We start from the raw sequence: 72,089 nt of genomic DNA on the forward strand, positions 1-72,089 counted from the left end.
ACCTGATCTCTTCCTGAGATTGAGATTCTTTTTTTTTTTTAAGATTTTATTTATTTATTTGAGAGAAAGAATGCGAGAGAGAGAGAGCATGAGAGGGGGTTGGGTCAGAGGAAGAAGCAGACTCCCTGCCGGGCAGGGAGTCCGATGCAGGACTCGATCCCCGGACTCCGGGATCATGACCTGAGCCGAAGGCAGTCACTTAACCAACTGAGCCACCCTGGCACCTGAGATTGACATTAAGTCATCTTTCATCAGCAAAACGGGGAGCCATAAACACCTGACACTTATAATTCCTAGTTTTTATCAAGGTCTTGTTATCCATCTTTGCTTCTGCTCCTGATAATCCCTTTAGGAGCTCTCATTCAAACTATTATATTAAACTGTCCCAAAAAGTGGGTTCGTTGCTAACTAATTCATTCAGTGGCTATTTATGGAATGTTAACTATGCACTATGCATAATTATTCTAGATTCTGGGGTTATATCAACCAACAAAACAAACATCTCTTTTTGAAGCTTACATTCTTGTTAGGGGGTGGGTTAAGTACAGAAGGTAATGAGTGCCTTTGGGGAAGGGGAATATAATTGTAGAAGTAAGAAATTAATCTTACTAGCATATCCATTAAAAAGAAAAATCTCCCCCTTTTTCATTTATAGAAAAACATTTAGAGATAATAAATTCATTAATTAACAAAACCTAGAACTTTTCTAAAACACATGGTACTTCAAAAATCCAGGTCACTATAATTCATTGAGTTTAGTGGAGATCCCTTAAAAAGACAGTGAGCATGTAGACAAAGTTAAAACACAGTTCCCTTGTCTTTAAGGAACATCTGCACATATCGTATGGCATCATTTAAAAATCCTAGGTTTTCTGTTGCTTTGAGGCATACAAAGTGAGAAACAAGTACAATGATAATCACCCACCATCAGCACCCAGGATGGGCTCCTGGCTCAAAGCACATTCTTCATTTGAATACATTAGATATTTGGGGAACATTTATTTTGCCTCAAAAGATGTTTTCCTTTTTTAAACATTGGATGGCTATCCCATTCGAAACTGATTTTCGGTAGCATTTGACTTTTAGCTAAATAAAATGAGTTCTGCAAAATATGAAAAACAACAGTCATTTTGATTGAAACCAATTGTGGTAGGAAATCAGAAGCTTTTGAGGTCTTTCAGTCTTGTGTGTTTGCTTGTTATCAAAATAGTTTTGACGCCTGATGCTTAAAGATCTCTATCTAAAACAGATGTAACTTTACTAAATCTTCTTGTGGAAAGCTTTGTCTAAAAAGATTGCATTTTAAAATGTAGCCATAATTAGATCTATTCTATTAAATAGCCCAGAAAGCCTCAGAAAATTCTCCCCCCACACCATGCCCAGAAAGGGACTGTTAGAGGTCCATTAATCCATATATTAAGGATGTCATAAAAGTCAGCTATGAAGAGTGACTTTAATTAATTTGCCACCAAAAAGGATTTCCTATTTGGTCATTCTTACCCTGCATTTGAATCATTCCATCAGAAAACATGACAAAAAATATATTTCTCTTTTTATTTCATGCAGAAGGCTTTGCATTCATTGTGAGTTCATCTTAAACTGTAAGTCTAAATCAGTATTTAGTGGATTTTCAAATTCTTTGAGTTACTTTTAGGTGGGAGTAATAAAATCAAAAGAACATTGGGGGGAAAAAACTCACTAACGTAGTATCAAGTATCATCCTTTCCTGCATGCTGGTGTGCAAGAGTATTCATTCCAGGCACATTTGACTAAAAGCTAAATCTTTTGAGACATCAACCTCTCAACATCAGCTAGCTGAACAGTAAATGCTTCCATGTGTGATAAAAGCAAAGACTCTTATTTTTCCCCGAGCTGATTAAGAAAAGCAAGTCTTTCTTACACAATTCTAGTGAAGAGATTGAAAGCATCAATAGTTCTGTCAGAAAGACTAGTGAGAAACAGGAGAACACAGAGACAAATTAAATTACTTAAATATTGGATCCAATTGATTCACAGAATAAAGTCACATTTTCTCTCGTTCTGTATTCTTTTCACAATGCTAGAGCATTGTTCTGGAAACCATGATGTGACTATGTGGCTATAGATCCTGAATATATTTTTAGTGCTCTCTTTAGCTTGAAATTCTAATATATAGATAAGAAAACCTAATAATGTTGCATTTATCAATATTGTATTTTTTAAATAACTTTATAAATAATATTGAAATGATTCCAAATTTTACATGCATAACTAAAAAAACAATTACTCTTCATGATTTTAAGCAAAGTTCTAGTTTTAATTGCATCAGTTCTACTAATACAGAAAGAACAAAATAAGCAATCTTTCCTTAATGGTTCATAATCTATTCCAAATCATGGCAACTCTTGAGCCAGTACTGCTGCCAAAAGAGAATTCATGTTGATTACAGCATTTAATAGAGTCAGACAGCCACTTCACATCTCAAAGAAACACATGGGCCTTTGTTCTGTGTCCTTCAAGCAGAAATGTCACCTGTGGAGAGTAAACAAGGAAAGTCTATAGTTTTCAAGGAATTTTTCTTTTCTTTTTTTTTAAACAAACTGTGCTCATTATCTCGACTAATTTTCCTTAAAATGTTATATTCATAAATTGTTATGAAAAAATGAGCCAACAATTCATGGCATTATCACATTATAATGCACATGATACAATAGTAAAGAATTGCTCATCAAAAAAAGCCAGGAAAGATGCTTAATAAATTGAAAAGAATATTTATATTACCTAAAAGGAACAAAATAATAATATTATCTGAAAATTATCTTTAAAACATATTACCATAAAAGTTTGTTACACTTCAAATTTTTCACCTCTCTGTATCTTCCCTTTCCATTCTTTCATAAAGAATTCCAAAAATTCTGCACACTTCTAAGATTGCATTACAAATTCTAAACCTCTCTCATGCTCAAAACAATAAAATTAGTTCCATGAAGCAAAAATGGAAAATGAATGCTTAGAACTGACAAACACTGAAGCTGCAGATCTGCTAGATTCTGAGTGCAGAAAAATAAAAAAGAACATAACACAATTTTAAAATATTTTAAAAAAATAATCACAAATAAAAAATAATCTATAAAAGGAATTTATAATGAAGTACAGTTTATACAGTGGTTAAAAAAAAGTAGTGAATTGAAAGACAATAGGGAGGAATGATTTTAAAGAGTTCTCAGAGGCAAAGAGATAAGAAATATGAATGGTATAGTCTCATTTGAAGTAAATAAAAAACACAATGGAGAGATGGCAGAAAAGTAAAACTCAAGGAGTTAATAGCTGAAAATCTTCCAGAATTGAGTTTTCATATTGAAAAAACATAATGATTGAATCACTAAATGCTACACCTGAAACTAATAATACACTGTATGTTAACTAACTGGAATTTAAATAAAAACTTGGAAAGAAAAATAAAAAAATACATCATGATTATTGATGAGAATAAGTTTTTAATTGTTACCTAGATTCATCACAATAAAACTGTAGAAAATCAAAAATAAAGGGAAAACCTGTAATAGCTACTTGAGGGTAAAGATCACTAGATGGAAATTGGATTGCTGACAGATTTCTCCATAGCAACGATAATGCCAACGTATGTTTTCAAAACACACAGGGAAGATTTTAAACTGTATTTCTATACTCAGCTAAGTCATCATCTAAAAGGAGATAAAGACATCTTAAGACATTTGGGAGTTTAGTACTCCCAGATTCAACAGTAGGAATTTCCAAGCATGTATTTCAACCAGAAAAGAAATTAACTCAGAGGAAATGAACAGGATGAACAAAACAAAAAGATGAAAGTCACAAATGAGAATGAAATTGATAAAAAAAGTTTCTAAATTAGCTATTGATATTGATTTTAAAGGAGCAAAACAAATATTGATTTCATTTTTTTTTCTGTTTTCAAAGGTACATCTAAATTACAGATAACAGGGGCACCTGGGTGGCTCAGTCAGTTAAGCGACTGCCTTCGGCTCAGGTCATGATCCTGGAGTCCCGGGATTGAGTCCCGCATTGGGCTCCCTGCTCAGCAGGGAGTCTGCTTCTCCCTCTGACCCTCTTCCCTCTTGTGCTCTCTATCTCTCATTCTCTCCCTCTCTCTCAAATAAATAAATAAAATCTTTAAAAAAATAATAAAAATAAATAAATAAATAAATAAATTACAGATAACATGATAAGGATAAAGTGAGGAGATATTCAATGTATATTTATTATTTATTGTTGTGTAACAAATTACCCAAGAACTTGGTGTCTTAAAAAAAAAATATATATATATATATATATTTAATGTTACAGTTTCTGTAGGTCTAAAATCAGGGCTTGGCGGGCGCCTGGGTGGCTCAGTTGGTTAAGCGACTGCCTTCCGCTCAGGTCATGATCCTGGAGTCCCGGGATCGAGTTCCACAACGGCTCCCTGCTCAACAGGGGATCTGCTTCTCCCTCTGACCCTCTTCCGTCTCATGCTCTCTGTCTCTCATTCTCTCTCTCTCTCAAAAAATAAATAAATCTTAAAAATAAATAAATAAATAAATAAATAAATAAAATAAAATCAGGGCTTGGCTAAGCCAAATCTCTGCTTTGAGCTTTCTTCCATGCATTAATCAAAGTGCTGTCCATTTAGCACAGTTATTGTGCTAAATGGGTCTTTCATCTAGCTTGTGAGACATTTATTGCCCAAGTGTTCTAAAAAGTTCTGTATAATCGTTACAGAATTGGTGTGTCTTTCCCTCACTGAATTAACACTGGGATGAATGTGTTTTTCATCTAGTTATGAAGATTTACTTCTGTTTTCTTTGAAGGATTTTATGGCTTAGTTCTTATATTTGGGTTACTGATACATTTTAAATTAATTTTCTATAGGACATGAGGCAGGTGTTCAACTTCATTCTTTACCTTGAAAATCCAGTTCTTCCAGAACCATTTGTAGGAGAGGTTCTTCTTTCCCCTATGAATGAATTTAGCACCATTGTCAAAAATCAGTTGGTCACAGATTTAGGATCTATCTCTGGACTGTCAATTTTATTTCGTATCAATGTCTATGCCAGTACCAAATTGTTTTGATTACTGTAGTTTTTCAGGAATGTTTTAAATAATGAACTGTGAGTCCTCTAATTTTATTCTTCTTTTTCAAGACTGTTTTGACTATTTTGGACCCTTTAGAATGCAATATGAATTTGAGGATCAGATTTTCTATTTCTGCAAAAGAGCCTATTAGAATTTTGATAGTAATTGTGTTGAATTTGTAGATCACTTTTGGGGATATGGATTTCTTGACAATACTAAATCTACTGGTACATAAGCATGGTATTCCTCTCCATTTATTTGTGTCTTCTTTAATTTCTTTCAACAATGGTTTGTAGTTTTCAGCACAAAAAGCCTTTCACCTTCTTGGTTAAATTTATTCCTGTATAGTTTTTCTTTTTGATGCTATTATAAATGGGATTTGATGCTATTATAAAATTTTCTTTTTGTGCTGTTTATTGCATGTGTGTAGAACCAGAATTACTTTTCCTTTGTTAATCATGTACCTTGAAACTTGGTGAACATTTTTTTATTAGATCTTATAGCTTTCTTATAGATTCTTTGGAATTTTCTATATGTATGATTATGTCATCTGTGAGCAGTTTTACTTTTTCCTTTCCAGTGTGGGTGCCTTTTATTTCCTTTTCTTCTCTGATTGCTATGGTTGGAAGTGCCAGTACAATGTTGACTAGCAGTGATGAAAGTGTGCATCCTTTTTTTGTTGTTGTTTTAAATATGATTAAATAAATATTGAGAGTAAATATGTTAATCATTAGGTAAAGCAACAAATACATATAAAACTAATAAAACTGAAAAAGACTAAAAGAATATGATAAAAATAAGAACAGAATTTATTGAAATAGAAAATAAATAAAACAGAGGTAAGTAGCTAGGTCTTTGAAAAAGACTATCAAGCAGATTACAAACCAATATTAGGTTTTTTATTACTTCTATAGAGTTATACAGGAGAATTGCACTCGAACATGATATTAACTGGGCTTTAAGTACATCTGTAATTTTTTTGAATGACTAAAGCAAGTATGGTGCTTTTGTGAATATTCGTCATGTAATTTTTGGTATTTTTCTAGATGACCTGAATATGTATAACAAAAATTATGTACATGTATTTTAAAAGAAGATCCAACAGAATGTGTAGTTTTTACAGTGTTCATATATATGTTTGTTTGTTTATTTATTTATTTATTTGACAGAGAGAGAAAGAGAGAGAGAGAGACAGTGAGAGAAGGAACACAGCAGGGGCAGTGGGAGAGGGAGAAGCAGGCTTCCCGCTGAGCAGGGAGCCCAATGCAGGGCTCGATCCCAGGACCCTGGGATCATGACCTGAGCTGAAGGCAGACACCGAACTACTCAGCCACCCAGGCTCCCCGATATATATATATTATAAAAACCACTTGTGCTCTAGTTCTGTCACATGAAAAAAAATTCTAAGTTGGAAAGAAGAAACAAAGGCCTAAATAATGTTCTTTCAGAGAAATTAAATAATAAGCACAGGAGTTGGGGAAATCTAACGTCATAGCAGTCTTCAAAATTACTGTTTTTTTTTTAAGTTTGGAGCATTTGTGAAAATTAATTTCCATATATTTCCAATCTGTTTACCCTTAGCAATTATTATTATTTTTATTTGGTAAACTGTGAGGCTGGACTATAGGAAATAAGAAACTGAACATGCTAGAGATTACCAAAGGAATGAATATATGAATGAAAATAGCATATACCTGGAGACATCAAAACATTGCAACTTTTTAAAAACATGCAATTCCATCTGAAATAGCTTTAAAGCTCCATGGAACTTAACTCTCTTCAGATTAAAACAAACTTATTTGCCTCTCCTAGAATAACTCAAAACTTAACATTTTATTTATAAAAATCTCATTCCATATTTCTTTTTCAGAAACATACACACTTATAACATTATCAAAAAGCAAAACGTTAAATCTGAGAAATAACCCTGTGATAGTTGTCTCTTGAAATTTTAATAATTTTCTTATTTTTAGCCAAATATATAAGCCAGTTTAGGATTCCTCCCCTACAGCAGACTTAGCAGTATTGTGCAACGAAGCAATCCACACTTGTAATGATGACATCTTATTTTATGAAGACATGGCCACATTTCAATGAATAAATTCATGAAGTCTCACCGCTCTGTGACCCCATATCTACAGTCTTTTTTATCTGGTCCCATTCTAGCTCGTTACTGTCATAACAAAAGCAGCCAATTCTATTTCACTTCTGATCTTATCTGCCCTTTAAAGGTGAAGAAACATACAAGCAACCAAGAAAATAAGAACCTCACATTTTTCTTTCTTTAAATGGCTCATAAACTCACTTTTTTTAGTCAAATTCACTCAAAATAACTATATGCTTTTTCAATAGGGGAGTTTCTTAGATTATGAAATTGTAGTGAAAATATAATTGCCCCATCTTCAGCTCACCTTTTTCTAAGATGCCTTTTTGTAGATGAAGTCTCATTAACATTCAGAAATTATCCCCCTGATACCCTGAAGATAGGAGGTAAATAGATGAGTGTGTGAGCTGAGTCTCTGTAAGGCATTCACAAGGTCAGAGACAACTCATTAAAATACTGCTAAAGGGTCTCTTAATACTGCTAAAGGGTCTCTTAATGACAGCATATCATTCTTCATCCCTCTCTTCTAAGTCCTGACCCCTAGAATCTTGCTAATTCACATTTATGTACAGGTTCAAAGATACTATTAAATATTTAGGATCTGAGAAGCATGAGGTGATTTGCCGTGAAATTAGTCACCCAAAAGTTCTAATAGAAATCAGATAAATGTGGCAGATTTACTATAAAGAATCATCACATCTGCTTCTCAAAAGCTCATAAAAAGAAAGTGATAAAATTAAAAAAAAAAAGTGTAAACCCACAAGGACAGAGAGGAAAGAAATGACACAAGAAATTTTAATAAATCTTTGGAATACTGGTAGTTGGGAGAAAATTGGTGAATTACTTAGAAAAATGGAAATAGTTGTTACCTAAAAGCCTTTGGAGTAGAAGACGGAAAAGTAGCCAGAAACTTTATTTTTGAACCACAAAGATGACTCAGGACTTGGAAGCATAAGGGAATAGCAGAAAGTAGGGAGTACTGTAAACAGAGTCTTTCTTCCCACCAATGTAGCCTTGTTGTGTGTATCTGTCTCCCTCACACCAACCTGCCTTTCCCTTCCTGCAGCCATTTATTTTTAATTTCTCCTACAGTGTTCTGCATTTAGAGATGCAAAGTACAGCAGAAGATGGTGATGAAGGATGACACTAAAAACATGGGCATTACGTGGGAATTCTCAGGCCCTTACCCCTTCTTGCTACTGAAACACCTATAGCAGGCACGTGTGTTCCAAGAACAGAGGGAAAGCAACTGGTATAAGAAGAACGCCCAAACTGGAGTAACATAAAAGAAAGAACAATCAAGGGCGCCTGGGTGGCTCAGTTGGTTAAGCGACTGTCTTCGGCTCAGGCCATGATCCTGGAGTCCTGGGATCGAGTCCCACATCGGGCTCCCTGCTCAGCGGGGAGTCTGCTTCTCCCTCTGACCCTCTTCCCTCTTGTGCTCTCTATCTCTCATTCTCTCCCTCTCAAATAAATAAATAAAATCTTTAAAAAAAAAGAGAACAATCAAGTGGGATAATCTTAATTGCTATAAAGACTGATACTCAAAACAATCATTACCATCATTTTCATTTATCTACTTTTAATATTGTAGTAAATAAGAGGTAAGCAAGTAAACTTTCCATTTGCCATATTTGTTTTAAAACCTATGACAAATATTAAAAAAATGTATATTTATTGTGTTATTACATCCTATTTCATCTCTGAAATGCCCTTTGTTTAAAAAGAATCAGTCATAATCATATTCATAATCATAATCACATATTAAAGCTCTAGTAGTTCTCTTTCTTGAAATGAGGCCACAACAATTTTTAAAACATGACAGTTCTGCCATGAAAGACAACTGTTTTTCTGTTGTTTGGTTGCCATTTGTGACTAATGACTGCCGGATGAATAGAGGAAAGCAAACCTGGAACAAAAGAATCATAAAGTGTGATTAAAAGTGTATTTCTTAGTATTTTATTTAAATTTATACTTGAAGAGATACTTTTGGTTATACACTATTAATTTTTAAAATCACTTTTTCAACCTTATATCCTATGAATCTTTTTTGTTTATCATACAATAACAGTTCCTTGGGCTGCTAGTATAATAAGATCAGCGGATAGACTGACTTCTGTACTATAGGCAAAATGAAAAAAAATTTTTTTTAAATCTACGGTAACAAAGTCACATGTTTACATTATGCCCAAAGAGAAAGGTTAGGCAGAAAACAACTTGTCAGCCCTCCCTACGTGGATGATGTCTTCAGGGCAGAGCATTACTTACATTTCTGTCTCAACCAGCCTGAGGAAAAGAATGCACTTACTTATCTGCCGAATCAAATAGCAAATAAAGGTTTGGCAGATTAGGGGGAGGGGCGGGTGCGGGTAGGGGTTGGAGGAGTGAGAACTATGTAGGCTACCAATTTGATTTCATAATTTTTCATAATGATTAATCCATTTCTAACAGCATACTACACTTTTTAAAATCATTTATAAGGTTTAGTCTCTGTTCTTTGCAATTTTTGTGGCTAAGCGATATAGTAAGTCAAGGATGATATAATTAGTATCGCTATGTGCAGAATGCCATAAAATGCTAAGAAGTGCTTTTGCCTCATTTCTTATTTCCCCCGGGACTCAAAGGAGTAGATAACACCATCCACAGGAGCGAGAATCGATCTGTCAGTATTGCTTTGGTGTAGGTTTTAGTAACTGCATCATCTAAGGTTCACCCTTAGGCAAGCGGATGAGGGACTGTTGCTGAGGCATTTTGATAAATATTTTGTATTTGTACTACTCCATAAAAATCTAATGTAAACTATGTCACTGCATGAGCCTTTATAGACAAATATTTTTCATAATGCTATATTTTCCTCTGATGCCAGAATGCTATCATAAGAATATAAATTTAGAAATTTGTCTTCATGGTTGACTTTTTGATATCACAATTCTGATTGTATTTCAGCTACATCCATGACTTTCTCAAAGATAGATTTTTGTTTTCTAGTTTATGTAGTTATTATGAGGTTGGCAAAATTCCTGTTGATGCAGAATGAAATGTTCATATTTAAATTCATCATCATGGAAAACTGATAATGTAAATTATGTGAGAATGGATAACTTTTTAAATATTAACTATCAAGTTCAAACATAGTTTTCTAAACTCAGAAAAAAAGTTACTTCAGATTAGCTAATGAGGGCATTTTAAACAATATCTGTCCATTATATTCATCTATTGATTATATAGTAGTGAATTGCAAAAAGATACTCTTTTCTTCATTTTCAAGAGCAATACCTACCATTTTCTGAGTGCTTGCTATGAGCCAGAAAATGGCCTGCACAATTTACATATTTTTAATGTATAATTTATAACAAATGTATGAAGGTAGATGTAATCACTCTCATTTTTCAGGTAAGGAAACTGAGATTTGGAAAGGTCAAGTAATTTGTCCCGAAAGAGTTAGAAAAAGGAGCCAGATTCAATTCCACATCTCATTAACCGCCAAAACTCTGCCCACGGACTATTTTACACTGTTCCTTTTTAAACGGGAAACACCATTCAGAGTTTCAGAAGTAAGACCTATAATCATGTGAAAGATCGTCACAATACTGAAAAAATTTAAAACTAGTTTTCAGATGCTTAACCAAGTATATTAATAACAAAAAAGCAATGTGTATGGTTTGCTTATGGAAGGACACAATACTATGGATAATATATGTTCATTCTTTTTTTTTATTATGTTAATCACCATACTTAATACCATTTTTGCTTCTTCATAGCCTGACCTTCTTAAGAAAAATTGACTTGATTCAGACTACACTAATTTGAATAGTCAATTCTTTCATAAATATTCTGCATAAAGTATAGACTGTTTCAAAAAGTGGAATTACATTATATAAAGTGATTAAAGAATAATTATTTTGATTTCCATATTGCAGAAGAGGAAATAAAACTTGAGGTCAGAAGTTACAAAGTGATTGCTCTAAATATTTAAAAGTCACCATTTAACTAAAGAGGAGTTGCTTTTTTTGGAAAGATCTCAAAAATTAAGTAATGTAGTACTTGACATTTTCTTTGTTTAACGACAATTTAATTTTCCAACGTCTCATCCTTTTCCCACATTTGCCTTCTGTTACTATGTTGAAGCAGTGTTCAGTTTTTATCTCCAAATCTATATATAAATCTAATATCCACACAAATGTTAAGTACATAAAAAGCATAAATATATACATATACCAGCATAATAACTTCTTGTAGCATGGTCTATTATCACTATCCACATAACATGTTATTTTATTAGCAAACAAAACACATATATTTTTAATTGAATATTGAAGTTAGGCATAAGTCAAAGAGCTGCATAACTTAACAAATGATGCGCTGCGTGTGTCAACAACAAAATGTGCTCTTTCTACAACATATTAATCATAAAGTATCAATAATGAGAAGTCTTTCGTGAATAGCTTTAAAAATGTTCTCATGTTGGGTGCCTGGGTGGCTCAGTTGGTTAAGCATCTGCCTTTGGCTCAGGTCATGATCCCAGGATCCTGGGATCGAGTCCTGCATCGGGCTTCCTGCTCAGCAGGGAGTCTGCTTCTCCCTCTACCGCTCCCCCCTGCTCATGATCTCTCTCTCTCTCTCTCTCTCACAGTCTCTCTCTCTTTCAAATAAATAAATAAAATCTTTAAAAAAAAAGTTCTCACATTATTTCACTTGATTTTACAAAAATCCTGAGTAGTAGAAATAACATGTGTTTTCACCATCTGTTTATGGATAAGAAAACAAGAACTCAAGAGAAATTATTTATCTTGTACTGTGAATCCAGGTCTTCTGCTTCTTGGCCCTCAGCTCCTTCCACACACATATGAAGTATCTTTTAGCCAAATTGAATGTTGGCCAGTTTTTCTGTAATCTCTAACTTGAGCTCTTATGAAGTAGAGTTGCCTAACCTACTGAGTAGGTTATAAAACCTTGCACACCATCCTATTTACAATATCGAAAATAAAAGAGGCACCTGGGTGACTGTCCATTAAGCATCTGCCTTCGGCTCAGGTCATGATCCCAGGGTCCCGGGATCAAGCCCCGCCATAAGGCTCCCTGCTCCGTGGGGAGCCTGCTTCTCCCTCTCCCTCTGCCTCTCCCTCAGCTTGTGCTCTCTCTCTCAAATAAATAAAGTCTTTAAAGATAAATAAATAAATGAAATAAAATATCGAAAAAAAGGTATGGATACATGTCCTTCCTATTGTTAGGAAGCATAGTTATTGATATTGAACTTAAGATTCCACTGAGTGTCTTCCAGAAATTAACATAGAAAATTTTCTCGGTGAGTAAGTACTAAAACGGGCTCCCAGGTTATTACATTTGTATATTTGTAGGTCTAAAAGTACTTCGTTATTATTTATACTGAATGTTCTATTTTAGAACCCAGCAAACCAAGGTCTCTTTCATTTGTAATTCTACTAAAGGAATGTCAAGAACTATTGTCAAGAACTCTTCTAAAAATGTTGTGATTATTACATGCAAAAATCCTCTTACAGTTTTGATATTTAGAAACAGTAATAACACCTGCCTCTCACTTATTCATAAGAATGAGAGAGATATAGCACATATCAGTTGGTCAACAGAATCATAAATTGAAGAGGTAGACCTGAATCTGAGGCACATAGGAAGTTCCACTAATATGTCTATATATCACCTTATCTATTTAATGTTTAAACATGTTTTACTTTGCACAATAAGCATTTTCATGACTGACGATTTTCTTCATCTGAATTCCACATTTAGAAGCAGATAGAACTTAAAAAAAAATACTTGGTATCTCATTATATATACTATCCCTTCATGAAGAGCTTCAGTGAATAGAATCTGCACCTTCATCATAGTTTTAGATTTTAAATTTGTACCTCCTAATGTACAAGTATTTATTTATAGTAAACGCCCAAAGGTAGAGTTGCTGGATCAAAGAGTATGATTCAACTTCACCAAACTGTTCTCCAAGGTAATACCAATTCACACCGCCACCAACAGTGCATAAGAGTTCTTTTCAACCCACATCCTTGCCAACATGGTGAATGTAGATTGGCATCTAGCTGTGTCTTCTTACTACTAAATTTATATTACTTTTTATATCTTATTTTGGTTACACATTTCTTTTTTTGTGAAGTGCTTATCCAAGCCTTCTGATTATTCTATAGGTGGTCTGTTTTCATACTGGGATATAGAAGTCTAAGTATTCTTTTTTTTTTTTTTTAAAGATTTTATTTATTTATTAGAGAGAGAGAATGAGAGATAGAGAGCACAAGAGGGAAGAGGGTCAGAGGGAGAAGCAGACTCCCCGCCAAGCAGGGAGCCCGATGTGGGACTCGATCCCGGAACTCCAGGATCATGACCTGAGCCGAAGGCAGTCGCTTAACCAATTGAGCCACCCAGGCACCCTAGAAGTCTAAGTATTCTTAAATATGAGTCCATTGTCTTCTATATGTTCTATAATATGGTTTTTCCAATTCATGTTCCTTTCTTTATTTACTGTATCTGTTGATCAGAGTTTATATTTTTAATACAGTAGATATTATCTTTTTAAATTTGTGTTTAAGACTTAAAAACTTCCTACCATAAGATCATGAAGACACTCTCTTACCTAATCTAAAGGATACCTTGGAATTGCACATTTAGGTCAATAATTAGGATGACCATCTTTTTTGCCTTGAACCTTCCTGTTTTATACCTACAGTCCAGGGTACTTAATTGCACCTTTTTTTCTCTCTCAACAACATCCCAGTTTGGATAATAAATTTTATGGTCATCCTACCTATAAACCCACATAGAGATAGCGTGTGTTGTGTGTGTGTGTGTGTGTGTGTGTGTGTGTGTGTGTGAGTGTCATGAGGTAGGGGTCTATATTAATACGTTTTTCTGAATAACACATAACACCAAAATTTCAGTGCCTTCCCACAGCAACGTTTATTTTTCATTCACACTTTGTGGCTTCATTCTGGCTGTGTGTAGTTTAGCAGTGGCTTAACTGATTTGGCTCCAGACTGAAGATTTGGTTCTGTTCTGTTTCATATGACCTTCATCCTACACTCAGGCTGACAGAGCCCACATTCCATTCAGTAAGGCAAACTACATGGTAAAAATGAAAATATTTTGGTCATGAATATATATTCTGGGGCTTTTGGGTGACTCAGTCAGTTAAGCAACTGACTCTTGATTTCAGCTCAGGTTATGATCTCAAGGTCATGAGATCGAACCCCATGTTGGGCTACGTGCTGATAATGGAGTCTGTTTTCTCCCTCTTCCACTGCCCCTTTCCCTCTCAAAAATAGTAATTTCATATAGATCTTCTCTCCACATGGAAGCTGTGACCAGGTTAGAGAGAGAAAGAGAGAAAATTGTGAGAAGGGATGAAATATAGCTGTCTTCAACAGGGCCCATTTTTTTCCCCCATGTGGATATCCATTTTACCCAGTAGCATTTATTTTTACCACCCTTTCTTTCACCAGACTACTATAATACTTCAGTCATAGTCAAAGTATCCATGCATGGGTGGGTTTGTCTTGGGAAAATCTATTATATCTCCTTGGTATATTTGTCTATCTCTGTGACAAAACACCCCGTTTATTGAAATACAGTATACATGCAGTAAACTGTACCGATTTTTAGTGTATAACTTGATGAAATTAGATAATTATATTAGCCGTGTTATTACTACCAAAATCAAGATATAGAATGTTTCTATCAGTACAAAAAAGCTTCCTCATGCCCCTTTGAGTCATTTCCATACCTGAATTTCAACCTTAGATATCCATTGATTTGCTTCCAGTCGTTAGAATTTTATTTACTTATTTTTTAAAGTTTCTTTTCTTCTTCTTTTTTTTTTTTTTAGTAATCTCAAACTCATGATCCTGAGATCAACAGTCACATGCTCTTCTGATTGAGCCAGTCAGGTTCCCCCAGTTACTAGAATTTTAAATTTTTAAGAGTTTCATATAAATAGAACTACACAGTATTTTATGTCAGACTTCCTTCACTTAGCATAATGTTTTTCAGATGTGTTCAGGTAGTTGTGGATATTAATACTTCATTCTTTACATTGCCAGCTAGTATTCCATTAGAAGAATATAGTGTGATGTGTTTAATTATTTACCAGTTGTATATTAGTTTTTAGGACTGCCATGACAAAATGTCACAAACTGCATGGCTTAAAAAACAGAAATTGATTGTCTCACAGTTCTGGAGGCTAGAAGTCCAAAATCAAGGTGTTGGCTGGGTTGATTCATTCTGCAGCTGTGAGGAAGAAACTGAAGTTCTACGCCTAGTTTGCTTACAATCTTTGTCATTCCTTGGCTTGTAAGCACATCACCACAAACTCTGCCTTCATGTTTGCAGGGCATTCTCCCTGTGGGTATGTTTGTGATTAAAATTTCCCTTATTTATAAAAATATCAGTATATTGGATGAGGGTCCCACCCTACTCCAATATGACCTCATCCTAACTAATTACATTGCAATGACCCTACTTCCAAATAAGGTCATATTTCTAGGTACTGGACATTAGTACTACAACAAATGAATTTTGAAAAAACACAATTCAACTTATAACATGTTGATTCCAGCTTTTGGCTATTATAAATAATGCTTTTATGAAAATATGTACAAGTCTTTATGTGACTATTTGCTTTCATTTCTCCTGGGTATATAATGAGGAGTGATTATCAAAGTTTTTTAATAAGTCATGTTATCTTGAAGAATAAGTATTCTAACTCTTGTTTTCCTCAAGAATACCTCATTATAGGGGCGCCTGGGTGGCTCAGATGGTTAAGCGTCTGCCTTCGGCTCAGGTCGTGATCCCAGGGTCCTGGGATCGAGTCCCGCATCGGGCTCCTTGCTCGGCGGGGAGTCTGCTTCTCCCTCTCCCTCTGCCTCTCCCCCTGCTTGTTCTCTGTCTCTCTCGCAAATGAATAAATAAAATCTTAAAAAAAAAAAAAAAAGAAAAAAGAATACCTCATTATATTCTTAGCATTTCCATTTGCAAAGGAATTTTAGAATCAGCCTTTCAAGTTCTAAAAAATAAGGAAAAAAATAAAATAGAAATAAAAAGAAAAATGAAGTATTTTGATTGGATTATGTAATAACTATGTTATTTATATTTATATATAAATATATGTAATTTATATTTTTACAATATTGAGTGTTTCAGTGCATGAATTTTGTATATTTCCCCATCTCTTTGAATCATAATTTCCTTTATTAAATATTCATATTTATTCATAAACAAATTACATATATTTTGATTTTTCTTCTGATATAGTTTCATAATGTTAAATATACTTTTTATGAAGCTTGATTTTTTTAAGATTTTATTAATTTATTTTAGAGAGAAAGAAAGTACACACTCACACACGTGTGCATATGAGGGGGCGGTGGGGGGGTGGGGTTGGGAAGGGTGGTGGTGGTGGTGGTGGTGGTGGTGGTGGTGGAGGGCCAGAGGCAGAGGAAAAGAGGGAGGGGGAGAGAATCTCAAACAGACTCCATGCTGAGCACGGAGCCCAAAATGGAGCTCCATCTCACAACCCCCTGAGATCATGACCTGAGCTGAAACCAATAGTCAGATGCCCAACCAACTCAGCCACCCACGCACCCCTGAAGCTTGATTTTTAACTGTGGATTTCTAGAATATAAATACAATAGTTTTTTCAGAAAGAGAGTGGTTTTTCTGTTCAAGATCTTTGTAAATCCTCGTTCTAATTTATTCATAAATTTTTATTTTTTTATTTTATTTTTTTTTGAAGATTTTATTTATTTGACAGAGAGAGACACAAGAGAGGGAGCACAAGCAGGGGAAGTGGGAGAGGGAGAAGCAGGCTTCCCGCCAAGCAGAGAGCCTGATGAGGGGCTCGATCCCAGGACCCTGGGATCATGACCTGAGCTGAAGGCAGACACTTAACGACTGAGCATCTCAGGCGCCCCTATTCATAATTTTTTAAAAATTTCTATCTCCATAGACATTGGTGGTGAATAAAGAGTGTTTTTTTCTTTATAATCTTTACACGTGTCAATTTTTTTTTTTTACTTATATTAACACACTGGCATAAACCTCTAATAAAAAGTTAATTAAGTGAAAAAGTCAGTAATGAACACATTTGTTTTATTCCCTACCTGAAAGGTAAGACTTTCAATGGATCATTATTATGATTTTTTTAAGGTAGACCGTTTTTGTAACAGTGAAAGAGCTATCTACAGAGGCGATCCACCTTGGAATGGCCATAGGCCCTAACTAACCAATGGGCTGCTTACAACCAGGCACAGTTACGAAGGAAGGGAAAATCCCCTATGTTACCATACTTCTTCACTCTACTTTATAACCATAGCCCCTCACCACCACCCCTGACTGATAGTCTCTCCTTTGCTGTGCTGCCTGCAGCGTTCTTACAGGGTAGTCAATAAACTTTCTGTCTCCTTTGTTCCACCTTGGGTGAATTTGTTCACTGCCCGGGGCTGAAGGCCCCCACCTCATTGGAACGCACCACACTATCCTTGTAAGTACTTCATGATTGAAGAGATTTTTTTTTATGGGGGCGGGGAGGATGAAAAAATGTTAAAGTTTAGCTATCCCTTTTTCTGCATCTTTTAAAATAATCATATTCTTTTCTCTGCTTTAGTTTGTTAATGTCAGGACTCATTGATTTTTAAGGATGAAATAACTATGTATAGCTAGTATAAATGTATAAATTCTACTTGACAGCCATATATTTGTTTTATTAGTATCTTGTGTAGAATTTTTGGTCCTATGTTAATAAGAAGACTGGATGGTAATTTTGTTTTATCATATTAGTCTTTCATGTTTTTTGCTTCAAAGTTAAATTAGCCTCAAAGATGAATCTGATGAATGTACCCTCTTTTTCTTTCTCATGGATACTTTATTTAAGATAAGAACTTATAGGGATGCCTGGGTGGCTCAGTTGGTTAAGCAGCTACCTCGGATCAGGTCATGATCCCAGGGTCTGTGCTCAGCGGGGAGGCTCCTTCTCCCTCCCCTCCCCTCTTGTGCTCTCTCTTGCTATCTCTGTCGCTAACTGTTTCTCTCTCTCTTAAATACATACATAAATACATACATAAATAAATAAATCTTTAAGAAAAAGTAAGGAATTATATTTTTCTTTATATCAATGGCAACAACCGCATTAACTGAAGCATTGAATCTGAATCCTCAAAGCTCCTACCCTGGCCACAGCAGAAACCTCACATTCCACTTATCCTTTTGGGGGCCTCAAATGCCAGGGCTATGCCATTTCTCAGGGTTACTGGCCATGCACCAATATGTTGGAGCTTTATGGGGACAATAAATAGCACTTTTCTTATAATAATTGTCTACTGTGCTATTACAAATTACCACAAGTTTACTGTCTTATAGTTCTGGAGATCAGAAGTCTGAGATCAGTTTCAGTGGGTTAAATTTATTGTGTCAGCAGATTCTAAGGGAGAATCTGCTCCTTGCTTCCTCCAGCTTCTGGTGGCTACTTGCTTTCCTCGACTTGTGGTCATACCACTTTGATCTCTGCTTCTATCATTACACATATTTCTTTCTCTCAGTCTGACACCCCTCTTACAAGGAACCTTGTGATTATATTAGGTCCACCCGGATAATCTAGAATTAGGATTCCCAACATCTTTAACTTAATCAAATCTGCAAAATCCCTTTTGCCATGTAAGGCAATGTATTCACAGACTCTGGGAATTAGGATGCAAAACGTCCTGAGATAACCATTATTCAGCCACCATAATCTACTCTCTGGCACCCAATAATTCATATCTGTCTTACAGGCAAAGTGCATTCATTCCATCTCAAACTCCCCCCAAATCTCAACCCATTATATTATTAATCTCACCTAAGTATTATCAGCTCAAAATCCCAAATTCTATGACCTAAGTCATCTACATTAGCTATGGGTGAGGCTCTTAGTATAATACATTCTGGGGCAAAATTCCTTTCCATATGTGGACTTGTGAAAACAGAATACAAGTTATCTACTTCCAAAATACAATAGTGAGGCAGGAGTAGGACAGCAGTTGTAGACGTTCTTATTCTAAATGGGGGAAACGGAAGAAAAAGAGGAGTCATTGGTTCCAAAAGATTTCAAAATCAACCAAACTCCCAGAGGTTTTAAGGCCTGAGTATAATCTTCTGTGTCTTAAGTCTCTACCTCCTGAGACTGTGCCTCCTCTGCCTGTGAAATTACCTTCCCGTTTTCTTGAAGGATAGCGTGTGTTTGTGGCTGAGTAGTGTTATCAGCCTGTTTCCTTCAAGTAGTATTTTTGGCGTATGAGAGCCCTTTTAATTCTGTCCTCTCTCTGTCCCTTTCAGCCCAAGCTGACACTGTTCTGTCAGGATAACATTCTCAGAGCCTTGTAGATCTCCCATCTGTATTTCCTAGATTCCCTCAATTAGACAAGAGGATCCTCCAGAGATCTTTCCTGGATAATCCCAATTCTATTTCTGAATTGTGCTGAGGTGACCGAGAGGATGCATCCATGAGAAATGAGCCCAATTTCTTCAAAGAGCCCTCTGTGTGATGGAATGTTTTGATCTTTCAATCCTTTGGAAACACTAGAAAAAAAAAGTGTTCAGTTATACCTTTGGTGCTCTGTCTGGAGCATGCTTTCTTGGTAATGAATCTCCTAATTTTAACAGTCTGGATAGCCTGAGAATTTCCCAAATAGAAAACCTTAGGTCTTCTTTGCTTAACATTTTTTTTTCCCCCTCCATACATCCCTTTCCTCACATTTTACTCTAAGTAGCAGGAAGAAACCAGCCACACCTTCAACTCTATACTTGTTTAAGTTAGGTAGAGAATTGAAGGCAGAATAATTTCATCATTGTATTTAATAGAGAGATAATAAGAACTTTCAGAATTTGATGAATCAAGAGAGATTTCAGTTATGAAGCTTATGAATAGCAAAACAAATAAAAATATTGAAGGCAGAGGGAAAAAGACATTAGAATAGAGAGATGTTGGATATACTCCTGATTTTCCATAATAGAAAATCAAAAGATATGATTTTAAAATAATAAAACAAGAAATGGAGCAACAGAAAATCCAGCAGAATTATACAAATGTGCAATCATTAAAACTGGCAAACCCTGGAAATTAGGACTCTGAATAGAAGTTTGTGGAAATACAATCTACAATTTTATACCATATTTTTATTTATTGTCTTAATTGTTCTTTATAACTGGTTTGTTTACATTTATGGTGAATTGAAAGTTCACATACCACTCTCTCTTACCCCACCAAAAGAAAACTTTAAATGGCTAAATTGGAAGATGCTAAATGCAAAGCAAAAAAAAAAAGATCAGGGCTAGCATGACTTTTCTTCTCCAGAGGGCTAGAGGATTGATGAGGTGATTTAATTTATTACTTAATTTATATTCTTCTAATAAAAGGATTTCATATATAATTATTCCATCTTTGCAAATCTAATCTATCTTAAAAGACTCAAGATTATATATTTTTAAAATATTTTTAGGATTATCTACTGTTTTGAGTTTATGCAGTATAAATTCCATGGTAGGAGATTTACATGTACTTATTGAAAAGAATTATCTTTAAATTAATTAACTGACACATAGGAGATAGACCAAACTGAATATAAAACTCTGAATGAGCAGAATGAAAAGCTCATCAGGAAAAGATTGGAGTCATGAGGAAAGAAGAGGCTTTTGAACCTCTATCTCTAAATTAAAGCGATAAGCAGAACCAACCACTGGAAGGAAAAATCCTGACTTCCTGGAAAACAAATCTATTTGTCATTCTAACACTTAAAAAAAATATGGAATGGGTTGTTCCTTATCATTTCTAACTTAAATTTTAACCACCCTAACATAACGTAAAACTGCCAACACAATCGTGCTAGATGGCTGCCAATTCAGCCAATTTCATTCCACAAGAACCACTAGAAATGGTGCTCCTTTGAGCCATAGAGGAAAAAGGGGACCCTCATTTCTAGAATCCCTTTCCAGTAGGACTCCCATTCTTCCAATTAGTGGCTCTATTGAGAGACTTACAAGGTGGAAGAGGAGACCAATCTGAGTACTTCAGGGTAGAAATGTGAGAATGAATAGACAGTGGGTAGGGGTTTTGCTAATGGCTTCCAAGTGAAATCTTACAACAGAGAGGTCATTGAGAATGTCTTCTCTGTCTTGGCTTCTGCACTGCATTACCTACTTAATAATCTGAAGCAATGCATGGAGAATATCACATATAAAGTATAAACTAGGTATTCCATTTCAGTACCAGATAAATAGTTTTAGTATATAATTTTATTATTTATTTTTTATTTATGTTTTTTTAAAGAGAGAGAGAGAGAGAGCATGCAAGTGGGTGTAGGAAGGGTAGAAGGAGAGGGAGAGAGAGAATCCCAGTCAGGCTCACTCCATGCTGAGCTCAGAGCCTGATGTGGGGCTCAACCTCAGGACCCTGAGATCATGACCTGAGCTGAAACCAAGAGTCAGACGTTTAACTGACTGAGCCACCCAGACACCCCTTAGCATATATTTTTAAATTAAACTTATAACACTATATAAAAAAAATAGATTTATTCCTTGGCCAAATCTTTGAAACTAGCATTGAAGATCACAACTACAAGAACTTTCTAGAATATTTAAATTCTAATTCTCAAATTGAAGTCACTCCTTTTTTTTTTGATAAGTCTGAAATAAGAAAGCTCAATATCTCAATGTCGTTTTACAGTTGTAACATTCTTTATGCTATAAAATCTACCTGTCTAAAATCATATTCTTTTACTCAGAATTAAATTACACAAATAGTTAATATTAACTGAACAAACTTTTGTCAATAATACTTCCTTTAACTGAAGGGCTATAATTAATTTACTTACTAAAATCTGAATTTCTATTTTGAAATTTCCCAAAAGAAAAGAGCTATCCAAAAAAACACTAAAAGTATGACAGCTTAATCTTCTCAATATGTCACTGTAAGAATTGTAAACTTCTGTCACATTTTGCTGCCTTTGAGACTGACAGAACTGGTATTAGAAAGATCAAGTGCTGGAAGAAAGTGTCACGTTTCAGGTAGTTTGGAAATGAATACTGAGAAGAAGAATAAACAGAATTGCACTTAAGAGGTTAGATCAGTAAAACATTATAAAAGTTTAGCACCACCTATGCAGAATCTCAAGGATAATGTAAAAAGCTGATTGTTTTGCAAAGTATACAGTCTATTATTATTTGAATTTGTGTCAAAAGGTGCTCTTCCAGATTCTAAAGTAACACTCAGTGTAGAGGTAACTGAATTCCCTTTAGCCTTTCTTTCTTCCATTGTTCTAATGGTACATTTATTCTTGGCAAAACAAAAAACAGACATCAAAATATATGTACGTATATATTTTCAGGTGAAAGATCACAATGCCTGTTAATTTAACCTTATTTTACTGTCCATCTTGCCAGTGCTGACGCCATTAACTAATGGTTCCATTAGTGGATTCAGCTGAGGCTGAATACTCTCGAGTGAGAGTCCCCTTGTCTTCCATCAGTTTCCCTTGGACTCTACTTCAAAGATTGCACAAGATTTCCATTCAAATAGATCAATTCCATTCCTGCTTTGTGAGTTGTTTGCTACTGCTTTTCTTCCCTGAACCCAGGCATGCTACCTCATTTCATCCCTGATTCTATGTCATTAGAACATGTCTGCCCTTTCTCTCTCCCTCTCTCTCCTTCAACTTAATTCCTGTGAGCTGCTTTGATTTTCTGTCATCAGATATGGATTAAGGAGTGGGTCAGTAAGGCAGATGCCTCGAGGCAGCAATCCTGAAGGAATGTATTTTGAAAGAGAAAACTGTATTTACCAGAACTCCTCCCCAGAAGTGTGCAAGAGCACAGAATTGGAAGGAAAACCTTGACAAGCCCTTTAGTTAGAGGATCAGATTGCCCAGAGACTTGCTTAAAACTGGTAGCTGGTCAATCACTTGTTTTCCACCAAGGGTAAAACCTGTGAGAGACGGAGCTTTTCTCTCACTGCCTTTTCTTCCCTCCAGCTTTATTTCCTTCCCCAAGAGCTATTGGAATGATGCTTCCTTGATTGCAGAGGAAAAACTTGGAGCTTCATTTCTAGAGTTCCCTGCCAGTAGGACCTGCATTTTTCAAATGAACAGCACTACTGTGAGATTTGCAAGCTGGGGTTAGGGCTGAATTACCTAGGGCCATTAGAAGCCAGTAGTCTAGTGTTCCTTCACTGTCTTCAGGTACACTCAGTGTCCTTCAAAAATATTGATAGACTATCAGAAAGATGGGATACAAAATCTTTCTGCTCCTGCCCACTATTACCTGTTTCCCTTTCGTGTTCAGACTGGCAGGAGAGTGATGCAGTGAATAGACTGCTTGAAAACCAACTGTGAAGAAACTCTTTCAAGTGGAGCCCATCTTATGACTCAAATAGTGATTGCTCTACATCATAACAACTTTGAGAGAGAAGAGATCATATGAATCAAAGCCCTTCTTGTTCCAGAGGGCTTGTGTCTAGAACCTGAACCCAGTCAAATTAGTGGTAGATATAGGATCATAAACCCTTTCCCAATAAAATGTTCTTTAATCCTTAAACATCTGTGATATACTCAGTATAATCTATGTAGATACCTGGACAATATTATGGCCAACTATATATTCTTTGGAGTTTGATACCATATTTTGTTGTATTCACAAAAATTACCTCCCACTACAACAAAACTAAACCAACTCCGTAAACATGCTTTTCTTTTATCTTACATACAAATGACGTATTTGTCAGACTCCTTATCAGGTGTTTGGTGACACCATCAATTTCTAGAGTGTCAATACATTCTAGATGTCTTTCAAAGTTTCCTGACTTTAGTTTTATTATTTAGGTCTTTAGCTGTAGTACTCTCAACAGTACAAAACAGTTTGTATTCTCAGGGCACCTGGGTGGCACAGTCAATTAAGTGTCTGCCTTGGCTCAGGTCATGATCCCAGAGTCCTGGGATCGAGCCCCGAATTGGGCTCCCTACTCAGCTGGGAGCCTGCTTCTCCCTCTCCCACTCCCCCTGCTTGTGCTCTCTCTCTCTAGCTTGCTCTCTCTCAAATAAATAAATAAATTCTTTTTAAAAAGAATAGTTTGTATTCTCTCTACCTCTTAATTTAGCTTCCAAGAGTACTGTTACCACACAAAAACTTAGGATAATAGCCTCTATACTCTGAATCATTGTGAGTATACGTGTATGTGTGTATGCTTTGGGGAGGTAAGTGTGAATTTCATATTTATTGTTATATATATTTTTAAAGATTTTATTTACTTATTTGACACAGAATGAGAGAGAGAGATCACAAGCAGGAGGCAAGGGGGGGATGTGGAGGGAGAGGGAGAAGCAGGCTCCTGGCCGGGCAGGCAGCCTGATGCGGGGCTCGATCCCAGGACCCTGGGATCATGACCTGAGCCAAAGGCAGATGCTTAACAACTGAGCCACCCAGGCACCCCTATTGTTATATTACTGAGAACGAAATACAAACTCAGTAACAACAGCCCTGGTAAATAAACATCACTTTCATTGATGTTGAGAAATAAACCAGATTAGATGACATTGACATTTCCTATAAATATAAAGTGATAATTATAGAGTAATCCTAGAATATTATTTTAAGATTCATTTATTTATCTGGGGGTGGGGGAGGGACAGAGGGAGAGAGAGTCTCAAGCAGATTCCGAGCTGAATGCAGAGCCCAGCAAGGCACTGATCCCATGATCCCAAGGCTATAATCCAAGCTGAAACCAAGAGTTGGGCCCCCATCCAACTGTGCCACCTCGTCACCTCTAGAGAAATCCTAGAATCTTTAAGTTTAAAACTCTAAATCTACATAAAAGACAAATTATTATTCATCAAAGTATTTCTTAAAGATGACCATGAGGTATTAGGGTGTACTTTGGTTGTTAAAAATTGTGGACAATATTTGTTGCAATGCCTGTATTTTTTATTAATTTAATTATACTTATTTTATTTTTATAAATATATTTAAATATATATTTTACATATATTTATACATTAAAATTATACATTAATAGTTTGTAACACATGGTACGTGTGTTAGCTATTATCATGGTAATTATGCATATGAGTTGAGTGATGGACTTCTCTAGGAAAAAATGATATTGAATGAATGAATGAGTGAATGAATAAATAAATGGAAACGCTCATTTTCCATGGCAATGCTAAGTATTTACTATTTACTTTTAAGCATTCTGTAGTCACTGGTAAATATTTATGAAAACTCAAGTTTGTTTTTTTTTTTAAATAAATAATGCAAAAAAAGCATCATTGATTTTGAAATACTCATCTTCAGTGGACTGACTAGGAAAAGCAGCTGCTCCCTGCTCACTTTTAGAATTAATTTAGGGTGTTTTTTTTGTTTTTTGAAGTAGCTAAAACATATTTTTTCCACTTATTTTCTGCCAGTTTGTGAACATATGTATGCAGAATGGACATTGTTCCAATATACACAATTTTTTGACCTATTAAGGAAACTGCAATTTTATTTATTGTTTTTTATTTTATGTATTTATTTTTTTCATCATGATATGTGTACTCTTTAATCCCCATCCTCCCACCCACCTCCCCTCTGGTGCTCTATTTCACCCAACCTCCCACCGACCCCCCTCTCTGGTGACCATCAGTTTGTTCTCTACGTTTAAGAGTCTGTTTCTTGGTCTCTCTCTCTCTCTCTAATTTTTTTTCTTTGCTTGTTTGTTTTGTTTCTTAAATTCCACATATGAATGAGATCAGATGGTATTTGTCTTTCTCTGACACATAACTTATTTTTAAAGCATTTTCGTATACCTCGAATATAGAAGATATATACAGAATCAAAATTTTAATAACACTTTGTGCTATTGTTTTTATTCTAGCTAGTACTAAAATTAAGCACTTGAAAAAAAAAATCTCAGAGATGTCTTCCAGTACTTTTTTTTCCCTCTCAACTCAGTGATTCTCTGTGAAAGAGTTTGACAGCTTAATCTTCTCCATGTGTCACAGCATGAACTGTAAACTGCTTGCGTGGTCAGTCTGCTTCTGTGATAGATAGAAATGGTATTGAGTCAAATGCATGAAAATGAAAACATTAAATATTGGTTAAACCTGCTTTTATTGCTACAGTTTATAATTTCATACTTGGTAAAGTATGATTTTAATTATTTCAATAATTTATTTAATTATTCAATAATTAATTATAATACAACAAAGTAAATATAGAATCAGTGTCAGGCTTGGGAAAAATATGATGCAAGTGACATTTTCTTCAACATCGCAATGATTCCTAATTCTCTTTCCTTTATCCACTTGTGTTATCTTATTCTCCTGCTACATGGATCAGTGTCCTATTAAAAGGCCAAAGTCCTATATGACAAATCATACATAAGGAAATTTCTTCCTTAAGTACAAACCAATTAAAATGTCCATGTCTTAGGCTTTATTCTTAGAGAAAGCCCTTAGTTAATTGAGTGCTTTATTGCACACTTTCTTTCTACCATGTAAAAAACAATTCTTACTAGAAAATCAAATATTAGTTGCTACCAACTAATATTTTAGTCTTTGTGGAATTTTTCACATTCTAAAGGACAATTTCTGAAAATATTTGAAGTGTATAAGTAGCATTTCAGAAACAATATAGTTCAATTGGATGAGCATCTCTTAAGATAATCTTCATGTACTATATATCATTACTCTTGCACTTTGCCGTATCATATCTGCCTGGAGATTTCCTCAGCTCTTTCTACATGTAAATCTTCTCTTTGTTCATTGTCAATTCTTCACCACTGATATAACATATGACATACAACAGATACATGTCAAAAAACGTCAATATAGATATGTCAGTTGGTTATCCTTGACACCTTTCTATTTTTATTTCTCCTTCACCTTTTTCAATCAATTAACAGAACCTCTAGGTTTTCAATTTATACAACTCTCTATTCCTCTCCATCAGCACCACCACCAGTCTTGCCCAAGCTATCCTCTTCTCTCTAAACGATCTACTGCGATAAGTTCTTAAATGGACTTCTCACAACCTATTTTGTTCTGTTCCATTTATTTTTAATAATAACAAGATTGCAGGGATGCCTGGGTGGCTCAGTCGTTAAGCATCTGCCTTTGGCTCAGGTCATGATCCCGGGGGCCCTGGGATCAAGCCCCACATCAGGCTCCCTGCTCAGCCGGGAGCCTGCTTCTCCTCCTTCTACCCCTCCCCCTCCCCCTGAGAGCTTGTGCTCTCTCGATCAAATAAATAAATACAACGTTAAAAAAAAAAACTAACAAGATTGCAAAAGTACTAAATCCCTTTAGAGGCTCTCCAAGCTACAGAGAAAAGAGTATTTTACATGCAGAGTAGATAATTTTGTAATGAAGCCCCTACTCTGTAGGACCAACTACTTTCAGCAAGAATTACGTCATAGTCAATAATTATTTTCGTTATTCATTCTTTAGCTTAAAATTTTAAAATAAAAATAAATTTTAATGTCAAACATATCTTAATTCAGTTTAACTATTTCAAGCATGAATGGATATTTGCACTTTAATCTTATTAGTCACACACCTTTCATCTTGTTAATCTATAGTCCTAATTTCTTTCCAGTTTGAAAAAAGTTATAATCCTTTATCATTTCTTATATAAAATCAAGTTCAGATGATATTTAAAGGGTAAATATGTGAATGTTACAAATAACATATCTAAATGAAAGCAAATGTTTATAATATTGAACACAGGTTTTTCTTTTTTTACTTTTTTTGTAGACAGGTTTTTCTATCAAAGTAAAACTCATGAAGAAAACAATTTACTGAATACAGGAAAAAATTTAATTTTCTATGAAAAGAAGTACGGTAAAGAGTAGGGAAAATGATAAGCTTGGGGAAAAAATTACAATATACATCACAAGGAAGTAAAAATAAATACATCATAATCCTTATTTTTTTATAATGACCAAATGAATGATTACCAATATAGCTTTAAAATAATAAATTTCAAAAAAATTGTGAAACAAGCAAAATTAGCAAACAGATTTAAATTTGACAATGCATAACAGACAATTAGGCTAACCTTGCTGTCATCAGGCCCTATAGCATTCTGTCTCCAAAGCCATAGTCATTGACTTTCCTCTACAAATGGATCTGTCTTAGGTTTGGGGACCAATTGTGTACTTAATCAGGAGAAATTAAGTAAGTATTAATTTTTAAAGTCAGATGGCTCAGAATTGAATTCAATTTTATCCCATTCCCCTCCTGCCATGTTTCCAGGTTTAGCAAAAGGGTCTGTTTATTTTGTTTGTTCGTTTTTGGTTTTGTTTGTTTCCCCATGAGATTCTAGAGCCAGTAATTCGATTTTTTTGCCCCATTTCAAATCATATGTTCTAATTAAAAAACAAATATTTTATATCTCTTTCTGTGAATATATCCCAGATGACTCCTGAGTTTAAATAAATTATTTTGTTTGAGAGTATGATTTTTGAAAAGGTTAATACTGAGTGTAAAAGATCATTTAGTAAATGACAAAATATATTTTGTTAAGCAATGACATCTATACAAGACAGAAAAATTAAGTATGTACACATATAGAAATATACATGCATAGACATATGCATGTGTGTATTCATATTAATCAGAAATTTAAATAAAACTAAATGTGATGATCATTTTTTTTCACTCTTCTTAAATTCTGAGGTATTTAACAGACAATATTCTTTGGAACAAAAAAATGGTAAATTCTTTATTTTAGCATAGTTTATATTTTGAAAAGAATGATAAATGGAAGCTGGCTAGGAGGTAAAGTAGATACATACTAAGCATAAAGAAAGATTAAATCTAAAATAATTTAAAATAGAATGCCACCCATCTTATATCTATAGCACCAATAGTCTTGTTGTCATATTATAATTATTAATAGTGCCCATCTTTTAACTCTTGAAAATGTCCTATTTTGGATAATAATTGATATGCTTGCTTTACTCATGCATTTTACAGTGTTAGGAAAATGGACAAGGTCCACTGCCAGAGGTACAGAGCAAGGGCAGGGGGTGAAGTACACAGATTTGCTGTGGAAAGAAATTAGTCTCTTTCCTTCATTCCATCTCTACCACTCTTCAAATGACTGGACAAAATTCAATAGTCCTGTCTCTCATCAATGTCCATAGGCTCTCCTGTGAGTGGGTTATAATTGAGATTGAGTCTACTCTTGCCCTGTTAGTGAACCATTATTCCTAGCACCATGAAGATACATTATTTTGGTCTGTTCTAGCTCAATGCTCTAATATGTTGCATAGTTCCTGTGTTTCAATTTTATCCTCCATAAACTGGAGGGGTGGCTTCTTCAAAGATGAGTGATGAAGAATAGCTATGTTTAAGTTATATAAAGGTCATAAGTCCCATATAAATGTAGAGTATAGCAAATGATCATCCACAGACTCTTGCTGGCTTCTTACCAGGATAGCAATCACATTCAGGGCAAATGCAGAGAGCATAAATTGAGAGTATAGCATGTCTGAACATAGAGGATTTGCATATGTTATGTGAATTCATTTAACGTTTCTCTAGTTCCTCTGAGTTTTGCATTTCATAGACAGCCGGCTCAGTGTGAAAGCTACAAAGCTGTTCCAAAATCATCTAAAAGAAGTATTTAGTAACAGATGGCAATAAAAATACTACAATGGGCCTTATTTTGGTTTATTTTATTAGACCAAGGTTATGGCCACTGTTATGAACTTAATCTGTCCTTTTTTTATAGCCATGATAGTGGTTTACATTGCTGTCGTATCACCAGCTGCCTTTGCTGAATCAAATGCTCTTTACTGCTTAATGCAGCTAAGCAATGGAGCAAATAACATATTTAGTGTAGCATCTTATCAGAAAATAGGGGTATTTCTAAGAAGGCAGTTTGGAGCCTAGGTAACTCACATGCTTGGTTTTAAGTTAGATGTATCTCTAGAACAGAAGAATAAAAATAAACATTAATTTCAAATAATGAAGAATATTTAGTAATAGTCATGATTAAATCAAAACAAGCTGAAACAAGGGGAAAATGATAAGGCAATAGCAAAGAATGAAAAAAAGTTAAGATAAGTGAAGAGAATCTGGTCATGTAAAGTGATCTCTAATTTAAATAAGATTGTCTCATTTTTTAATAAATGTCCATAGAACAAATTCTTCTTTTTTTTTTTTAAAGGTTTTTTTTTAAGGTTTTATTTATTTATTTGACAGAGAGAGAGTATGAGTAAGCAGAGTGGCAGGCAGAGGGAGAGGGAGAATCAGGCTCTCCTCTGAGCAGGGAGCCGGACACGGGGCTCGATCCCAGGACCCCAGGATCATGACCTGAGCCGAAGGCAGACGCTTAACTGACTGAGCCACCCAGGCGCCCCGAACAAATTCTTCTTTAGTTTAATTTTAGATTTGGGTTATTCTATTTCGTTGTTAAAATAAACAAGACACAGGACTCAAAATGGACAAAGGACAACTGAAGCTCTCATGAGACAAGAGTCCACGATGTGTAAACAGGTTGTATTCATTGTTTACTTAGATCCAAACACATTGTCTTGTGTAAAAGACAAATAAGTAAATTAGAGATACTTACAGTAGACTAGGAGATTCTAGTTAGTCAACAATACAAGAGAATTTATACAATCAGTACCATTGATTTCAATAACCCCAACATCCTTAAACACTCTAGCTTTGTTACGCTTGTGTCCACTAAATTTCTATTTATTTCTTGTGCAGAGCAGTTTCACTCTCTCCTTTTCTCTCTGCTGCTACCCAGCTGTCTTTTGATTCCTAGTTTGCTTTCCAGATAGCCTGATACCAAGAAGGGGATGGCATGAATGTTGTACATACAAGCATGTAACCCTTGTCAAAAATTCGAGGTATAAATTTTACTGGCATTTTGCTACATGCATCAGTCATGATTGAGTTTGGTTAGAATTATTTAGGATGTGAAATCCAGGTAAACTCTGATTACATTACAGATTTTAGTCTTTCACTCCAAAAACAGAGGATCAGATACAGTGAACTTAAGTGCCACCCAATCTCCTTCCTTAATTGTAATACATAGTATCAGAGATAAAGAGATATGCTAAGTGCACTCATTACAAAACAATATCCAAATTCTGTTAGCCACCACTTATACTTGTACATTAATCTCCTTTGCAGTTGATTACAGAAAAGGTATTTTTTAAATTATCAAAAATCTTTCGGTTCATAGTTTGTATCTACCAATTTAACTTACAGCTACCAACTGCTATAAGACTGCAGAGAAAGCATAAGCACCTCTTGATTATATGGGCCTATGTGTTGAGAGTTTCTAAAAATGGTGACCAATTTCAGAGTTAAAAATGAAATGCAAAATAGTTCCCAAGTTGTATGTTTAAAACAATTGTTTCAGAAGTATTTTTATGATAGATAATAGAATTCACAAGTTGCATTAAAGAAACTCATTTTAGTGGCAATAGAAGACTGGATTTGAGAATAGCACTGAATTTTGTGATAAAATAAAATGTCAGCAGTAAAGATGCACAGTCAGAATGTAAATAATGTAATTTTTTTCCCACTAGTCTCAATATGCATGTGACTATGATTTATACCAATTTCAATTAGCTAACCTCCCTCCCCCAATTGTCTATGTTACATAAAACGATGGTGAGAATTTGGCGGTCTGTTCTGGTCTGGTCCCTCTTAACTGCAGAGACCTTATTTGGGCAGAATGGTGCGCTTTGAAAGGGGGATAAAGGGACATTTCTAACTACCTCCTCTGCCCCATGCATACCACTTTACTCTTCAGCTAAATCCAAGCCTCCTTAAATAGAAGCACATGACTCTGGCAGATCAGCAAAACTCTGATTCTGCCTTAGAAGCTAAAACTGAGCCTGTAAGGAAGCTATGTTTTCACAGTTGCCCTGACTATACACTTTTTGCTAAAGTTGTTACAGACCTGAAACAGTCTGCAACTGGAACAGGTCATTCTAAATGGCTAGAAGACCCAACTCCTCAAGCTGGGGCTCCCATGGACCCATACCAGTGTTTGGAGCTATTTGTTAAGGGATATTTACACTACTTGGCAAAGGAGATGAGACACCTAGATTGAAATCCTTTGTTAGGTATTAGCTCTGTGGGCTTTGATTAGGTTACCAGATTTCTCTATCCATTAGTTTAATCATCTCTTAATTGGAGAAATGGACCTCACCTAGCTATTCCAAAGGCTAGAGTAATCTCTGTTATAGTATCTGACACATATTAGGGTCTAATAAATGTTGCAGGGGAAATGACTTTCTCCCTGTGACTGATGAGTAACCGGATCCCCAGATTCTCCTTATTTTTGATGCTCCTTTATTTAACGAAGCCCAAACATTCTCTGGACCCTTTCCTTATATACAGTGAAACATACAGCTTATTCTAGCTAGAATAAACACCTTAGTCTTTTCTGAAATAGTGGACATTGTTTAAAATATTAATTACAATTTTGGCCAACATATTTTTCAGCAGAGATATACACAGGATATAAAAAATATAATATAAGCATATTTAAATCTTCAAAAAATGTTTAATATTCTGATTAACTAAATATCTGTATTATTGTTCAAATTGTAGATTCCCTATAGCTACAAGTGATTGACTATGGCTTTTAGAGATGGTGGCTCCTAAGCTAGGCCTTGAGGAGGATTTTGATAAGATGATACACTAACATGGGCTAGCGGCGTCACAAAATCCAGAGTTGGTTTGATATACAGAACTAACACATACGAGAAATCCCTGGGATAGCAGAAAATGAAGAGTTGCTGAGTTCATGAATGCATTTTTAGGTAGAATATGATTAAGTATATCCTTTTTTTCTTGCTCACATTGCTCTGGATGGACCATTGCCACCTCAAAGGCCCTACAAGTGAGAACTCTCCAAGAAGTGTAGGTCAGTGAAGAAACTTCATAGTGACTGGGACAGAAATACTTTGAAACAGGAGCAGATAGACCAGCCAACCCTGAGAATGTTTTCCTTTCAGCATGCCCTTCCACATCCTAGAGTAAATGAATATAATTTAAGGAAAAGCTCTTGGAAAAAACAAAAAAATGAATCTCAGCAGAAGCATATGTTAATGCATGTAAGTTTTTTGTGCTGAGGCATATTCCCTTCTCTTAATAGATATCCTAAATTTAGCTTAGCGAAATAAGGTAGGGTACAGGTGTTATAATCCTCACCCAGATACACATTATCAATTGAGGTACTAAAACCTCCAGGGGACAAATAACAATGCATTAGCAGTGTGGACTCTGTCATGAAAATACCACAGCTTAATACTTGATTCAACAAGACAGAATTAATGAATCAGATGAATTAAAGGATATAAAAAAAAGCATATTTATATTTTTGAAAATGAAGGATGGAAAATTGAAATGTGAAACAGAAACAAGAAATTATGAAGAACAGTTTTCGAGGTATAATAGTTACATTAAAAGCTCAGTAGATGGAGTGAACTGCAGAACCATGCGGCTGGAAAACAAAACAAAACAAAAAAGCCCAGAACTTTTGGAAACTTTTTCAAAAGAGAACTTAATGGATATGAGATGTAAAAGTAAATATATGACAACATGTATCATATGTGTTCCAGAAAGTGAGAAAAAAATGCATAAATGAATATAAAGGAAATCTGACAAATGAAGACCAATAGCGTTTTAGAATTAGAAAAAGATGCAACATTTCAGGCTGAAAGATTCATAGCAAGTCCACCAAGATTACTAAGTTTTGAAATCACACGTTATAGTGAAATTCAAACCATTAAACAGAGATAAAATTATAGAATGTGTTAGAAATCACCTATAAAGGAATAAGAAAAAACATGCTCAAGATCATTATTGGATGAAGACAGTGAAGTAATATTTTCTATTTGTTGAAGGAAAAGAACTTTAAACGTACAAGTGTATTACAAGCTGAACCATTGTATCAATCTGGAGACCAGTAACTCTATTATCAGGAACACACTAAATGTCTCAGAAAGTTTATCATAAACAGACCCTCTGATAAGAGTCCTCAAAAACGTATTCCATCAAGAAACATAAGATGAAAAGGATGCTGTGACGCCTGGGAAGTAAGGGTGAGTAAAGACCTTAGAACACATAACAACATATCTAGATTAGCAAGAAGCATAGATGCTGGGGGCATCTATGAGGGTGCCTCTGGGGGTGATATGAGGAAAAAAATAAAATCAAGCAATAGTAAAAACTTGCATAGACCAAATAAGCTTCACCAAATAAGCTTCTATGTAATGAAACAAGGTGTATGATTGTCTAAGAAAGAAGAGAAAGATGAAGACAAGGAGAAGGAAGACCAAGCACAGAAAGAGGAAGAGGGGATGGATATGAGGTGGGTCATGATAGAAATTCAACTTAGAAAAATTGAGTAGCCCAGGGCGCCTGGGTGGCCTCCGTTGGTTAAGCATCTGACTCTTGATTTCGGCTCAGATCATGACCCCAAGATCATGGGATTGGGCCCACATCGGGCTCTGCATTCAGCTCAGAGTCTGCTTGCCCCTCTCCCTCTGCTCCTCTCTCTCTCTCTAAATAAATAAATAATCTCAAAAAATGAAAGAAAGAAAGAAGAAAGAAAGAAAGAAAGAAAGAAAGAAAGAAAGAAAGAAAGAAAGAAAGAAAGAAAAAGAAAAAAAGAGTATCCCTGATTAGCAAGAATGGAAGCTTGATCTCTTATCACAATAAAAAATAAAACTAGAAAAGTGAAGGGCTAACTAGTGAAAAATTGAAAATTAAAAAGCAAACATTTAATTCTAGGACAATGGGATGCTTTTGACTAGGCAAGTAAGATGATCAAATTATCTTTTAAAAAGATAACTTGAGCACTAATATTTAAATTGGTTGATGGAAGAGAAGCCAAGAAGGTATTAAAAAGGTATTAAAACAATTCAAAAATGAATAATGCCTTGAAATAAGATGATGGTTTAGCTTATACGACAAAGAGAGGAAGAGTTAAACAGAAGTGTCCCCTAAGTTGCTTTATCTAGTATAATGCTGAATTATATCACATGGTATTGTCACTTTGATATACAATGGGGAAACACATTGTTTTCTCACACCCCCAATGAGAAAAGTTCTCTTTTGACAAAGGGTATAGAATATATATCTTTTTCACCAAACTGTAAAAGAAAATGCAGAGCGTGGGAACAGAAATTAGCACAGTTCAGAAGGACACAGGCAGAGTGAAAGGCAGAGAAGTCAATCCTAGATCCACCAGTGGGATAAAATAAATCAGATTCCAATCACCCTTCTATCAGGAGAGTTAAATGGAATGAGGAAGAAATAATTGGAGCTGGCACTATTTACAATTGTTATGGCTGAGAAAAAGTCAAATACTTTTGGAAATAAATTCTTAAGTGCATGGTTAAAATCACACTAACAGGAATAATTTGTTTCTTCATTTGGCACCTGCCCAGTGATATGGGCTTCCTTCTCAGCTAACTAGCAAGGCCTCAGTTCTAACTGGTTGGGGATTGAACCAGAATCGGAGCATTAACCATTTCCGGTTCAGAAGACTGCAGCGCACTGTCAGCTCCCTTCAGAGTCAGTCTGAGTTTGAGCAGAGAGCCTTCCTCAGCACAAGCTTAAAGCCTGAGACCTTTGACATGATCCCCTAAGGAACATTTCTTCCTGTCGGGAGTATGGATACTAATAATATAGAAAGATCCACAGGCATGTGCTTGAGAAAAGATACTAGGGAAGGAGGAGGTGTTGGAGAAAGGGAAGGAGCTTAAATGGGAATCTTCCTTTCCCAGTTTTTAAAGTAAGATCAACTTGTATTTTTTATCCTACTCAGCATTGTCTTCTGAGATCAATCAGTTCAGAAAAATGTGTAATAATCTCACTCCAGTCTGTTGTGGGTTTTGTTCGGAGAAGGATGAAAATGGATAAGAAGGAAGGTATTTAGAAAAAGGAATGTGTTAGGAACAGAATTGTGCCTCTCCACCATGCACCTACCCTCCTATCCTACCCTCCACCCAATTCATTTGCTGTCTCAAAACTCCAATGTAACCTTAGGAGATAGAGCTTTTAGGAGGTGTTAAAGTTAAAGAGGACATAAGGGTGGGGTCCTAATCTAATAGAATGGGTGGTTTTATAAGAAGAGGAAGAACAAGATCTCTCTCTCTCTCTCTCTCTCTCTCTCTCTCTCTCTCTCTCTAACACAGTGAAAAAACTGCATTCTGCAAGCCGGGAGGAGGGCTCTGGTCAGAGTGACCATGCTGGCACACAGATGGAAGACTTCTGGCCACCAGAACAATGAGAAAATAAATTTCTCTTGTTTAAGCCACCCAGTCTCTGGTATTTCTTTATGGCAGCCCGAGCAAGCTAATACAAGAGGAAAACCCAGTGCCTATATTCTGTATGACCTTCTTCCTTGATGTTAGAGAGTCTCTGCTGGAAATGAAAATACCTGATAGTTAACCAGCTCCACTCCTGAATGAATACACACACAGTATGTCTGAGCATTGCATTTGTATATGAAGCCTCTGGAATATTACACTTGCTTTATGCACTAGGTTATATTCATGCAGAGTGAAATGAATTTTAGAGCTTTGTCTACATCAATTCCTGATGTAAAATTTAAGATGTTTGGTGAACCCGGTAGGTTACCATTTACTAAAAATGCTTAGCACCAAAAAGTTTGAAATTCTTAATGTCAACAACAAATGTTTATATTTAGCAAGTAAAATAAGAGCGGGTCATTTATTCTCACTTGCTACAACTTAGTGGTTATATTACAAAAGACTGTCCCATTGTGTATGGGACTGTGTGTGTGCCTACAGTTAGGACCACGTGTTGTTTCAATTCAAAAATCCTAAAAGTTATGGTTGAGTACTTCATTTCTTACATAATTATTTTTTTTTTGTTTTATTCATTTATTTAGAGGGTTTTTTTTGCAGCAAATATATTAAAACCAAGGTCTATTTTCAATAAAATTTATTTCTGGGTCATTGCATTACATTTAGCAATAATGCTACATAATATTGAAAAGAAGTATTCCTAATTATTGAGTACCAAAGTGCTGTTTTTAGCACCATACTTTAAAATAGGAATCCCTTATAGGAAAAAAAAAAAAAACTATCTCCATATTGACTTTCTGAAGAGGAAGTCCCACTTAATTATTTGTCTTAGAAATTAAATTTGTACGCACAAAGTAAAGCCAAAGCAGAATTCTCACGCTCAATATTTTTGTTTCTTGGTCTTTTCAATCAACCTCTAATCTCTAGCCCAAATTTTGGACCATAAATCAACAGCACACATTCAGGGTCTAGAATCGCTGAAAAAACTGGTGAGACTGTTCTTTATCTTGAGGCTGTGTATAATAAGCTTTCCTTCTAGGTTGTTTCAGCAACTACATGTTAGAACTTTAGTTTTTGGAGAGTTTTGCTATAACTTGGGGATTCAGGAGCTTTTAAATTTCTCTTGCCATTTTAATTTCTTACATAATTATTAATCACTAGCAGCATGATGAAGCATAAATATTTTATAAAATAAAATTTTATGTGTAATGTCAGCACATACTTTATTTTATTTCCTTTGGCAGTGCTTAAAATAGATGTTTTGCTATCTTGCTTTCCTGATAGCGTTCCCCTTAAAATTTATCTTTTACGGTGAAATAAAATACTGTAATATAAACAAGTTTTAAAGTTCGTATTTTTTTTTCTAGTTCAGGCAATTTGTATTAGCTATTGCACACTTGTAAAAGAAAAAAAATGGATCCTTCTCATCCCTGATCAAAATTCATAGTTGTTTCAAAATAAATCAGCATATGGGAAATTAGTATCATCACATCACAGAAGAGCATTCTTATCAGTGGCACTAGTCCACATGATAAACCAGCCTGCAAAATTTTATATTATCTATAAAAGCCACATATAGTTAGAGGAATTTTATAGTAGCACATTAGATACCCCTACAAAATGAAAAAAAGAGGTATAGATTTGTAACTGTATTCTCCATCTATTTTTTTGTTTGTTTTAAGTCCTTGATCATGGCTGAGTTTCTTAACTTTTTTTTGAAGCTCAGATTAGAATAAAATTGTAATAGTTTATGTAAGACTCTGTTTAGAAGCTACAGTCCCCAGTAGATTAGCATCGTTTGCTTTGTAATTTTTGTGAGTATATCTAAAATAATACTTATACTAGTTCTGCATATGTGTTTATTTTGCCTCCCTTTATCAGACTACATGTTCCTTGTAGGAGGAATTATGTTTTGTTCATTCTTTTGCCCCAAACCCCTGCACAATAATTGACAATAAGCATACCCTCAGTAATTGTCCACTGAATGAACAAATACTCAGTAGAAATGGGAGCAGGGCCTCTGGAGCCTTACTGTGTGGGTTTAAATCCTGGTTTTGGACTTAAACTCTGTTACCTTGACAAATCACCCTATCTTTTGGGGGGATAATACTACAATTCAGTCCATATGGTTTTATTATTAATTGAGTTAATACTTGTAAAACATTTAGACTAGTGCTTGGACCTTAGGACTCAATCAACATCTAGTATTATTATTCAATATAGGAAACATAAAAAACTGTTAAACTGTATTTTTTCCTGAAGTTGTGCTAAACAAAATAAGGCAATATGTTCTTATTTATGCATAGTGCAAAATGATTTCTACATTCTGCAATTCTCTAGATGTTATAAACTTTTTTTTTAAAGATTTTATTTATTTATTTGAGAGAGAGAGAGAATGAAAGATAGAAAGCATGAGAGGGAAGAGGGTCAGAGGGAGAAGCAGACCCCCTGCTGAGCAAGAAGCCCGATGTGGGACTCGATCCCGGGACTCCAGGATTATGACCTGAGCCAAAGGTAATCGCTTAACCAACTGAACCACCCAGGCACCCTAAATGTTATAAACTTTTATCGGCTTAGTTAACTTCTCTCAAATTCAGTTCAGTTCATCCACTCAACAATCTTTTTTTTTTTTAAGATTTTATTTATTTATTTGAGAGAGAGAGAATGAGAGAAAGCACGAGAGGGAAGAGGGTCAGAGGGAGAAGCAGACTCCCTGCTGAGCAGGAAGCCCGATGTGGGACTCGATCCCGGGACTCCAGGATCATGACCTGAGCCGAAAGCAGTCACTTAACCAACTGAGCCACCCAGGCACCCATCCACTCAACAATCTTTATTTAGTAGAATTTGAAGTAAAAATAATCCTGACCTTTAAGATATTTGCAGTTTATATGAGGGTTTGACAGATATACTCACAGAGAAATAGTATTTTATGAAAATCTTCATTAGCATTTACCTCAATATTTTGTAATTATGTTTATACTTGTCTGTTGAATAGAATCTGAATTCATTTAAGAGATATTTTTAAAAAATACTTTATTGTTCTTATATCCCCAGCTCCTGAACATTTAATAAAGCTTGACAAAATAACATATGTGTAGCAATATAATTGATTCAGATTCATCTAAGGGATTAATACAGGAAGTTGATTAATATTTTTTAAAAGATTTATTTATTTATTTGAGAAACAGAGAGTGCACGAGCATGAGGGAAGGGGCAAGAGGAGGGAGAGAGAGAATCTTCAAGCAGCATCCCCCCCTCTCTGAGCACAGAGCCTGATGGGGGGCTTCAGCCCAGGACCCTGAGATCGTGACCTGAGCTGAAATCAAGAGTCAGCTGCTTAACCAACTGAGCCACCCAAGCACCCCAATTAATTAGTATTTTTAAGGCAAAGAATTATTTTAAAATACATATTCACCTTAGATATTTACATTCAATTTTAAACAGGGGAAGGAAAACTAATTTGTCTACATTTTAACATGGAGTTCAGAAGTTTTTTTATTAGTAGGGGTGTCTTATTCATGTTTTACAATATTCATGCTTTTTATTTCTTGTATAAATAGTAGTCATAAGCCACTAACAAGTATTTTCTATTTCTGTTTTTATGAAGAATTTAAAAATATTAATGAAACAATCTGAGTACAGAATAACTGAAGACTTTTTTCCCCTGAGTTCTTAAATAGATCTAAACATTAATTCAACAGTAGTGTTTTCAATTATTTACTTTCATATTTCAACCAAAAAACCTCGACTTCATTTTCTTAGATATAATGCTCTTTGTTTTTGCATGTAAATTTAATGAATTAGCAAGAAATTTAAATCTCATAATTACAATAACAAATGCAATTGACATATTTTGGGGAACAAAGACAATGAACTATTTGTAAACATGAATCAACCTGGGCAAACTTTGGGGCTTGGGTGGTGGGTACTACACATGCATGAGGTAGTTGAATGCTTGAAGAGAACAGTGTTAGTTAATTAAGTTCTGTCACTGGAGATCTATTAAAATAACTTTCATTGTATATCTGGTTGTCAGAAATCTGGAAATTCTTTACAGAACAAGTGTTATTTAAGGTAGATCTAAGGAACAGGAAGCAGCCTGAGAAATGACCTCAAGCCTAGAAAAAGTGTGACTCCAGGCACCTCAATTAGTCTAACTTGAACATTTGAACACAGAGGTTTTGAAATAGTAAATTTCTTAAAGACCTTTAATACTAGGATGGTCAACAGAATTTAATTCCTTAGCAATGCTGGAAATGGAAGATTGGTGAACAGGAACACGGTATTAAGAATTAATCTTTTATCAACATAAGATAATTTAGATGAAATGAGGTACTTGAACAAAGACAAAAAAAGCTTAAACAAAATGATGATGATAGGGGAAAAAAAGCAAGATTTTTATTTGAGAAATGCTTTAAAGATTAATTTATATTCTTTAATCTATATAATTTATATGCATATATATGCATACATATACACACATACATATGTACCATATGTCAAAAGCCTATCTCCTAAGGCATTTAACAGGTTTAATTAATAATAATTATATAATCTGCATTGTTCTAAATGATTTACATGAATAATTCATATAAGACATAATAATTTAGTAACTAAATTTAATTTAGTTACTATTATTATGTACAAAATAAGTTGAAGAAACTGAGGCACAGAGAAATTAAATAATTTTTCTGCGGTCATGCAGCTAGTTAGTAATGGAGCCAGGCTCTGAACTCGCACTACAGCTTTAGAACAGCTTTTAACCACTAAACTACAGAGCCATTCCATAAGAGAGATACAAGCACAACAAAGCGAAGTAGAGGCTGGGGCTTTTATAGAGGTACATGCTTGGGGAAAATTTTTTTCAGAGCCAATCATGTCTTCTGTGCTATATATGCTGCTTTTTTCCCCCTAGATCGTTTCCCCTTCTTGTGCCAAATGTTCCCAAAATTCCACTGAGTGTTGCGTCCTTTTCCTGCTGTGTAGAGCTCATTACTGTACTTTGAACACCAAACGTAAGTCCTGATTGGTTTAAGTCATTCAACAAAGCCCATCCTTTTCTCAGAGTAATTAATTCAGGGGTGGGCAAATGATTCCATTGACATGATGAAATATTTAGGAAAGTAGCTTCTTTGTTCTTCAAGAGAACCACCAAAAATTTCTCTCTCTGCCTACCCCTCCCCCCATCCCCTCATCCCCCGCTTTGGCTCTAAGCAAGGAAGCATTTGGCCATGGTATCAATCTTTGTGGGCATTTGTGGCTATGAGGGAGCCCCGACTGAGGTGGAAGCGTTTATCCCAAAGACAAAGCAAAATGAACAAAATCTTTAACAACACTGAGAAGTTACTGTATTTATGAGCCTCAATAGATCTCCTTTTGGTATGTAAACCTTTCTAAATTGGATTTTAGGTTATTTGCAACCAAAATTATTCTGTTGCACTTATAATTTCTGTACTTTTTATATCCAGACAACGGCACTTAATTACAAAATTTGTGACATTCTTCTTTTATGATCCATCTATTTATAAATAGAGCATAATATCCTTGATTCCATACTGATTTTTTTCTCCTAAAGGTATGCAAACATTTTCCTGATTTGGACTATATAGGTTCATCTTTGTTGGCTTGCATCTTAGCTAAGGTGTCTTCCTTAACACATTCCAGGTTAAAAAATTTGACAAATTATTATACTTAAAGTTGTTGGTATTGAAAAAAGAAATCTGTCAAGGATACTTACTTTACTCATCTGGGTCACAGAAAAAATTAATTCATACTCACTGGTTTTATTAAATTAAGCCTTAATTTACATTGCTCTTATATCTTATAAATAGGATGTTAGTTTCTAATTATACAGCACTTAGTTTAATTATTCCATAGGTTGCTATAGGTTGAAAGCAGTTTTTATGTATATCATCTTTATATTAGTAAAATGGACAGAATGGGAAGAATAAACAGCTTGAGAAAGAAAATACATTTTATTTTGAAATAATTTTTAAATAGTTTTTGAAATGCACTTTTAGTTTCTAATAAAAGCATATGGAAATGTCAAATAGGAAATTGGAATTTTAAATCTGAATATCAGAAGCAAATTTTCAATCAGATATACATATTTTGAAAACACAGGAAATAAATTGATCCAGGCTCAATTATCCTTTCGGACATTATGGTGGGTTAGATGGTTTAAGAAGCCTCCTACTTCAAGGAAAAAAAAAAAAAATTCTGGACTTGCAAAAAGTAGAGGAGTTCTAAAACATAACAAACTAAAAAATAAAAATAAACCATGCTATTTAACCTCTGCATCTTTTCCCCCCAAACACCTGTATCTGGAGATTAAGCTAAGGCATAAAACTGTGGACAGACAGGAAAAGAATTTCTCCTAAGGCAGATGCTCATAATAGCCCAACAAGTCTTAGGTAAGAGGTTGAACTTGGGTCCCCCAATTGATTTGGGCCCTTCTGTTGGGAAAGTGGAGCAAAGTTGTTCTGGGTCTTTGGCAAATCCTAGCTGCTTTCAAGAAGCAGACCAAAGTTTTTTCTAGAAGAAAGCATCCCCCAAAAAAGCATGGTGGAGAGATATAGATTAGCAGCAAGCCATGAGCATGCATACCTACCAATGGGTAAAATAAAAAACAGATTTCCATTCCCCAACCCTAAAAGATGATGATATAAATTGCAAAATACAGATAATGCTAAATATGACCATGCTTAAAGAAGTAAAAGATGACAACACAAAGATGAATGGATAATTAGGGACTATGAAGAATGACCATTAAATTTGTATAAATAAGAAAAAATCAAACTGAACTTGAGAAGTCAAAATCATTACTGATTGAAATATAAAGCTCAATGAACAAGTTAGGTTAACAGGTGGCAAATGATCTCTCCAGATTTGGGAGATAGGGGTAATGTTCTAGTTCTTGTGTTGACAGTTGTAGTTCTAGTTCTTATATATTTACAGTTACTCATATCAATATTATGCATCATAATGTATAAGGAAGGGTTTAATATATACTTCAGTAATATATCAATAGTTACATTAAAATTAAAAGAAAATTTTATATAACTTAAGATTGTGTAACAGGTGAGGTAGTGTCTTGATTTTGGGGAAGAAAATGAGACTGCTGTGTAAGTGGCATGAACAAATTTCAAGAGGGCAAGTTGAAAAATAAAATAGGCATATGATCTGAAAAATCATCAGTGGAAAGCAAGGTGCTAATAACAATAACTATTATATTCCTGCTGTTTCCTAATCAGTTTCTAGATACAAGGCTTGTTTGTTACATTCTCCTTTGAGAGAATGGACTTAGTAGCATCATCTGAGGCAAATCAGCTCTCAATTCTAAAAAGTGTTTTTGTGTGCACAAAAATGAACACACAAATTGCTTAAAATAAAATGAATGTTTAATTTTTTTCTGTGATTTTCAAACTTTGCTCTTTAGAACCTTCCCAGGGCCCCACAAAATAGGGGAAAAATCCCAGCTTGGCTTTAAGCACCTCTATTCTACTTCCAGTGGTGCAATCATTCTACAGTAAATTCCTTCATCTATAGTTCCTGGTGGTTATCCACATAAATATTCTTTTAAATAATTCAGAAGCTTAAAAAAAAAAAACCCAAAAAACAAAACACTTGGTCTCTAAAAATCATTTAGTTTTTAAGTATTTATAAGGCAGTTGTAGTCAAAAGATAAAAGCACCAGTGATCTGATAGGTCTGTGTCAAAAAAATGTTATACATTACAGAAGAAAAAGCTGGATTAAGTAAAAGCAAGAGATCTATTTGATGCAAGAACTAAAAGGTGTAGAGCAATAAAATGTCAAAACAAAAATAGACCTTAGAGATCATCTGGCCCAATACTCCTCCCTGACCACAAACAATTTTACAGAAGTCAGGGAATATTAAAAATAAATAAATGTATTGGGCAAAGTGAGAGAAAAACAGTATTAAAATATTTTGATAGCTTTTTAAAAAATTGAGAATAAACAGCCATAGCTGACAGACTATTTAATCATATTTTTGTCTATGGGATATTTTTACCCTTGACATTGTCTCTAACACTAGAGTGAAAAAGTAAAAGTTGCCTAACAATAATAATGTGTGTTTATAGTTTGGGAATAAATCAAATACTGTAAACAAATCACTAAAAAGTATCCTTTTTAAAATGTTAGATACTTAAGATAAATAATTAAAGGATATTGTATGAATAGATAATCAAGCAGGAAAATATTACTTCTAACTATACCAAAGAGTGTCAGTCCACCAAGTCCTAAGCTTTCAAAAAGTTAGTTTATCCACGAAAACTAATTAAAATTTTTTGATGGGTAAATATATATACCTAGTATTCTATTCTACTTATATTCTAATATTTAATATTTAGTATTATATTTATGTTTTAATATACAATATGAGTAAAGGACAAGCGGGGCTAGGTAGGGAGAGAGAGCTAGGTGATCAGGCTCACAGAAATCCCAACAATGTGGAGGTGTGAGGAAACCAGAGATAAGGAACAGACTGCCCTAGGCCTGTGGGGTGGGTGTCTTTTTAAGATAATCACCTGTGACCAACAAAGAATAACTAGACCTTAAAAAGGAAGTAAGCCATTGAGGGTGTTATCACTAGTCCTTGCTCAATGGTGATACCAATAGAGATGTTAAAAGGATTTAAGTTCCCAGGCTGGCTTTCTATAAAAGATCAACCCTAAAGGCCCTCTTTGGCAACCCTGTCAGGACCCCTCTCACTCCTGAGAGCCTTTTCTGTATCCTTGCTTAATAAACTTCTATCACTTTACTCACCTTTGTCCTCGAGATTCATTCTTAGACTCCATGAGACAAGAACCTAGCTCTTCCGCTTCAAATGTATCAGTAGTATGTCCATGTGTCTTTTCTATAAATATCAACAGTTTACAGAGAAAAAAGTTGGAATACAGGACGATCAGCACTTTACGTAACTTGGAGAATTTTTTTTTCAGCACTTTACATTAACTTGGAGAATTTTTTAAACTTCCTAAATCATTTCTCCGTGGAATAAATGCAACTTTTGTTGTTGTTGTTCTCAATTAATAGTCTAAAAACATTTCCCAAGAAAATGTTAAGTGCAGGGACAGGACCTGTGGGCAGGAAGAGCTGCTGCACCGGGGTTGTGAGGAATGGCTGATTATATACTATGGGGTTGGGGGAAGAAAGGAAAAGGGAGGTTTCAAAAGGATTTTCATATGCTAAAGAGGACTGACCTACAAGATACTGGAGGCCTTGCCATTGTCAAGTTAAGGTTGTTTTCCCCTCTAGCAAGGTATTAACATTAAGATAGTTGTGAGATTCCTGGAAGAAAGTCACACCTGTTCCACCCTGGAGTGGCGGGGCGGGGGAGGTTGCAAGGTGTCAGCTTAGGCTTTGTCTTCAGCTAGCCTTCTGCTCCCTCGTCAGAATGGCATATTTAATTCAATAAATTAATTCATTTACTTTTTCTAAGCTTGTTGGTCAAAAAAGTTTTCAGTTTTATAGGGATGAGAAGGAACAAGTTAGATTAAAATATGCAAACACAAAAAAACAGTATTACAAAACATCTATGGCACAATGTATCTATGAATCTAAAGTATCACCATGCTTTCCACATGAAATAATGGTTTTGTATATATATAAGCAAGGAGATAAAAGCGTGAATCTAATTTCTTCTTTTGTTTTAGAACTCAAATTAGCGTATTAAGAGAGATGAATAAAATATGTGGCTGGGCTATGGGCCAAGATAAAGATTTCTAGCAAGTGGCGAACATAATTCTACCAAATACAGATCAAACAAAAACTAACTTTCAAAGGTTGCCAAATCGTTTGTCAGATGTAATTGTTTTTCCAAAGCCTTCATCTCACCTTTGTCTTTGTGAACCATCCATCCATATCTTGGGGCATTCTGCTAATTTTGCTTTTATTCCACTGTACTTCTTGATTCATTTCCTACCTCTCTGAACTCTCCTTTTAGTCTTTAAGACAAACTTGAAGTAGTGCCACTATTATGCCCGTCAGACTACTGGGGAAAATAAGTCTTAGAAAAGGTAAGAAACTTATCCAAAATTTCACAGGTAAAAATCTTGTCCAATATCCCATAGCTCTTCTGTAGCAGAGCCAGGGATGTGTCCAGGTCTGCCTGGGTGCAGATTTCCCTGGAGCTGCACTATACCATATGATAGGAAGCATAATCAGTTGTCAGAGATTCAATTATGGGCAGGTGAGATTACAGAATAAACTCTCTAAGGAAAAAGCCCATAAACCAATTGAAGCTCTCCATATGAACGCAGAAATAATTCTCATGGAGATGCTATTTGAAGGAATGAAGGAAATAGGGAATTTTAAAAAGGAAAAGAGCTAAGAACAGGATGTCTGTGAACAGAGGAGCCCTGGGTCTAGAATGGAGAAGGGACTCAATAAATATTCAATGAGATGCTGACAAGGAAGAGAAGTGTTAGTGAACTTGAAAGACAATAGAGATAAATGATAGTCAGAAAATCACTCAAGTGATAAAGAAAGAAGAGGTGATTAACATTTCAAAACGTCATAGCGAAGAAACCGAAAACCCTGGATATCTGTAACTTCTTCATTAATTTCAGGCAGTGCCATTGTATTAGTGAATTGTTGGAAAGAATGAGTAGGAAATGGGAACAAAGGAAGTATTTCCTTTCCTTTTCTTTTTTTTTTTTTTTGAGACTAAAGCAAGTTGGCATGAAAATTTAAGGAATATAAGATATTTTTATGGGGGAAATGGGTTTAAGAAACAGTTTGTTTGGCTAATATAGGCAAGATCTGAATTAATTAGGAAGAGTGAAGTGGGAAAAAGTATAAATGTCACCAGGGCACATGGTCCCAGAGTGCCTGGCTCCAGGGATCCCACGCAGATGAGATTCAGCCATTCGCTGCTGACAAAATCCAAAGGCAAGAAGACAGTGGTGGTGAAAGAAGAAAATAATTTATTTCAGTGAGACCAGTACTGGGAAGACAGTGGACTAGTGTTTCCAAAGGCTGTGTCCAAACTGCTGAAAATACTTCTAAGTTTATATAAGGAAAATGTGGGACAAAAGTCAATGGGTACATGCACCTGGGCAGTAAAGGTCAGGTTGATCATTGTCTTGGGGTCAATCACGCAGGGTCTTGCTGGCGTCAGGGCAGTTGTTATTGCTGGAGGGGCTGGTTTCAGTTCCCATCACTGGATGCTTTGCCCACCAGGTCTTTTGTCCAAGCTAAAAGATAAGCTAGAAAGGATAATAACTTAATCAGTCAGAAAGTACAGACTAAGGTCAAAATGGAGGTAGTTCAAGTCCTCTTTCATAAAGATGCAAAACAGAGAGAGAAATTAGACTGTGGGATTGTTGACTTTTTCTAGGTGGTATAGTGCATGAATTTTTTTTTTTTTTTAAGATTTTGTTTGACAGAAAGAGAGGGAGAGCACAAGCAGGGGGAGTGGCAGGGGGAGAGGGAGCAGGCTCCCCGCTGAGCAGGGATCTCCGCACGGGACTCAATCCCAGGACCCTGGGATCATGACCTGAGCCGAAGGCAGATGCTTAACCGACTAAGGCACCCAGATGCCCAGATATATTGTATAAATTCTTATTTGTATGTATAAAACCAGGATATTTATTAGAAAGAGGTATAAAACATAATTCTGGGCACTAAAGATATACAGGAAGTGCAGAATTAGGGTTTATAGCTGATTCAGCAGACAGCTATAATATTCTAGAGAAGAATCTTTTCGACTGAGTTTATGAGGGAGAAGAAACTCGAGGACAAAAAAAAAGGCTAGTTATTCAAATTCAATTGAGTCCACAAATAAATGATAAAATAAGTACGGTGGAAGGAGTAATGCTGAACCAAGCAAACAGCAACAACAAAAAATAAACCTTGAATCTCTGCTCTTCAAATAAAGCATCCTGGAGCACCTGGGTGGCTCAGTTGGTTAAGCATTCAATTTCCACTCAGGTCATGATCTCAGGGTCCTGGGATGAAGCCTTGGGTAAGGCTCCTTGCTCAGTGAGGAGTCTGCTTGTCATTCTCCCTCTGCCCTCCACCCCCAACTCGTACTCTCTCTCCCTCTCTCACTCTCTCAAATAAATAAATAAAATCTTAAAAAACAAAACAAAACAAAACAAAGCAACAAGAAAGCTTCCTGGACTAAAGGAGGAATATCAAATCTTGTTAAGCAACTTTATACTCATAAAGAAACTGTATTCAAACTCACCCCCTACATCTCTTAATACTGTGTATATCATCTACTCTCTTTTAATTCCAATCTGGCAGCACATATCTTTGTTTCAAGCATTAGTTCTTTCATAGAATTAACATTCCATCTAGTGATCCTTTAATTTTTACTTAAAGCATCCCAGATGTAAGAAGTTAATTGCCTTAGAAATAATGCATTCAATATCAAGTAAACTTTTGTCAAGGACAGTTCCTTAAAAGGAGGAAAGCAGCAACAGTCTTAAAATAGTATCAGTTAGCTTTGGCTTTTCCCAACTGTTGACAAAGTAAAAGAATGCTGATTAATCTTTTGTTGATGTCAACAATCTAATTCAGATTGAATTATATAAACAAAATTATATTAAGTGTTTTAGATAATTTCAATCAATTTTGTTGGCTGATAAAAATGTCCTTTCCAGTCTTAAAGTTAACACATATCCCTGTCTGTAAAAAGAGTGAACTTAAATTACCATAATTTGTTTTCTGACATCAGCTGTAAGATTTATGCAAACCTCTCTTTCTTTGTCTAAAATATATTGAGTATGCACTAGCTGGTTTCGCTGGTCCTCTGTAGTTTTAACATTCTGGAATCTATGTTAGTCTCTTGTTTTTTCCAATTGTTAATTAAAAGAATGATTTTAAAAGATATTTCTATTTTCAACACTACTTCTTTCACCTGCCTTCATAAGAAAAGGCGATTTCTTTGGTCGATATTGAAATTATTCATTCCTCAAGAGGGAATAGATAATTCCAGGGAAAGGTCTATAAATAAGTTCTGTATCTTCTTCATTTTTTTTTTTTGTATAAGTTATCTATCAAAAGATCCAAGGATAGGTACTTCTTCAATCTGCTTCTCCCCCTTTGACTTTTAGATATTAACTAAAAGAAACATCTTTACACAAGCACAATCTTGTTTTTTTGGATTGATAATTTCTTCTTGATTAGTATATTTTATGCAAACTAGATACTTGTAAAGATAAATGGCTAATTTTCTGCTGTATCGGCAATCATGGTGTGTGAGATATGAGAGGCCACTCTTTTAAATTTACTTCTCTGCATTTTTAGAACACAGTAAAAATAAGAGAAAAAAAGAATCATTTGCTTTCTTGTATGGTAAGAATAACTTTTGTGTAGGGCCAGTCTTTAATGTCTACAGCTAAAATCTTGACCCGCCTCCCCAACACTGATATAACAATGAACTCTGCCAGCGCAAGTCATGAATTGATAACTTTTGTGTTCTAAAAGCATGCATGCCGGAATGATAAACTGTCTTGGGTGATGGCGGAGAAAGTAATAAATTGTGCTTTCCTTTATAATCTCTAGGTATTAACCTTGACAACAACAACAACAACAAAAATGAACAATCAAATCTTTTGAAAAGGTGCCTGGATTTCTCCTTTAGTGTTGTTGTGCTTGGGAATGGTTTTGCTCACTACATCACATAATACCTTCACTAATAAGATCTCTGAGGAACATTATTTACTCTTCATTAGCAATGTGTATCATAACTGGTCATGTTTGCTTCTTCATGTTGAATGGTAAAAACTTAAAATTAAATATGCGGTACAGCTTTAGTCAGAACATAGCTTGCCTAAGTTAAAGTGTGGTCAGCAGCAAGTAATCAAAAATTAGAATAAGTGTGGCTTACAAAAACAGAAGTGCATTTTTCTCCCATAATAAGATGTCTTTGGCACATAATCGTTGGTAGTTTTGTGACAGCTTTATGATTTCAAGGCGCAAGGCTGATATCATTGTTTTCATGGCCACAAAATGACTGCAAGAGCCCCAAACATTACTTTCTCGTTTCATATTCAAAGGCATAAAGCAAGGGAGGGGTCTTTTTCAGGGAATAATATAAGATTGTTTCACAATTACCAAAAAGTAAAAATTCTTTCCTATTAATCATTCAAAATATTTCTGCTTAATTTCATTGACCGGAATTAAATCATTGGCAATGCTTAGTGGAAGGAAAGGCAAGGAATACAGAGAACAGAAGGGGGTTAAAAATGGCTTTGGGGAAACAGAGGAATACTTACTTCTCTGCCATGAAAATCTTCATAAACATGGTGTTTATTTATGGTATCTTTACTACTAGCTTTATTTATCTTTTGTACTTTTATTTTCTGTTTAACCTAATTTTCCTGCTTTATATGCATTTTTATCTTGCTTCATTTCATGTAATTTTATGAGCCCTCTTAAATCTTTGGAATGAGATAAATGTGTATATATATATATATATATATATATGCACAGGGGCATACAAGGCAAACTTTTTCCAGCTGCTTCTCTATAACATATTCTATAGAAGCTTATTTGGCCATCTTTATTGATTTGATTTCCACAGACACCAATAAAAATCTTTCTGTAATGCCACAGTAATTTTATAATAAAATGGCATGGATAGTTTTACAGTTTGTGAACAGCAAAGAACATTCTTTAAAAAGTTAGCAAGTTTTTCAAATATTGTTCATAATAGTTTGAACAAAAATTGTTCAAAATGGTCTTAGGACAAGAATATTTTCATTTTGTTTTCTTTCATCCTTGCTCATGATCCCTGTGGAATTGCCACTGAACCATGAGATTAGTGATCCAGGAAAAACAGCTCCCGTGCATCACTAGGTCATAGATCAGCACAGTAACCCAGGGCCACACCATCTCTCCTCCTCCTCCTGCCAAATGGATGGTTCATTTTGTTTTGTTGTTGTTTTTGGTGTATGAATGTGTGGGTTTGAATAAGAAAGGGAGGTGATCGAAGCAGAAAGAGACAAAGGGAGGATAAAACCAAGGTTTTTTTGTTTGTTTTTATTCATTTATTCATTTGAGAGAGAGAAGCAGACTCAGCCGGATGAAGCGTAGAGAGAGAGAGGGAGAAGCGGACTCTCCGCTAAGCAGGGACCTCAACCTGGGGCTCAATCTCAGGATCTTGATATCACAACCGGCGCCAAAGGCAGACGCTTAACCATCTGAGCCACCCAGGTGCCCCTAAAACCAAAGTTTTTGAAAAAAATATACCTGATGTTTTGTGATTTGATGATACAAATAGGAAGAGTATTTAAAAGAATGCCAAATTCCAATGAGAGGAAAAAACTAGCATACATAGGTATTAGCAATCTGGAAAAAAATTTCCAACTTAAATGTTAATAAGAAATATTGATTATAATATGGTTGTAATGGAGGATAGTTGGAAGAAAGGTAGGCAGAGGCAAAGGGCAAGAGGAAACTACCTTTAGACCCCATCCTGTTATTCTACAGGACCGCCCCCCCCCCCGAAGGAGCCCTCCACTCTTTCCCACGTAAACAACTACCTGATAGGTAGATGAGCACGTGGACAAAAACCTGATTGGATGACAGGAGGAGGGAGGGTTAATCAGATTAAAACAGCCTGCCATTATTCTCATACAAACCCTTAGACTTAGAAACTCGACAGCAACCCTCTCGTGTCCCCTCCCTCTTCAGGAGCTTTGTACTATCATCACCCAACAAACTTTGCTTCGCTTCCCACCATTCTTTTGGTCTACCTCTTCATTCTTCAGAGTGGTGTGACCAAGAACCACCGGTACTAAAGGAAAAGAAATCTTGAAACAGTTATGTAGAAAAATACAGATATAAGTAAACTGAGCTAGTTAAGAGATGCCAAGAAAAACTGTTACCAGTACAACTCTCGAAGTTTTTGTTTTGTTTGTTTAACTATGATGCTAGTTTTATTTTATTATTTTTAAAAAAGATTTTATTTATTTATTTATTTGAGAGAAAGAGAGCACGAGTGGGGAAGAGAGGGAGAAGCAGGCTTCCCGCTAAGCAGGGAGCCGGATGCGGAGCTCCATCCCAGGACCCTGGGATCATGACCTGAGCCGAAGGCAGTTGATTAACTGACTGAACCACCCAGATGCCCCTATGATGCTGATTTTAAATTAGTTTATGACATTGGTGTTAATGTTACAGAAATTAAAAACTTTTGAGAAAATTTAGATTCATTTAACTTTAGTTGTAAGTGTTGTTTTAAAGGTTCTTTCAAATGTTCTTAGATTTAAAATAATGATACTATATTTATTAAAATTCATTAAAATACAATTGAGATTACACTTAAATAATGATGACCACTATGTAAAATTATTTATTCATATAGAAAAGGATTGGTAAGGAGTATTTTAAAGTCAATGCTGGTATATTAGGGTGACATGAATACATTTTTATTTTTTATGTCTACTCAAAAATTATTGTGTTGCTACTAAAATTGTTTTATTAAAGTAGATAAAATGTTGATAACTTTTTTACACTGTACAATACTATATTACTCAACTGAATTAGCACCCAACAACTAAAATCTGAAAGTATTTGAAAATATCTTTTTATACAAAATACAGAGATGTTATTTTTCTTTCTGGTAATTCACAGATAAATATCTCTATTCATATAGAGAATCCATCTGTACAATTAAACAGAGGGTAAAAAGGGTCTTGGGTATAACAATAAGAGATATTTTCCCTCTATGATCTTGTGGGTGTGTTGAAAAGCCATTGTCTACCTTTGGGCAGGAAAAGATAATTCACTTGATGTTGCTAAGTAACGGCCAAGAGTCATCCTTTGAAGGATGAGTTTTGGAAATATTTCCGAGTCATTGGTATCCAAAGAATGAGGGAGGTGATAAGACTGTTAAAACTTTTGTACATGAAATTGAACGGACTTCCTTCTGAAATTGACTAGATAGACTTTCTGATTGAAAAAGTTTGACAAAAGCTCCTTTCAAGAGGTAGCTTAAAAAGTTTTGGTAGATGTTCTCGGGAATTTTGCTACAAGCCTGTCCTTGCCAATTTGTTTTGGAAGTAGGGTGGTGAGGGTGTAGCTTCAAAGTGACTTACTTGGAATAGAATCCTCAAAGAAATGATCTTGGTAAGTGGCAGTAATGTTTTTAAACATCTGCATAACCTACCAAAGTGACAGTTTTGAAGGCATGTTCTTGGATTCTGGAATTCTGATTGAGATACCTTTCTAACTACATTTAAAAAATTAAAAATAGTAATACAGGAAGTTGGTGTTTCAGGCTAGCAAGTTTCAGTTATTCAAATACATTTCATCTCCATTATAGTGGCTGAGGGTGAAGAGACTCCAATCTTATCAGGACAGGAGCAGAGGGGGTACTGAGGAGTGGTGTTGTGCTTTCCAGAGTCCTCTAGTCCCATTGGGTGGACCTTTTGTTTTGTTTTGTTTGGTGTATCTTCAGATCCTCCCTGTGGAAAGTGGTGGCTCACTTTTTGGATTGCTTGGGAAACTGCTACATATGCCATGCTGTACATTGCCTTCTCAGAGGAGAAAGGCAAATTTTTGTCCCCTCCGCTCAACATTTTTTCTATTTTCTTTACTCTTACTATAAAAAATTGTCTCTATAGTTTATTATTATCATTATTATTATTTTTACACTCATCCACTCTTTTGCTGCCCAAGGAAGTGCTCTTATGCATTTCAATCTGAACTGTAAATGGTTCAACTTACTACTTCCTATCAAATGCAAAAAAGAAAAAAATCTTGGGCGCCTGGGTGGCTCAGTCATTAACCGTCTGCCTTCGGCTCGGGTCATGATCCCAGAGTCCTGGGATCGGGTCCCACGTCGGGCTCCTTGCTCAGTGGGGGGTCTGGTTCTCCCTCTCCCTTTGCCCCTGCTTGTGTCCCCTCTCTCGCTGTGTCTCTCTCTGTCGAATAAATAAATAAAATCTTAAAATAAATCTTGATATAGTTTACATTTAAATGTACAACACACTTAGATATCTTCTAATACAGTTAGCATAACTTCTATCCTTAGGTTTTCATGCATTGTTAAAAAAAGCATTGGTTAATTATTTAACTTGACATGAAAGAAACTTTATTTGATGTGGGCTGGGGCAGAAAAAATTTAGGTGTTTTGAATAGAATTCATGAAGGTAGTCACTTCTCAAACTTTTGTTACTCCCAATACAATTAAGTTCAACTAAACATAATTTTTTTTTTAAAGATTTGTTTATTTGTCAGAGAGAGAGAGAGGGAGAGCACAAGCAGGGGGAGCAGCAGGCAAAGGGAGAAGCAGGCTCCCCACTGAGCAAGGAGTTCAATATGGGACTCGACCCCAGGACCCTGGGATCATGACCTGAGCTGAAAGCAGACACTTTACTGACTGAGCCACCCAGGTGTCCAATTAAACATGATTTCATGAACAAAATCAACAATGATGCTTGCAGCTGTTGGCAAAATCACTGTTAATTTGGTTTGTATCTTTGTATAACTGCATCACTGCAGGCTATAGATTCCAAAGCATCATATATATGTTTTCTCAATGTTATAATATAGGTACAAAGAAGTTCTCATTGCTTCAAGAGTATTATGAATATTGTTTGGGGTCATTTTGATTAATCGCTACAAGGCTTCTGTAACATAAATGCTGAAAAAATAATGTGCTGAAAGTCATGATCATTTGTTAGATGGTAGTTATTACTGTGACAGATCCTAGATCCAGATCCATTTGTTTTCCAAACCAGTAGATGGGGAATGATAAATAATCATTGTAGCTCATTGCACAAAAGATATCTCCATGAGGAAAATACTCAGATTTTCTAGTAACAGTTTTGTCATAGTACTGTAGATAATTTGGCCTTGATTTTCTTTAACCAAATTTCTGTTTACATTGCATGGCTCAATTTTTCAATCTTGAATATATAAATGAACATAAACAAGAGAGCATGATCTTTGTTTAGAAGAGTCCTTCCTTTGTAATCATTCTTTTTGAGAGGAAAATCCTCCCCAGCTGCATGATGCTACAGAAAATAAGTAAATTTAATAGTAGCTGCCCTTTATTTACAGCCACAGAGGGAAATAATCACATTTAAAATAAAAGCCACAGCTTTAAAATGAATATACACGCCGCTGGGGCATGTCCCTAGCAAAAGCAACTCTCATTGTCATTCACAAGGATGGCATTGGAGATATCTTTTCCCTTTATTCCCATCCATTTTTACTTTTAAAGGAAAAGTAATCTCTTTATTGAGAACATCACTGTTCTCCTGACAAGTGCAAGAGGAGGAGTCTCTCTTTTCATTCTAAAATGTCTAAAAGCTTCAGTACCATGTTTTTGTGTGTTTGCTTTTTTTAAAGTGCATCCTCAGCTTCTGCTTTGGCACTTCCGTCTGCTCCAAAAAAAGCATTTAAAAGAGACATCAATTTGCTTCTTAAAATCTAATAAGGTATTGATTTTCATTGGATTTAAATTCAGATAACTTATGTCACAAAATTAAGAGAAGGATAGTCTTACGAAATCATTCTACATGAAACTGACAGAAAAATCATGGGTAGATTATATACTATTTTTCCCTAAATGAAAATGAAACAAAATTAAAATTAGATTCCATGATGTGAGTGATATAGATTTTTTCTGAAAAAAATCTAAATAAATTAATTTGTGGACTTTCTTGTTTTCAAAAGCAAAATAAATAAAAGTAAACTATTTTCACGAAAGCAGCTGTTTCTACAACATAAGGTGCTAGAGACACTTTTGATAGTTACATGGTTTGTGAAATGGAATGAAAGTGGAAGGAGGACATGTGATTCTAAGTGGATTTAACAAAATGCTGCATTTATCTTACGATGATGCTGAATTGGCTTCATAGTACAAATCCAGGGGAGTACCTAGTTAGTCAGTTGTCAACACCACAAATATTGGAAACAACTTTATTTCTACTTGCTTAAACTTTGTTGACTTTATTCCCAAGATAAGCTTTGGGTAGAAGTGGATTTAATTATTTCGCACTTGTGATTCTTTTCCATAATAATGGTTTCATTTTTTATAATTCATGTCTTATTCCTTTGACTTTATATATGACTATTTTACTAAAAATTTCTATCTAAATTATCTAAGTGAAAATAAAATTAAATTAGTTTAAATTTAAACCAAATAAATAAAATTAAATTAGTTTTAAATTTGATTAAGCCATCCTCCGAAGCTGATAATTCATATAAGTTTATTTGAAAATGTTTACTAACATTTTCATTCTATGGTTCCTAAGGGGTTCGTACAGACTGAATAATGGCTGGCACACAGAAACCACCCCATAAATATTAGTTATAATTATTACCTATTTGACCTTTGAGTAACAGAAATGTAAGATGAAATATTGATTTAATCATTGATAGAAAACATTTGCTAAAACTTTGCTTTGTGAAAATTGCTGTGTTAGCAGCCGAAGGAACTACAAGGCCCTGTCTATAAAGATGTTACATCCTAGAAGATAAAATTAGATATACATTATATAGACAGAATGTTTCTTTTGTCATATATTTTATGGATAAACACATAACATGAATATATAGTATACATATGTATATATACATAGATCTATATGTATATATCAATATATAAGTATATATAAGTATATAAAGGCACAAATATATATAAAAATATCATGTATTATATATCTACATATATTTATCTAAAGTATGTATCATCTATCTACATATACTATAAATGTAATAATAATACAGGGCAGATAGTGCTCAAGTCAATGGGATGTAATGTCTGAAAGTTCAGAAGCTGAGAGTTCCTAATGCAAAGGATGACTTATTAATGTTTAAGTTTCAGAACTTATCTAGGGATTCATCTTTGGTATTTCTATCTTGTTTACTATTACAAATTCCCTAGTAAATTATGTAACAGTGTATTCTCAGTCAGTTTGTAATATTTGCAATGAGTGGTGATTGTGCTGAAATCAATAGAAATGTTAATATTAGAAAATAGCTCAATTTTACAAGCCATTATGTTCTGAATGTACAAGTAATATGTTTTTCTTGAAATACCATTTAATAGTATTATTTGTACTCAGGGACAATTAAAAGGCTATTTAAGAAGAGATAATAATCTTTCCACTATTTGTTGTTATTATTAGTGGTAGGAAATATATTTATATCTTCCATCATAGTAAAAAAAGACCATTTATCCTGAATGAGAAGAAATGGGACTATATGAAAATATAATACCTGTTATAAAAGAACAAGAGATCGTGGAAAGACCACCTAACATGTGTGTTCAAATAATTGAATTTATAAACATTTAAGGAGTGGCTGCAGATAAGTTGATAGACTTAAGACTGATAAGTAACTAATAAGTACTTTTATATTTCTACACCAGCACACTTTCCAAAAAAGAGATATTCTTTTATGTACTAACTGAAATCTGGTTATTTATAGTGATCTATCTATTTTCTATAAAATTTCAAAATGAAGACATATGCCTATGAATTAGAAATAGTCCACAGAGATTCTTTTATGAATATATGCAAGCAATTTACTTCTCACTGAAGGTGATCATTTTGAGAGAGAAATTACTCTGCTGACACATTTTTTATGATATCGCCCAGAATGCATTACAAACTCTAATGGAGGTCATTATTTCCCAAAGCCCATAAACTCAGAATAGTTTATACCTTTGTAGTCCATTTATTATACAACAAAGAAAATGTTCAGATGTGTATCTGTATCTTATATATTGAAACATTTTCCTTGGTACATTTTAAGCTTTTCAAGGAATATACAAGTTAATTTGCCATAAGAAGAAAGCTAAATGGAAAACAATTGTAAGTTCTTAGATAACATATCACTAATATTTAATCTAAAAATATTTTATTCCAGGACGCCTGGGTGGCTCAGTCGTTAAGCGTCTGCCTTCAGCTCAGGTCATGGTCCCAGGGTCCTGGGATCGAGTCCCACATCGGCCTCCCTGCTCCGCAGAGAGCCTTCTTCTCCTTCTTCTACTCCCCCTGCTTATGTTCCCTCTCTTGCTGTGTCTTTCTCTGTCAAATAAATAAATAAAATCTTTAACAAAGAAAATAAAAATAAAAAAATAAAAAAATAAAAATATTTTATTCCAAGCAAGTGTATTGTGCTAAAATGTATTATCAGTGTAGAACAGAGAACTTATAACGTTTTTACTATTTGTTTTTAGAAAAAGAGAATAATAGAATTGCTTTCACTTCTTATGTACACATTTAGCCACTGATAGTGGATATTTACTTATTATAAAGAATTGCTGAGGTTCATGTTGAGGACAGCATACTTCATTTTCCCTTTTCTATCCAGATTCTCTGTATATTATTATACATTTTCATTTTTATACATTGTACATATAACATATGCTTTTCTTTCTGGGAAATAATTAACTTCTAATCTATAATTAATGAGAATCATTTCAGCTAGTTAGATGTCTCTCATGGAGATTCAGGCAATACATGCACTATAATAGTGAGGAATTACAGATGTGGGTTTATAAGCTTATCTCTTGGCACTTAATAAGGGCAAAAGATGAGATTCTATCTACTAAACTACAGAGCATGAGTTTTTTTTGTTTTGTTTTGTTTTTTTTTAATTTTATTGTTATGTTAATCACCATACATTACATCATTAGTTTTTGATGTAGTGTTCCATGATTCATTGTTTGTGCATAACACCCAGTGCTCCACACAGAACGTGCCCTCTTTAATACCCATCACCAGACTAACCCATCCTAGCACCCTCTCCCCTCTAGAACCCTCAGTTTGTTTCTCAGAGTCCATCATCTCTCATGGTTCATCTCCCCCTCCGACTTACTCCCTTTCATTCTTCCCCTCTTGCTATCTCCTTTTTCTTTTTCTTAACATATATTGTATTATTTGTTTCAGAGGTACAGATCTGTGATTCAACAGTCTTGCACAATTCTTAATCTCAGAAAACAAACTGAGGGTCGCTGGAGTTGGGGGGGGTGGGAGGGATGGGTAGTTGGCTTTATATTTCTTTTTTTTTATTGTTATGTTAATCACCATATATTACATCATTAGTTTTTGGTGCAGTGTTCCATGATTCATTGTTTGTTCATAACACCCAGTGCTCCATGCAGAACATGCCCTCCTCAATACCCATCACCAGGCTAACCCATCCCCCTACCCCCCTCCCTCTAGAACCCTCAGTTTGTTTTTCAGAGTCCATCATCTCTCATGGTTCGTCTCCCCCTCTGACATACTCCCCTTTTCTTCCTCTCCTGTTATCTTCTTCTTTTTCTTTTTTCTTAAAATATGTTGCGTTATTTGTTTCAGAAGTACAGAACTGTGATTCAACAGTCTTGCACAATTCACAGCGCTCACCGTAGCACATACCCTCCCCAATGTCTATCACCCAGCCACCCCATCCCTCCCACCCCCAACCACTCCAGCAACACTCAGTTTGTTTCCTGAGATTAAGAATTCCTCATATCAGTGAGGTCATGTGATACATGTCTTTCTCTGATTGACTTATTTCACTCAACATAACACCCTCCAGTTCCATCCACGTCGTTGCAAATGGCAAGATCTCATTCCTTTTGATGGCTGCATAATATTCCATTGTGTATATATACCACATCTTCTTTATCCATTCATCTGTCGATGGACATCTTGGCTCTTTCCACAGTTTGGCTATGGTGGACATTGCCGCTATAAACATTGGGGTACACGTACCCCTTCGGGTCCCTACATTTGTGTCTTTGTGGTAAATACCCAGTAGTGCAATTGCTGGATCGAACGGTAGCTCTAATTTCAACTGTTTGAGGAACCTCCATACTGTTTTCCAGAGGGGTTGCACCAGCTTGCATTCCCACCAACAGTGTAGGAGGGTTCCCCTTTCTCCACATCCCCGCCAACATCTGTCGTTCCCTGACTTGTTAATTTTAGCCATTCTAACGGGTGTGAGGTGGTATCTCATTGAGGTTTTGATTTGGATTTCCCTGATGCCGAGCGATGTGGAGCACTTTTTCATGTGCCTGTTGGCCATTTGGATGTCTTCTTTGGAAAAATGTCTGTTCATGTCTTCTGCCCATTTCTTGATTGGATTATTTGTTCTTTGGGTGTTGAGTTTGATAAGTTCTTTATAGATTTTGGATACTAGCCCTTTATCTGATATGTCATTTGCAAATATTTTCTCCCATTCTGTCGGTTGTCTTTTGGTTTTGTGGACTGTTTCTTTTGCTGTGCAAAAGCTTTTTATCTTGATGAAATCCCAATAGTTCATTTTTGCCCTGGCTTCCCATGCTTTTGGCGATGTTTCTAGGAAGAAGTTGCTGCGGCTAAGGTCGAAAAGGTTGCTACCTGTGTTCTCCTTTAGGATTTTGATGGACTCCTGTCTCACGTTTAGGTCTTTCAACCATTTGGAGTCTATTTTTGTGTGTGGTGTAAGGAAATGGTCCAGTTTCATTCTTCTGCATGTGGCTGTCCAATTTTCCCAACACCGTTTGTTGAAGAGACTGTCTTTTTGCCATTGGACATTCTTTCCTGCTTTGTCAAAGATAAGTTGTCCATAGAGTTGAGGGTCCATTTCTGGGCTCTCGATTCTGTTCCATTGATCGATGTGTCTGTTTTTGTGCCAGTACCATACTGTCTTGATGATGACAGCTTTGTAATAGAGCTGGAAGTCCGGAATTGTGATGCCGCCAGCTTTGCTTTTCTTTTTCAGTATTCCTCTGGCTATTCTGGGTCTCTTCTGGTTCCATACAAATTTTAGGATTATTTGTTCCATTTCTTTGAAAAAAGTGGATGGTATTTTGATGGGGATTGCATTGAATGTGTAGATTGCTCTAGGTAGCATGGACATCTTCACAATGTTGATTCTCCCAATCCATGAGCATGGAATCCATTTCTTTGTGTCTTCTTCAATTTCTTTCATGAGTATTTTATAGTTTTCTGAGTACAGATCCTTTGCCTCTTTGGTTAGATTTATTCCTAGGTATCTAATGGTTTTGGGTGCAATTGTAAATGGGATCGACTCCTTGATTTGTCTCTCTTCTGTCTTGTTGTTGGTGTATAGGAATGCCACTGATTTCTGTGCATTGATTTTATATCCTGCTACTTTACTGAATTCCTGTATGAGTTCTAGCAGTTTTGGGGTGGAGTCTTTTGGGTTTTCCACATACAGTATCATATCATGTGCAAAGAGTGAGAGTTTGACTTCCTCTTTGCCGATTTGGATGCCTTTGATTTCTTTTTGTTGTCTGATTGCTGTGGCTAGGACTTCTAATACTATGTTGAATAGCAGTGGTGAGAGTGGACATCCCTGCCGCGTTCCTGACCTTAGGGGAAAAGCTCTCAGCCTTTCCCCATTGAGAATGATATTCGCTGTAGGTTTTTCATAGATGGCTTTTATGATATTGAGGTATGTACCCCCTATCCCTATACTCTGAAGAGTTTTGATCAAGAAAGGATGTTGTACTTTGTCAAATGCTTTTTCTGCATCTATTGAGAAGATCATATGATTCTTGCTCTTTCTTTTGTTAATGTATTGTATCACATTGATTGATTTGCGGATGTTGAACCAGCCTTGCAGCCCAGGAATAAATCCCACTTGGTCCTGGTGAATAATCCTTTTAATGTACTGTTGGATCCTATTGGCTAGTATTTTGGTGAGAATTTTTGCATCCATGTTCATCAAGGATATTGGTCTGTAATTCTCTTTTTTGATGGGGTCTTTGTCTGGTTTTGGGATCAAGGTAATGCTGGCCTCATAAAATGAGTTTGGAAGTTTCCCTTCCATTTCTATTTTTTGGAACAGTTTCAGGAGAATAGGTATTAATTCTTCTTGAAATGTCTGATAGAATTCCCCTGGGAAGCCATCTGGCCCTGGGCTTTTGTTTCTTGGGAGATTTTTGATGACTGTTTCAATTTCCTTAGTGGTTATAGGTCTGTTCAGGTTTTCTATTTCTTCCTGGTTCAATTTTGGTAGTTGATACATCTCTAGGAATGCACCCATTTCTTCCAGGTTATCTAATTTGCTGGCATAGAGTTGCTCATAATATGTTCTTATAATTGTTTGTATTTCTTTGGTGTTGGTTGTGATCTCTCCTCTTTCATTCATGATTTTGTTGATTTGGGTCATTTCTCTTTTCTTTTTGATCAGTCTGGCCAGGGGTTTATCAATCTTGTTAATTCTTTCAAAGAACCAGCTCCTAGTTTCGTTGATCTGTTCTACTGTTCTTTTGGTTTCTAGTTCATTGATTTCTGCTCTGATCTTTATGATTTCTCTTCTCCTGCTGGGTTTAGGCTTTATTTGCTGTTCTTTCTCCAGCTCCTTTAGGTGTAGGGTTAGGTTGTGTATTTGAGACCTCTCTTGTTTCTTGAGAAAGGCTTGTATTGCTATATACTCTCCTCTCAGGACTGCCTTTGCTGTATCCCAAAGATTTTGAACAGTTGTGTTTTCATTTTCATTGGTTTCCAGGAATTTTTTTAATTCTTCTTTGATTTCTTGGTTGACCCATTCATTCTTTAGTAGGATGCTCTTTAGCCTCCATGTATTTGAGTTCTTTCCGACTTTCCTCTTGTGGTTGAGTTCTAGTTTCAAAGCATTGTGGTCTGAAAATATGCAGGGAATGATCCCAATCTTTTGGTACCGATTGAGACCTGATTTGTGACCTAGGATGTGATCAATTCTGGAGAATGTTCCATGGGCACTAGAGAAGAATGTGTATTCCTTTGTTTTGGGATGGAATGTTCTGAATATGTCTGTGAAGTCCATTTGGTCCAGTGTGTCATTTAAAGTCTTTATTTCCTTGTTGATCTTTTGCTTAGATGATCTGTCCATTTCAGTCAGGGGGGTGTTAAAGTCCCCCACTATTATTGTATTGTTATCAATGTGTTTCTTTGCTTTTGTTATTAATTGCCTTATATAATTGGCTGCTCCCATGTTCGGGGCATAGATATTTACAATTGTTAGATCTTCTTGTTGGATAGACCCTTTAAGTAGGATATAGTGTCCTTCCTCATCTCTTATTACAGTCTTTGTTTTAAAATCTAGTTTGTCTGATATAAGGATTGCCACCCCAGCTTTCTTTTGGTGTCCATTAGCATAGTAAATGGTTTTCCACCCCCTCACTTTCAATCTGGGGGTGTCTTTGGGTCTAAAATGAGTCTCTTGCAGACAGCATATCGATGGGTCTTGTTTTTTTAATCCAATCTGATAGCCTGTGTCTTTTGATTGGGGCATTTAGCCTATTTACATTCAGGGTAACTATTGAAAGGTATGAATTTAGTGTCATTGTATTACCTGTAAGGTGACTGTTAACTGTCTGTTGTCTGTGTTCATTTCTGCTCTTTGCTGCTTTTAGGTTCTTTCTTTGCTTAGAGGACCCCTCTCAATATTTCTTGGAGGGCTGTTTTCATGTTTGCAAATTCCTTTAGTTTTTGTTTGTTCTGGAAGCTTTTTATCTCTCTTTCTATTTTCAATGATAGCCTAGCTGGATATAGTATTCTTGGCTGCATATTTTTCTCGTTTAGTGCTCTGAAGATGTCTTGCCAGTCCTTTCTGGCCTGCCAGGTCTCTGTGGATAGGTCTGTTGCCAATCTAATGTTTCTACCATTGTAGGTTACATATCTCTTCTCCCGAGCTGCTTTCAGGATTTTCTCTTTGTCTCTGAGACTCGTAAGTTTTACTATTAGATGTCGGGGTGTTGACCTATTATTATTGATTTTGAGAGGGGTTCTCTGTGCCTCCTGGATTTTAATGCCTGTTTCCTTCCTCACATTAGGGAAGTTCTCTGCTATAATTTGCTCCAATATACCTTCTGCCCCTCTCTCTCTCTCCTTCTTCTGGGATCCCAATTATTCTAATGTTGTTTCATCTTATCATATCACTTATCTCTCGAATTCTGCCCTCGTGATCCTGTAGTTGTTTCTCTCTCTTTTTCTCAGCCTCTTTTTTTTCCATCATTTGGTCTTCTATATCGCTGATTCTCTCTTCTGCCTCATTTATCCTAGCATTTAGTGCCCCCATTTTTGATTGCACCTCATCAATAGCCTTTTTCATTTCGATTTGGTTAGATTTTAGTTCTTTTATTTCTCCAGAAAGGGTTTCTCTAATAACTTCCACGCTTTTTTCAAGCCCAGCTAGTATCTTTAAAATCATGATTCTGAACTCTAGGTCCGACATCGTACTAATATCCGTATTGAGTAGGTCCCTGGTTGATGGTACTACCTCTTGTTCTTTTTGCTGAGGTGATTTCTTTCGTCTTGTCATTTTGTCCAGAGGAGAATAGATGAATGAGAGAACAAAATGCTAACAGGTTTACAACGTCCCCAGCAAATATACTGTATACAAATCAGAAAAGACCTGACACCAGGGGAAAAGAAAGGGAAAGAAAGAAAAAAGAAAGAGAAAAAGAAAAAAAAAGAAAAAAAAGATAAAAACTAAAACAAAACAATACAAAAAAGGCAGAATATGATCAAATATGATCAGGCTAGTGCATAGATCAGTGCCACACACTAGATTTTGGGCATATTTTGGTCTGTTAGAAAAAAGTGCCTCCTAAAATTTTAAAGGAAGAAAGACATATATGTACCAAATAAGGGTTGATACAATGAAGGGATGGAAGATGACTGTAAAGATGAAAATTATAAAAGATTTTATAAAAGGACTTGGTAAGATAAGTTGTTTGAAAAAAGAAAGAAGTTTTAAGAAAAAAAAAAAGGAAAAAGGGAGAGAATGTGATCAGGCAGGAGACTAGAACAAAGCCATACACTAGTGATTTAGGGTATATTTTGATCTGTTAGAAGAAACTGTACCTCAAAATTTTAAAGAGAGAACAACTTATATATATATGCCAAAAATAAGGGTAACTACTATGAAGGGATAAAATATGACTCTAAAAATGAAAAATAAAAAATGTTTTTTTTTTTAAAAAGGGATTTATAAGATGGTTGAAAAAGGGAAAAAGAAAAATAAAAAAAACAGTCAACAAAAATTAACTTTGATGAAATAATGAATCATGGTAAAAAAAAAAAAAAAAGCCATGAATCTATGTGCAGTATTCCCCTAGCGCTGGAGTTCTCCTATTCTCCTTGATCGGTAAACTTGGTCTTGGCTTGCTGGCTGTTTGTGCTGATCTTCTGGGGGAGGGGCCTGTTGCTGTGGTTTCCAAATGTCTTTGCCGGAGGCGGAATTGCCCCGCCCTTGTCGGTCCGGGCTAAGGAAGCTGCTCCGGTTTGCTCTCAGGAGCTTTTGTTCCCTGCAAGCTTTCGGCACAGCTTTGGAGGCCCAGGGCAGAAATGTTGGCCTCCCAATCTCCACTTGGAGGAGCTGAGAACTCGGGGCCCCGCTCCTCAGTGTGCCCCCAGAGAAAAGCAGTCACTTCCGTGTCCCCGGTCTCCGGCCGCACTCCGCGCTCACCCGGCCTGTGATCGAGCATTGCTATCTCTGGCACCCGACCCCGCGCGGAGTCTCCAAACCCAGCAGATCCCTGCAGTGCGTTCCCGCACCGCTCCTCCCCGGGAAGGAAGGGGAGTCTCCCCAGATCTTCCGCTTGTTGGGTCCCTGCTGGGGGAGCCGTGGCCCGACTGGGCCGCAGATCACAGTTTATGGCCACCCCGAGCTGAGAGCCCACGCCTCGGCTCCGTCTCTGCAGCCGGCTTCCCCGCTCCGATCCCTGGGAGCTCTGCCGCACTCAGGCTCCCCCGGTCTTTCTGTGACCCCGAGGGTCCTGAGACCACACTGTCCCGGGAGGATTCCACCCCCCGCTTAGCCACTGCAGCGACTTCCCTCCGCCGAGCCAACTTCTAAAAGGTCCGATTTTGTGCTCCGCGGTTCTATCACTTGCCAGAAGCGGCCGGCGGAGGCCCCTCCCCCGCCGTCTATCCTCCCGAATATCGCCTCGGATTCACTTCTCCGCAAGCCCTACCTTCCAGTAAGTGGTCGCTTCTCTGTTCAGATAGTTGTTGCTACTCTCCTCTTTGATCTCCTGTTGAGTTCGTAGGTGTTCAGAATGGTTTGATCCCTATTCAGCTGAATTCCTGAGACCAGACGAAATCTAGGTCTCCTACTCCTCCGCCATCTTGCTCCGTCCCCCAGAGCATGAGTTTTTAAAATGCTTTCCACAAAGAAAAAATATTCCTATTTTATATATGCCACCACTGTCATTTTAAAGTTGTTAAATGTTGTGTTTACCTTTGTCATAGTTCATTTGATTAAAAATATTAATCATTAGCAGTGAGTAGCACATGTCCTCTACTTTTTATTTGGAAATATCTGGAGTCCTTTTGGCTAAATTAATTTTCAATAAAGTAGTTAACATGCACCAGACACTGCTCCAGCTCTTTAAATATGTTAATGAACGTAACTTAGTTATAGAAGTAATGTTTATTCATACACGCTAAGATTGTACCATCATAATCTGGCATACACTGGTCTTGTCTGACTTCAGCTCATAACATGACACAAGTCAAGAAATTTATCAGTCAAAGCAGGAGATGGTGAAGATTTGAGTTTGCAAGTTAAGACAAGCATTCTTTGTGTAGCTAGAAAAGAAATGTCAGGTAGAGAGGGGACAAGGTCTCAAGGAGTAGCCAGGACTAAAAATGTTAGACAATGTGAGTACTATGAATTAAAAGAATTATTTAACAAGGTTTTCTTGATAACATGTACTAGTACTGTCTGCCTTATTGTTGATACAGTGATCAGTACCTTCATGGAGTTTACAGCAAGTTTACAAAGAATCACATTAAAAATATTCAGGTATGTTACTGTGATGGATTGACTAGAATTCTGTTAGATTTGTTAGAATCATGGAAGCCAAAATAACCTTCTGGAATGTGGCTTTAAAAGTTATCAGTTTCTAATGTGATGCAGTGTATCTTTCCTCCAGGGTTTGATTTTTTTGACTTCCAATGGACTGGTCCATTTCCATATTGCCTTTACTCCCAAGCTTTTACTCTAGGATGTTATTCTTACTCCAAGCGGTAGCCCTTCTTCTTAAAGCTTGGGTGTCTGGGGTCAAAAACCCAGACATTTACCAAGGTTGCATACACTTGTAGGACCTGAGCTGCAATCTCCCTTCCCAGCACCATGTATATCTATCGCCTCAGCTCTTTAGCTTCCTAACTGCTTTTCCTGGTGGGAGTTTTCGAGTCGAACTCTGGGTAAGTCCAATTTTAGGGACAGAGTCATGACTTAAAAGGAAGATTTGGGGCATCTCTTGGCAGTTCTGTTCTCTCTGAGATTTTATCAGTCGGGATCCGTTCCCCTCGGCAACCCAGAGTGCCCACGGTTTTCTCTTTATTCCTGTAAACTTGTTGTTCAGTCCTTGTGCTGCTCAATCCTTGTGCTCTAACCCCCAACACTGATTTGGACAATGCCCCAAAGAAGAGGAAGGTTTAGGTGAATATGGAGTTCACCTTGAGTTCCGTCCTTTCAGGGATCATAGCTCCTTAGCTCATGCCGGTTTGATACTCTTCCAATACTTTTCAGATGTTTATTGAATATATTTTGTTCAGCTTCACAGTTGTTTTCAGTGGAAGTGTTGGTTCTTTACTGAATCCACTCTGCCATAGCCAAAATTAAATCTACTCATGGACCTTTAGCTTCCAGGTTAATCTTAGAGAAAATTTACCAGATTCCTCGAAACAAAAGTACACTTGAATTTTAACTGTATCTTCACTGAATTCATACTTGAATTTGAAGCAAATCTAAGTCCTTATACTAATTCATTCCATCAAATATCATTAAAAGTTTCAAACATGATCAGATTATACTCTTTTTTAAGCAAAAGAGCTTCTTTACTAAATATCAATATATTTAAATCGAATACACTCACTAGCAACTTTAAAATTGTAAATAATATGAAGAGAGCTCTTATACTCAATTCTGAATTGACAACTCAATGCACTTTTTAAAATGCCTACCTAAAGACACAATCAGTTGTTGATTTTTTCAATGGCATAATTTGAAAAAAAATATTTTTTAAATTTGAGTATAGTTGACACACAATGTTACTTTAGTTTCAAGTGTGCAAGTTAGTGATTTGACTAATTTATACATTCTGCTATGCAGATTATATTCTTTTATCTTCACTAAAGTTTTAAATTTTCTCCATAGAGATCATGTGTATTCTAGTATAGGTTAATTTTTGTTATTGTTATTGGTGCTATTGACAAATTTTTAATTGTATTTTCCAATTGGGAAGTATTAAAGAAATGCTACTGCTTTTTGCTAAATTTTCTATTCATGTTAGTAGATTGTTCACTGTTGTATATACAGTCTATATATAAGCTGTAACTCTTTCTTTTGACTGTGATACAGAGATCTTGCCATCACTTTGTTCATTTTAAATCAGCATTTTAAAATGTGTCCATCTTTTTCATCCTAACATGCCTAAGCTTCATAGTACACAAAGGGGATCATTTTTCTCATCTTAGTATTCTGTACATGCATTTGATGTGTTCTGCACAATAAATTATACCATTGTGGCTATTATGCGGTTTTGGCCTAGCTGTGCTGTCAGGAAACCATACAAAACAAATCATGATCATATAAATCATAAACACAAAATCAAGAACAGTGTAGTCCAGACATTTTGCAATACTAAAATGGCTACAGAAGAATAGTTTTGCATTTCCTTTATAAGAAGGTTAGGAGAGTTAACTGAGAGTTTGCTACTTGACAGTTAATTTACATGTTATCTAAAGCAACATAACCAATCTCTGTAAGGTAAGTATTATTATTTCCATTGCCTTGATTAAAAAAAAATAGGGTGCCTGGGTGGCTCAGTCATTAGACGTCTGCCTTCGGCTCAGGTCATGGTCCCAGGGTCCTGGGGTGGAGCCCTGCATCTGGCTCCCTGCTCCGCGGGAAGCCTGCTTCTCCCTCTCCCACTCCCCCTGCTTGTGTTCCCTCTCTCACTGTGTCTCTCTCTGTCAAATAAATAAATAAATAAAAATCTAAAAAAAAAAAAAAACTCTAATTACTTGCTGACTATCATCCAGTTTAAAAATATTGAGACTGAGGATTAAGCCTGTATCCCCTTGTCTGAAAATTCCCCACTCTTTGCCTTCGAGGAGGCTGCCCTGTGAAATATCTTTATGGGGAAGGAGTCACAAACTTGTATAAAAAGTAGTATTTCTTGAGTAGGTGGATACTCCTAAGGGGTGGGAATGAAGTTTTAATTAGGCTGTAAATCATACAGTATTAGGAACTACATGAAATAATTTATCTCCAGCAAACTAGAAAGAGAAAAGACTAAATCGCTACAACATCCTTCAAGTCACTGCAACGAAGAGCCCACCTACTCCGCTTAAAAAATAATCAGAGTTGGTTCATCAACTTATTTTTTAAGAGCATAATGGTCTTTCTCACATCCGAGCTTCACGTGTGAAGTTCCATTGGCCTTTCATCTGTCCCACTCCTACTCATGCTTTGGATTTGGCTTGGAGAACATTGCTACGCACACATATATTCCCTAATCCTCTCAGTAGCCCATAAAGTTGGGATTATTAGCTCAATTTTCCAGACGGGGAAAACAAAACCTCATTGTTACTATAGATAGAAAAACAGCTTGTGTGTGTGTGTGTGTGTGTGTGACTGTGCCAAGAATCAAAGGCCTAATTAATGAACTATAAAAATAATCTCTGGATTTCCAACTTGGATACTTGTTAAAAGTTTAGGTCTTTCATTGGGCTTCTTTCTCTCTGCCTTAAATGTCAGAGAAAATTATTAAATGATGATATGGAGTAAAGGTATTTTTTACTAAAAACCAAAGAATCCTTTTGAAGAAAAATATCATCATCTGTAAATTTTAGATTTTTGCAGCTTAAGAGATTTTAATAGTGATTTGTAGTACGTTGCTTTTTCCCCACCACTGGATTCTTTATTAAATCTTCATTGAGTCAGGAGCCAATTAAAGTTTTATGAATAGTTCGTGATAAAACTACTACACAGTAATCTCAAGAATGAAGTTCAAGTACTATCAACTGTTGATGTGGCTGGAAAAGGAATTAATTCTGTGTCTCTGCTCATTAGGCCACCCTCAAGAAGTATTATAACACAGGGAGAAGCACATTAATAGTTAAGAATGTGGGCTTTATACTCCTGAATGCAAATCTAGCCACAATTTGCTGGCTCTGTGGTCTTGTGAAAATCCCTAGGCTTCACTTTTGTCCTTTATAAATCCCTTAAAATTAGAGATAATTAATATAAAAGGGCTTGCATGCTCCATAGAGTGGTTTGGGAGTAAGATAATGTGGGTGAAGTGCTTCCCCCACAATAAGTTACCTGCTGGTTCTTGCCAAGATGCTTGTACTTACAATGCTCCCTTTCTTCGGCAAGCTCGATCCCTCTTCTTGTCCTTTCCTTTTCCTAAATGAGTCTACTGTCCCTTCAGGACTCAAATTAAATCTCATTTCCTCAAAGAGTATCCTCACAAACTCCAGCTTGGGTCAAGTCCCATTAGTTTTTCTGCTCACAGCATCTTTCCTTCATTAAAATATTGAAATTAACTCTTAGAGCACGTAGTGGTTTCATGAATTTCTTTCCTTGTAAATTATACACCCCCAAATGGCAAAGCCTTTGCCATATTACCTGCTCTAGCACAGTGGCATGCATAGCAAAAAATAAAATGTGATTGTTCAACATTAGATAAAAGAATGATTTATCGGGGTGCCTGGGTGGCTCAGTCGTGTAAGTATTTGCCTTCAGCTCAGGTCATGATCCCGGAGTCCTGAGATCCAGCCCCACTTCAGGCTCTCTGCTCAGCGGGAAGCCTGCTTCTACCTCTGCCCCTCACCCTGCTCTCTACTCTGTCACTCTCTCTCTCTCTCTCTCAAATAAATACATAAAATCTTAAAAAAAAGAATGATTTATTTTACTGATTAATAATAGTTCCACAGTGTGTGAAACAAAATAAAAATTAAGCAATATTAGTAATTTTGGATTATTATTGAGTAATAAGTAATGTACTATGTCTATAAGCTTTCTAGCATGCATTTATTAATCACATAATTTTTCTTGAGACTTGTATTTTATATTACCTTAAAAGATCAACCTGTTAGGAAAAGCACAATGTACTACATTGCATCCTACTATTCTCTAGAATTGCCATTGAATTCAAGAAACCCTTCCCAGGAAAACAACTGCTATTTCTTTAAAAAAAAAAAAAAGGCACATCCATTCTATAAAGAGAAGCAGTTTGACTACATGATGCCGAAGGAGGCAGGAAATTTCTAGGACCAAATAATATAATATACCATATTTATAGCTTAAACAGGAATATAGATAAGCAGGAATGAGAAAATAAAACTACCATTTTCATTATTGTATAACGCTGAACACAGCACTGACTCCAACATCCACCATATATTCAAATTATTCTAGTTAGTTTTAACACAGCAGTTAATGTGCATGGGCAGGCAAGTGTGTATGTGTATACATGTGGGTGTGCATGCGTGTGTGTTTCCCAGCTCTGAGTTCACCGTTCTGTATTCTCCGCTGTTATTTTGGAGACTAGGACTTACAGACCATATTCCTGCTTCACCAGCTGCTCTCGCTTAGATGGTGTCAGT

This window comes from Eumetopias jubatus, unplaced genomic scaffold (assembly GCF_037043125.1).
Source record: "Eumetopias jubatus isolate StellerSeaLion01/CBP00866 unplaced genomic scaffold, mEumJub1_p1.0 scaffold_2, whole genome shotgun sequence".
Lineage (NCBI taxonomy): Eukaryota > Metazoa > Chordata > Mammalia > Carnivora > Otariidae > Eumetopias > Eumetopias jubatus.